Consider the following 72,089-nt stretch of genomic DNA (forward strand, 5'->3'; position numbering starts at 1 on the left):
TGACTTTGGGCCGTTTGATTTGGGATGCAAAGGTTCTAGAATCAGCTTCCTAAATCAGACAAGTTTGCTGAGTTCATAGTAAGTAAGGACACAGCTTCTTGTTTAACTGCTGTGCCCACCAATCAAGCACAACTTTCCTGCCAAGATGATCACCAGGGTGTGCTGCTGAAATGCATATTCCAGAGTACCTGCCAGTCAGTGCAGACACATCAACCTCTGATCAGTCTGCATGATAGTGCCTCTGCTCCTTCCCAGGCAAAGTGAACATCTTGCTAGGAAAGGGGTAAGCCATTCACACCGCCCCCAAAGGAAGCTTAAAAACTAGCTTCACAATTCACATTATTGACCATTGGACACATGATGGTAATTCCAATAAGGGATCCTCCTCATCCAGAGGGTCCAGGAAAAGATGCTCTGGGATAACAAAGTGTCAGTACTGCACTGTCCTGTGCTGTAACACAAGAAGGAAATTGAGTCCGGTTACGCTAGATCAAAAATTGGTAAAGATGTCTTCCACAGTATTCTCTCTCTAGACCCTTTGCCAAAGAGATCAATTTTACCAGGCCTTCCTTAGGAGTACTGCAGGTGAACTGGGAAAAATGACTGTCCTACTACTAAGGCCGAGCAAGAATTTTAAGCTATTTAATAGCTCTTGAATATCCACTGTGTTTTCAGTCACCAGGATAATTACTTCTTCACCTAAAGGAGTAGTGTTTTCTATGGCCCTGACCTCAGTAAGGGCCAGGGTCTGGCATCTGGAAAGCATAGCAGCCCTTGAAGTCTGGTGCCTGGGCCACACCCCCAACCAATGAATCAGAATCTCTGGTGGTGGCAAGGGTGAGGACTAGACACTGAAGTGCTTCTAAAAATTTCCCGGGTGACTCTACTGCGCAACCAGGGTTGTGAATCACTGTGGTAGATGAGCAGCACTGTGCTAAGACAGTGCTAAAAGTACGCGAGTAATCTATTCCTTGCCCTTAAGGAATTTGCCTTAGGGGAATAATACAGGTCAACAGGCAGTGGATATCTTTTGGAGAGCCTACCTACTCGGTTCCCCCTTCCCTGAAATTTCTCCACCTACAGGCTGCCACAAGAGTAGACTTAGGCAGCTCTTTGTACCAAAAATCCCTGCCCCCGCCAACCACACTGATTACATGGAGGACTGGATATACGGCGCAAGATGAGATGACCGAATCCCTGGAAGTTTGGAATTAAGATCTTAAAAGTTTAATTCAGTTATTTGGGTGTAGTAGTGCTGAAAGAAAGCTGAAATGATAAGGCAGGGAAATTTGGCAGAAAGAAAAGGGAAGAATGTGAAAGTCGATATTCCGGAGAAAGAGTCAGAGGGGTACTGTATATTCCTGAGAGCGGGAGAGAAAGAGACGCCTAGGCTTCTGGCAGGTTTCAGTTCATATCCTACAAGGCTAAGTTCTTGGACTCTGTAGGTTTACAACACATTCTCCTTATTTTGAGCTAGTTGACTGGATCTCTGCTCCTCACAATAAAAAATGCTCCTTTCTCCTCTTGATAGTCTGGGTCCTAGTTCAGTTCCCACCTGATTTGTGAATGTTCCACATCCTTACCTTGTTTCATGAAACTAGTAAGAGCAAAAAGAGTTCAGATAAGTGGGAACCCCAAGGGTGCTGGAGGGGTCTTGGAAGCGTCATGGATCAGGTGGGAACTGAACTGGAACCTGAGAGATGGAGAGGAGAAGGGAGCTCACTCCAGGCGAGGGAAAGAGCAAGCACAAAGTCACAAGGTATGCGGGAACGTACAAAAGGAGACTGGTGCCTGCATGGAAGGGTGGGAGACCCTGGAAAATTAATTTAGCTTGGTGGGAATGAACCAGATTAAAGGCCAGCAATACATACTAACTCAACGGTCTTCTGCTCCTCAGTTTCTCCCGCAGGTAAAAAGTCCTGCTGGAGATTTGTGTATTTTTAAATGAATACTTTCTAGACTCTTAAGTACATCCCATTCTGCCTCACTACCCTGGGAGAAAACACACTAAATAAGAACAAACAAACAAAAAGTAATAAAAGAAAAGCATTGATAGAAACAAACAGAAAAGTGCTTGCCAATTTCTGTCAAAAATAGTTTATTTTGTACACGTCAATGGAAGTGTATGGCCTATTTTATTCTCTGTATACTTTGGCAGAAGTTGGTTATTTTAAGAATATGTTTTGCTTCTGTTATCAAAATAAATCTTTTTTAAAAAAATATTTTTAACTTACTTGCATCTTTACATACATGGCTAGCATAATGATGATAGTCTATGACCATTATTGGTGACAGGAAATAGTGTATTTTAGTATTAATTATAATTAAAAAGCATTTGGGATAATATTAGTTAACTGCTGTGAATTCTGCAGTGGTATTTATCATCAACTGGAAGTAATGAGAGTAGGCTTCTAAGTATTAGGAAATCCTTTCGATTCAAGCACTTTCCCATCAGTGATGTACACCTGGAATCAAGGTGTGAAGCCATAGGCAAGGCTGGCAACCAGCCAATAAGCATCAGAGTACCTGCAACCCCCCTGAGCCGTGCCAACAGTCCTGAGAGTAACTCTCAACAGCTCACTTCCAGTCACCTTCTTGCTACAGCATCTAGATTCAGTTTATTCTATTTATACTAAACCTGGTCCTTAAGGTAGAGATGGCCCAAGCTAGGTGGGCCCTTGGAGGTTAGCCGACATTTTACGAATGAGGAAACTAAGATGAGTAATTGTTGAGATTAAAGGAAATGCTGAATTTGCTTTTTAAAAAAATAAGTTTTTCCTCCAGCTAATATCTCCATTGGCTAACTGAAATGACTTTACAAATTCTCACATTCTTTTCCCTTAGAATGCAGTCAGGAGCAGCCTGTGCAAAACCAGCCCGCTCCATACGTCAGGCAGTGTTTGTATATATTTCAGCGTATCCAAGCAAGGCCTTTTTAACTTTCCATCCTACGGATGGAGCTGTACTTTCCTGACTGGTGGCCAGGAAAAAACTTGGAGATTTGGCAGGAAGCTGTGGGAAGCCTGGTGCAACACCAGCCTGAGATCTGCAGCAGAGGCTCTCTACAAAAGCAGAGGAGCGAAACACCTCCCTTTGTTTAGCTCTACATATGAGTGCAAATGGATCCCCGAGATCGCAATCAGACCCTATTGTGTAAACTTGGGGTTTCCATGCCATACAGCATTTTTGGCACCAAGTGTTTTATTATTTTTCAGCTGGAAAACCAATTAGCATTCTTTTTATATCTGGGTGTTAATACTTGGGACTTAGAGCCATTTTTTGGCCATCAGCCCACATGGCTGTAGTCTCTTGGGCAATGCCTGACAAATTAAGATAAAACCGTTACTTCATGTTTTCCTACTAAGGGAAAACAAAAACTGTTTCCTGCTCTTATTAATTGGATGAAGTCAATTTCCACATTTAACAAATAAAAAGGTAGGCATAATCAGGGTGTCAACACACGGCTCTTATCTCTCCCCAAGCTGGTTCCTCTGCAGGAATGCGAGGGAGCAAGAACTGTCAGGTTCTGACTAAGTTTTCTTTCTCGTGGAAAAACTCTTCATGGTCAACAGAGGCCTCTATCCAGTGGACTGGCTTTGACCACCAAGAGGTCACCCTTTGGCCTCTGTGGCATTTTTGCTTCACAAGTTTGAGAGAAGTGACTTACCTGGAGGAAAGAACTGTTAGGAGATTCCAGCCCTGACAAGTGGATGAGTCATAACAGTCAAGAGGGCACTGCCCAGCAAGAAAGAAATAAACAGAGCCAAATATTTCCCTATCTTGAAAGCAGAGCAAAGTAAAGTTCACACTCTAGGAATGTAGTTTATGATTAGAGAAAGCCATATCTGGGCTGCTGTCTCAGAATATCTGAGTGTGTGGAGAAGAGGAGGAAAGGAGGTTAAAATTGCTGGGGGAGGTGCCCATCCTGTGAAGTATTCCCTTATGATAAACAAGCCTTGCCATGGTGACACAACTTAATGCCACAAGTCAGAGGAATGCGGCCCTCCGGCGAGCAGACCGCAACTTGGGAAAATCTCCAGGATGATGCAAAATATTTAGAAGGGAAGTGGTAAAACAAACAGAAAGGAAACACAGCAATTCAACTGCAGTTTAAAGACAAAAATATGTTGGACACAAAAAATAGTTTGGGTGTACAACAGCATTTTTGTGTTGTTGATGCTGAATGTACATCTCTTTGCTAGAAATGGCCTGAGGGGTCTACTGCTCCCCTTCAAGACTTTCTTTGTAAATAGTGGGTAGTGGCATTTTAAAAAAATCCATTTGAAAGACTTCTTTAAAGAATTTGTACAGAACATTTTCTTTGCAACAAAATCTATTCTGGACCTATATTATTTAACAAGAGGGCTGTGTTCTGAGTCATACAGAAATTTATTATTCAATTTTTTTCTCATTGCTGTTTGCTATCAAAAGCAGAAAGTGATCATTTGTAATAATCTAAGGGAGTGACTAGAAAATGCCCAATCTTGCACAGAAAAAGAAACATTAGAATTGAGACTCTAGGCACCAGAAGTCACCCATTGCCCTAGGCACAGGGTGACCCTACATCTCAATTTGCCGAGACAGTCTCTGTTTACTGCAATTGTTCAGGATGAATTACTAAAAGTGTCCCTTTCACTCACCAATGTGATTTGGATAATAAGTAATTTAGTGACCCTACTCCTGCATGGAGACCAAGAGTCTTCTGTCTATTCCCACATCCTCCAGGGACACCATCTGATGCTTTGCCAAGCTCAGAACCTCAAAACAGTATAAAAAAGGAAGAGGAAGGAGGAGTTGCTTCCATCTTGCAAAGAAGAATCCTCAAGAGTTTGGCTTCACCTAAAAGAAGGAGAGAAGGACCGTGAACACAATGAACTCTACTTGTGCTGGGGAGAGGAAAGAAACTGTCCATCCACAGAGACCCCCTAAGGCAGCCTGCAGGAGTACCTGGCTGCTTCCCACTAGGTTATGTACCAAAGGCTAAACAAGTGCTTCTTTGTCAAATCCTGAAAGGCAGACAGTCATTTCAAAAGCAGACATTCGTGCTGCCTATTTTTGTGCTTTGCAGCCTAGAATGTATTGCTTAGATGTTCCAAATGAGAAAGTGTTCAGCCATTTCATATTGCCACCAGCTACACTGCTAGGCTGCAGCTATTTGGATCAGAATGGAAATGCTTTGATCTCTTTTACGTCTAAGTTTAACTGTGGCCTGAGCCCAAAAGGTGGACTAATTTTGGCAACTTCCCCTGTACACTTTTATCTACAGATAAAAGGAACACTTGGAAGCATAAACAAAAGGTGTATTTCCATAGGCCCAACAGCCACCACATCAAACAGAAGAGACTAGAGAAACTTGTGCTGAATATTAGCTCTGATTTCATCAGCTCTACTCTCTCCCTCATTCACTGGCAGCCAGTAAGATCATTTCCTTCCATTGTAAACATATAAAGATAATATAACATTAAAGAACTTAGAAAGGAAAGAACATTTCCAGCACAGTGACTTTCATTTCCATATGAAATTTAAAAAATCAAAAACCATGTTTTTTAAGTTGTAAAGTTATACACTGGCCTTGGATCTGGGAGTCCAAGGTTCTTGTGTGTGCTCTGCCCATATCTACATGACAGAAGATGTTGGAGCAGTCATTCTCCTAACCTCCTTGGGTCTCAAGAGTCTGGGCTTTAATCAGGCATTTATAGCCTACTAAACTCAGTTAGAATGGAACACAGGCCCCCATGGGAAGCCAGTTTGGAACTCTAGAGAGGAATCATGGCTTGCCAATGACCTTTGCACTATGGGAATTCTTCAGTTGATGACCAAATGAGAGCAACTCAAGAGCCCAGTGGGGTTTAATGAGCCTATTTGATCTCACAGTCAGAGCTGCAGTCCATTCCAACATAGGCCAAGGGGCAGTGGAGTTCTAAAAGTGGAGAGGTGGCCTCTTACCGGGGATACATATCTGGGTACACGGAGGCAGTTTAGCTGACTGCAGATCAGATAGGCTCTGAACAAAGTGATTGAGCACATTATTGCCAAAGCAGTGCACTCTATAAGAACAAAAATCACCAAATTGGAAGGAGAGATTTCCGGCCTTTCCTTGTCAATATCTGAAGAGACAAGTGAGTTTCCTGAAGGGGTCTTGGGACACACAGGATATGATTAAGAGAATATGACACAGTTTAAACATACCAACTTGGCTGACTACCCTCTATAGTGATTTGACCAATGGAGATAAACCAACCAGACTAGTGCTGGGTAGAGCTGATGGAAGGTAATACAGCAGAATTTATGAATTAAAGGGTCCAAATATAAAGAACCGAAGTAATACTGGGAAACAATTTTGTGGTTCTTCAGATAGCATCATAGTATTCATTTGTTTGCAGAAAAATATTTGTTAATTTTTATTCCTTTGAATGAAATTACTTTTTTTGTTTTCTTACAGTGTTGCCTTAAAAGTTGGAGGAGTAGTATGACCCTATTTGGGTTTTCAGTGGTAAAGTTTCTCCAGGTTTCTGGATAAGGGGATATGACTCAAGCATGAAAAATATGAAATTTCCATTAAAGTTTCCTGGCCATCTCGGAAATCAAGATTCCACGTAAAGCTTGGGAGTTGCATTAGATCATATCTAAAACCCCTTCCAACAATGCAACTTTTGCATAACAAGGATCTCAACATTCTTAAAGAATTTCCTTTTATGTGCAGTTTAACACCCGCTAGCAAAGAGAAATTGGCAGCAAAGCCCAAGGTCAAGAGAAAATGTAAATACAGAGAGTCCCAAACCACATTAGTGACAGACATGTGATTCTCACACCCTCCTTGAAGCAGTTCTCTATCATGTGAGGAAGAGCATGAGCCCGATGCCTGGCCTTCCCTGACTACTCCTCTCTTTGCATTTAAAAAAAATTTTTTTGGTTAAACAAAAAAACATATGAATATGTTCTCACAGTAAAAGAGTCAAGCCACACAAAAACATACACAATAAAAAAAATAGACATAAAGTATTTATACATAATGAGTCATGTACATTTATTTATGATTCTATTATGTTATGGCAACTTCTTTTTACTTGAGTCTTAAAAATTTTTCTAATTTAATATATATAGATCTGGTTCTTTCTTTGTAATAGTGGAGTGTTCTGTGATTTATTTACTTTCTCCTTTGTTGATGGTGTTCTGTTTGTTTCTACTATACTATCATAGAAGTTAATATCTTTGTAAATGTGTCTTACTGACTATGAGTGAGTATTTCTGTGGGACAGGTTCCTAGAAGTAGATCGCAAGGTTAAAGATTAGGCTTACTTTAAATTTTGATAAACATTGTCTAATTTATATAAGTTTTGGTTGTATGTATTTCTTCTGTAAATGGTCCTTGGTATCCTTTGTCCACCTTCTATTTGGTTCTTTGTGTTCTGCATATTCCTATGTAAGCACTCTTTATATATTGTGAATCTTTTATACATGTTGTAAATATTTCCTCTAGTCTGTAGCTTATCATTTAACTTCATTTTCACTGTTGTTTCAGAGAAGATTTTTTTGTTTTTATAAAGTTGAAGTTATAAGTCCTTTCTTATATGATTAATGAGTTTTGTGTATTACTTACAAAAGCTTTCCCACTTCCCAGAATTATAAATTTGTTTTTACATTTTCTTCAAATACTTTCATAATTTGTTCTCACATTACTCTCTTTAATCTCTCTGAAATGTATTTTTGCTTATGATGTGAACTGTAAGTTTAATTTTTCCCCTCAAAGGATAGCCCATTGTCATAATACAATTCATTGAGAAGTCTTGAATGCTTTTACTGATTAGCGCTGTGACATCTTTACTACAAACTATATTCCTGTATATTCCTGGGTTTCCATTCTATTTTTTTCTATTAATGGGTTTGTCTATTCCTGTGCCAAAATACACTGTTTAAATTGCCTTATATTATTTTCTGATTATTAGTAGGTCAAATCTCATCATTCTCTTTTTTAAACATTTCACTTGCTAAGCATTGCTGTTCTTTCTCCCATCTGTATTTGAGAACTTTGCTAAGCATTGCTCTTCTGTCTTCCACACGTATTTGAGAACCAGCCTGTCAACATCTTTACAATTGTGAGCCTTCCCCTTGAGAAATATGGAATCATATTTTATTTACGTAGATTTGAAAATAGTCTTTTCATAAAAGTCTTGCACATTTCCTATTTATTCCTAAATATAACATGGGTTTTGTTGCTATTGTGAATGAGATCCCTCTTATCATTATGTTTTCTAATTGACTCCTGCTAATGTTAAGAAAGCTATTGATTTTTGTATATTGACTTTTATATCTGATCACCTTACTATACTTTTAAAGTATCTTTGTAAATTCTAACAGTTTTTCTTATCATCTTGTGATTTTATTAATAGAAAACCTCATATATTTCTCAAATTAGTTGTTGAGATTTTAGTAAAAATTCAAACTCAGGTTTTTTCAGATCAATCAACAATCATCCTTTGAGTGTTATAGACCAAAAGTCTGTGCCCCTCGCCCACCCCATTCATATATTGAAGCCCTAACCTGAAATATGATGGTCATTGGAGATGAGCCTTTGGACGTTAATTAGGGCTTAAATGAGATTATGAGGATGGTGCCCTCATAGTAGGATTAGTGATTTTATAAGAAGAGGAAGGGAGAGAAAGAGATCTCTCGCTCTTTCCCAGTGTATGTACCAAGGAAAGGCTGTGTGAAGACACAGCAAGATGGTGGCCATCTGAAAGCCAAGAAGAGAGCTCTCATCAGAACCCAGCCATGCTGGAACCCTAATCTCAGACTTCCAGGCTCCAGAACTGTGAGAAAATAAACTTCTACTGTTCAAGTGACTGTGTCTATAGCACTTTTTTATGGCAGCCTCAGCAGACTAAGAGAGAGCTGACATTATGCTAGGCATAGTGGGGATATTACTGGGACCCCGTATGAAAAACACATATCTCTTGTTTGTGAAACTTACAGGTTCAAAAGTTTGACATTATGGTTTGCTTGTCTGTCTTGGATTTTTTGGTTTAGGTCAAGTACTATATTCTCTTCCTGGTAGGTTTATCCTGCTCCTCCTATACACACATAAAAAGATTCTCAAATTTAACAGCTGTTTTCAATTTCTAATGCTTGTCAATAGGCCACTAGTGAAACTCACAATCAAAATATAAAAATTACAAAGGGAAGGCAACCCTAAAACTGAATAAATAAGGACAGGAGGAAATAATTTTCAGCTTCACTGCCATACAGCCCACTTCTCTTCTTAGCCAGGCTGGGTGTTCCACAGAACACCCTCCAGGCCAGGGTTTGCTTCCCTGACACATGGAAACACTGCAACAGACTTCCTTTGAGCAGCCCAGCCCTTCAGCTGCAAGGCCACATTTCCTGCAGGAAGGAATTCCTGAGGCTGGAATCTTTGCTAACTTCCCTTTCCAAGACTGATTTCTTCATATAGGGACATGCTTTCTCTGGTTCTATAGGTCCAAAAGGATATAGAAAAACTAAAATATACAACTTTTGGGTGATCTTGTCCCTCTATTTTCTTTCTTACAAGGGCTCATTTTTTTCAATTTAATTTGTATATAACCATTTAATTTGTCTATAAACCATGTTGGTTTATAGATAGAGATAGGAGAGGATTATGGACAATAAGATGTCAGGTTCTATCTTTATCTATCTGTTCATGATGGATTGGTTTGCTCCCTTAGCCATCCCTGACTGCTTGTGGCTTCCTAGAGCACTATTTTGAGAAGAAGTCAGAGACTGCCTCTGGCCATGATCAATGAGTAATGTCTGCCATAAGCATGGGAGGGAAAGCAGGATGTCTGCCAAACATTTCCCATCTTTGAATATAATTGCTTATTTGTTTCTGAGCTTAGTTATATAACCTTGGAAGTTTTATTCATTTGTAGCTATCATATATATAAAAGAAAAAAAAAATTTTTAACTTGGATCAACAAAGAGGCCTAAACAGTGAAGTGCTCCTGAATCTAGGAAGACTTAGTGCTAAACACTGAGTATACAAATTTATATCCTAGATAAAGCTTAAGCCAAAAAGGAACACACTATTACTTAGTAGTGATTTTCCACATTATTATTAACAATAGCAGTATGGTAGTATTACTAATAATCATAAGTCTCTCAAAATCCAACTTGACGTAATATTGGTGGCATATAAGATTATCAGTAAAGTATGAACCAGATATTTCCAGATCAAAATAGTACTTCATTTTCACAACACAAACATGCTGGGAGGCTAAAGCCTAAGGAAATAATGTTGTGAAAGTTGTTGATTTTTACCAAGGATGAATTTTATGTGATTGAATGAGTAGCACACCCAAAAGTTAGACGTTGCAACATATTTGAGGAACATTCAAGAAAACAGTGATGTACAGCTCTAAGCACTGGAGTTTCACAAGTCTTCCATTCAGGGTAGGATTATCTGGAAAGCCTGGAAGTGACCACAGTTTGTAAAAAAAAAAAAAAAAGTGTTCCGCTGTGGTTTGAAATCTTATCTTATAAGATCTCAAATCACTGTTTTTCCATATCCACATACTTGACATTTTTTACAGGCAGGAAATCACTTCTTCTAACCACCCACTACTGTGACTCAACTTGTCTATTATCTTAGGAATATTGGATAAGCAGAGAGAGAATTGGGAATTTACTTGGAAAATTAGCTAACATCATCCTACCAGTCCATTTTCACAAACCTTTATGACACAACATATGACACCCCCCACAGAAGTGCACACTGAAATTTGGCTTACAAAATAAACATTTATATTGATGCCAAATTTTTATTAATTTTCCAGTTTTTAAAAGTACGTCAATCAGCCATCCAAAAATGTGTTTCCATGAAATTTAGTGTTTCTTCCTTCTCATGATAATATCCCTATCATTGTTTCCCATTAAATATTTGACAACATGACCTTTGTAAACAAACGGATTTACCAAAAACATGAGTTTTTGGACTTTGTGAATTGCTTACCATCAGCCAACAACTCGTTGAGGTTCATACCTCTAAGGACCTAACCCATAGACCCTAAAAAGAAATTTCTGCTCAAATTAACAAATAGAGTCAAAAAATTGTAAGAATTAATTTTCCTCACAATCTAGTCAAACAACATGTACAAAAGGTTGAAAGTCTTGTCATCTCTCACTAGGATGGTTATATGCTTAGTCACACCTACTCTAATGTCCCTGAAGCATACCAATATTCAGGAATATAAAAAACGTGTTGACGTTCATATAACGATACAATATCATGAATGTATAATTTCCCTATTTGTTCATTGGAGACAACATCTTTGGAGTGATTAGAAGACCAATGTTTCTTTTATGTTGCATTTGATCACTAACACATTTACGAAAACCACATTATGGGACATAAAGACTTTAGACTTAAATTTCTTGATTCCATTTTACTACGATTTCCATTTTTTAAATTACCACTCCAAAATGGTCTGCTGCAAAAGGTAAAGTATGTGTAGGAAACCTACAACAGTTCTACATTTATACACAAGACCCTGAAAACTGGATGGAAATATATCTGAGCAGCTCTTCGTCGCTGCCGTGTGGCCTGCTGGTTAAGTTTATGGCGTTTCCCTCCAGGCCCTAGCCCCAATCCCACCTTAATACCTTTCTGGCTATGTGACCCAGAGCAACTTCTTAACCACCTCTGTTCTGAGTTTCTTCCTGTGTAAAATGAGGGTACTCGTAGTGCCTACTCAGAAGGTGGTGTAATAATTCGATGAATAAATAAATGTAAAGCACTTAAAATAGTTTCAAGCACATAACATGTCCTTCAAGAATTTGGAAAAAAAAAATATGTCAGAAGTTTCGGGGAATAAGCAGTTGGATTTAGGAGCGTGAATTAACAGTAAAGCAATGGAATCTATTTTCTAAAACTGGAAAAGATATAACCAGGGTGCAGTGTTGACAGTTCCCAGTCTTTTGATTCACCCGGCCCCCGTGTAGTAACGTCTTGCACGATGCCTCAGGCTCCGACACAGATTTCAATGCCTCTTCTTTTTTCACAGGATTGATCTCATGAGAGCTTGCTAAGGGGCATAGGCCGGATGACAAATGGACTGCTAACAAAGACTTTTTTTTTTGCTACTGTAATAGTTTCTCAAATAAGGTGTAAAATGTACGGGCTTTATAATTTTTTTTTATCAGATATAATGGTTTCTTTTACACACAATGTATTCTCTAGTTATCCTTAAGTAATGCATTGAGTCTAGCTTTCTGCTAGACTCTCATTCTGTAAAAATTTTGAAGAATTGGGATGATCATGTATGTCGTCTGTATTAAATGGTATCATTTATGAAACATTAGCGATTTTTATTCTGTTAACAATTGCACGAAGATTGAAGCTATGAGGCAAAATAATCCAGCCTAAAGGCCAAATATCAACATTATTTGATCCAAACATCGTCACAGCCTATAGTAAAAATTAGTATCATAGGATTTTAAAAACGAAAGAGACCTTAGAATCCACGCAATCTAATCTCCTAGATTTTACATTTGAGCAATCTGGAATTTCCAGTAGTGAGCATAAATTAACTAGGGGATTCATCTACGAAGTTACAGAATCCTAATAAGAAATCAGGCCCCTAAACTCTCGGTCCAATATTTTTTTCTTTTAATCTGTTCCATACCACCTTCTTGTTGCAAGGGTCAACATTTTCCCCTCTGAATTAATATTGCTCTGTGGTTAAATTGAGGGATATGTTTCATGCTATAGATGGCAGGTAAAAATATTAGGTCATCTTTGATTAAATGCTAAATATCTTTCTTGGCTCATTGTCTCTATGTATTTTTCAAATGATTTATTGCACGGAGATTCTCAGTTATGTGTCTCAGCCACAAGGCAAAGTGTAAAGTGACTCAGCTGCAAAATTAGGGACACCCTAAGTTACAATTTAAAGTTTTCCCCCATAATAAGTTAGTAGAATGGAAATGGGAGTGAGGATTCATTTTATTTTACTTTTGCCTCTGACCTTCTCCTTTTTCATCATTGCTTAAAACCACATTGTCATCTTCTTTCCTTGAAAGAGACCCAACAGATCATATCTTCACTGTAGGCACTTCTTGGAGTTGAGCATCTGAAAATACCAGGTTGAACTTCAGCCCTGTCAATTCCACCCTGAGCTTTAAATACCACAGCACTACAGGCAAATGGTATGCATTTATGAGGAAGAAAACGGTTCCTATATTTATCTTGCTAATGCGATTTTTATGGATGAGTAAAATGCACTCAGTGTCTCACAGTCATTCTGTCCAGGAAACTGCCTTGTGGGACAGGAATATTTGGTGCTCGACTGAGGATGGCTCCCTGCAGATGATCCAAATTGCATTGGCATTTTATTAAATCCTGCATATAGCATTATATTCTGCTTCAATGCAGCGATATATCAAAAGCCAGGCTGCTTTTCTTTAGGAAATTCTATTGATGCTGAAAAGCTTAAAAATGGCTCTCGCTGCTGACAGAGCGATACTAATGAGAAGAGTTTGAACACTGACAAGAGTTATAGTATGCCAAGTTATTTAAGGGATCGCATTGATATTTCCCTTTTGTTTTGAGATCCAGTAGTACTGGGGTTCAGTAGCACTTTGCCGTTTCATTACCTGGTGAACTGCCTTTCTTTCCTTCTCAAAAATTCCCTTCTTCCCTGCAGCCTTCTCAAACTCTTCCGGACAATTAGTAGTTCCTTTCTCTCTGAACCCAAAGCACATTAAACACCACTTCAATAGCATTTGTCACCCTGTGTCACTGTTATTTATTTCACATCTGTCCTCACTGGAGTGTAGTAACTGGGTCTTAGTCATCTTTATATCTGCAGTGCCCCCTACACAAGGAACCATCAAGATCTGCCTTAAAATGTTGGTCCAGCAGCTTTCTTGCGTTCCTTCAAATTAATTAAGGAAAAATTAATACAGGAGTCACAATAATGAGCACAATTAAATATTAAATAAAGGAAGAGTAACAACCCATTCTCCTACAACCAAAATATGTAAGCAACGTGAATAGATATGCACCCCGGATTAGGTCCATAATCCCTCATCTGAAGTTTTTGGGGATAGCTGTATTTCAAAATTCAGAATTTTTAATGAGTTTTAGAATATGACAGCCTGTAAATGGCACATTATTAAATATTCCCGCTATGGTCTGGGTCAGCATCCCAAAATAAAACACGCTAATATTTCTGTAGCCTAAGTATGAATATTCACTCCCAAGAAGAATAAATAAAGACACAAATTCTATTTTAGTCTATTTCCAAAATCTTTATTCCTATAAAAATGTAAATTAATCTGCATTCGTTTACCTTATTAGTGAATTGTATTAGTTGGAAGGATAAAAATGAGCAAAAGATCAAATTATTGAAAGCCTTGTGTATAATGATCTTATTAAGTGAAATATCAGAATAATAAGAGGGCTTTCTCACTGTAATCATTTAGAAAACTTCAATTAATTCATAACGCAAATATATTAATTAACAAATTGTGACCTGATTATCTTTGTGACCTAATATTGTGACCTGGTTATTGTTTCTCTTTTAATACTTGAGAGAATATTTATAGCAAATCTACATTTTAAAATGTAGGTTTTATTATTATTTAGGTGTAGTGAGGCCAATAGATCAGGAGACAATTGCCATTGAAAAGATAGTTTGTTATACTCGCAGTGCCCAAGAGGAGGGGGCATGCCACATCCTATAGGGCCACCAGGTCAGTCAGGCAGAGGCAGCAAGGGGAAAACATAGGCAAAAGCTGTTATCTGTGGTTTCTGTGGGAAGGAATAGGTGAGGCGGAGGAAGCAGGCTGGAGATTGGCTAGTTTGAACAATTTCAGCAGGCTCTGGGGCATAGGGGCGGTCCCTAGCTGTCTGGTACCTGCACCTGGAGTGATTAAGGCAGGGGAATAGTGGCCCAGAGTGTGAGAGCTTAATAAAAGAGGTAGTTGGGCTGTGGGCTTTGAATTGGTTGGTTTGCAATAACAAAGGCTCACTTACAGGTGAGTTGTTTGCTCTCTCCAGGAATCAGGTAGCCCTGGGAGGGACAGTTCCTCCAGCGTCAGCAAGGCCCTGAGATCTCAAAGCATCAAATACAGAAACTAGAAAATGTGGTTATTACAATCTACAAATGATGAAATTATACAACTTTAAACCAATAATGAAATTTAAGAATTATTTCTTTACTCTCTTTATTAGCTTTGTTTTATAATGGCCTTTTCTTATTTCATTGTAAGAACAAATATATTCAAATTGGTACTTTTTAAGCTTTTTTCATTTTTAGTTTAAAACTGAGTTATGTTCAGAGGGTACTGACATACCTTATGTTCAAGGGTCTGGCATATAGTGCGCCCTTGAGGAATGTTAATCCTCTTCCCTTGCCATACTTCCGTCCCTTTCCCTTCTTTCATTCATTTACTACATGTTCATTGAGAACCCATTGTGTACCATTCTAGACACCAGCGACGCACCTTTTAGTCTTCATGGAGGGGACTATTTAACAGCTGCTGCAGACATTCAATAAATAACCACACACACACACAATTAACTATTTGGCGTCCTTAGATGTCAGGAGAAGATATTGCAATAAGGCATTATGCCCTCATTAGTGTGAATTCAAGGGCACATTATAAATACTTTTCAATATCATTTAATATAGTTGAATTATTTATTTTTATTCAACGTTTGGATTTCTGAAGTTGGCAAGCAATCGAAATTTCTTTTTAAATTTTTATGTGACATATTATAAATATACCATATGAAGAAACTTATGAACAAGATATAAAGTAGATTTCTGAATTATGGGTTTTCATTATACCCTTAAGGCTGTTCCATTCTGTTGTATTTATTGGGTGCCTACTATATGCCCACAGAGTCTTTGCTGGAAAACTGCAGGTAATACAAAACAATGAAGTGTGAGTAGTTCAATGATTTTGGACTTTCCTGGGTAATTTCTTGTTTTTTAAGCTTTCATTCAATAAAACATTAATTGCTATTTTGAACAGATTCAACTATATCTGAATGTGATTATTTCAAAACTAGAACTATGAGCAAAGTAGTGCTATCCTTGGCTATTATGCATGCAAGGTTAACAATTAACAGACACCCTTCAGGCACAAAAGAGATGCAGCAGGGGCATCTTTTTGATTCTGTGGTCAGAAAGGTCGTAGCCGTCTTCAGCCTTGTGCTTGCTGGCGGAGGAAGGTTTCCTTTGTCCTCAACTTCAGCCTTCACTTTATCAGTGTGTGATAGCCCATGACCAAAGATAGGAAGCAAATAACAGCAGCTCCTCCTGTGCCTCCTGCCTCCCCGGTCCTCCCTCTGCCTTGCCTTCCTTCCTCTTTAGTTTAATGTTCTAGTACCCTGTTATCTCTATTCCAGAGTGGCGAAAATAATTATTTTTGTAAATATCACAAAATCCTAGGTCTAGGAGAGAGTTTAGAATGGTATCTAACTTATCCTTTTATTTACATATCTGTTAACAAAAATTATATACAGGTGCATGTAGTTCAAAACAAGAACTTAGGTGTAAGGTTTTTACAACAACAATAATAGTGTTAGTTCTAGATAAATTATCAATTCCTCACAAGTGCCTCCATAGACTTGTCAAACATGCTTTCCAAATAAAGACTTTCTATGAAACATTATCCCAGTTACATCAGGGACTGTTTTTTAACCAATCCACTTTCATTCATCTTTTGTAGATACTCTTTCTGTTTTCTTTTTTAATAATTCATTTTCTGAATACTCATAGCACTTCAGTTTTTGATATTGTGTGCAGCATTAAATGACTTGTTGCACACCATTGCAACACTAAAATTTAATAAAAACAAGGTTTTTTTGTAATATTAGTGCTTTCTCTGAGATATTTTGGCATGTAATATATCTTCCAAAAATGACAAAATTTCAAATAAAGATGTTCTCTCCCTGATTATATGAAGCTCCTGACTAGACTGAGATGCAAGGATAGACCTCAACTTTCTTAGTTTCATCTTCTAAGAACCTTTTCTTTCAGATTCTTACTAAAGGAGTCGAATGTCCTCATTCCTTTGTGTTATAGCCCAGAGGCTTTCTCAGGGCTCAGGACAACGAAGGCCCTATCAATTTTCAGTTCTGGCAACAATGTTGAACTCTAAATCAGGTTGAAATCTTTCTTCACTTAAGATTTCTTGAGATTAGAGAGCAAACGCTGTTCTAAAATTCAGATTAAATAATGCCTTTATCAGTGCCCGGCCCTTAGGATCAGTCAGGGTGGGATTTAAGCTTTCAGGGAATCCCTTTGTCCAACTAGCTGAACTGACTCCCATCTTTACATCAAAAGCAGTCTGTGGAGGCTCAATGTTTCTTAGACTGTGATCTCTCAGCAGCATCTCTTGCCTGGATTATTGCAGAGGCTCATTCTTTCTCTTCTATGTGGTCACCTTCTATCCATCCCCTACACAACGTGCCACCTTTCCACTGCTTACTACTGACTCAGGATTAAATCTAGACTATTTACTGCAGCTTCCGAGGCCCTATTTGACATGGTCCCTGCTTAACTCCCCAATGATATCTTTCCCTGCTTTACTCTCACATTCTGTGCTCCAGATACTCTGAGCTTCTTTCCATTTCCCCAACACTCCATGGTTTCCCTTACTTTTAAGCTTTTACACATGCTGTTACTTTGGACTGAAAAATCAGAGTCCTAATTTGTGTAACATAGAAATGATTCTATTTCCCCAACTGAGGCTATAAAAACATAAAGATCAAGCATTACGGTCTTCTCCATCCATTCATTATACAGCTTTTAGCCTATCAGCATTATTTCAAGTCTATTTGAGCATCGATCCTTGTATTAGGTAGAGGAGAGATGCCATAGAACTACAAGATAGTCATCTCTGTCTTCAGGAAGCTCAGCCATTTGAGAAAGAGTATAAAACCCCTGGGGGAAGGAGTAGAAAATCTATGAATACTTGTGTAAAACCTTTAAACTACTAGAAAATAAAAATAAGTGAAATCTAGAATATTATAATGTGCAAATATGAAGTGCAGGAGGAAAAAAATGAAAGTCAGCAGTATGGGTCAGGGGATTGACTTAAGCCAGATCATGAAGGCACAAAGGGACATGAATGAGCACCTGTGATGGGGAGATGGGAAGGAAGAATTTTAATACAGGAAATAAAAACATCAGAAAACTAAAAATTACAAAATGGATAATTTACACAGAAAGCCAGAGCTGTGTAAGATGGTTTTATATTTCAAACGTTATAATTCAATGTATATTAGAAAATTACAAGCAGGACATTAACTTCGTAATTGCACAAATATTACCAGACAGAGGCTACAAGAGGCAGTGAGCTTACTTAAATTAGAAATAAGCTAGTGAGTAGGTTTAAATGAAATCAAGTAAATAATAATGAAGGAGGACTATAGATAAGACAACAATCATGAAGGCCTTACTCCAATAAATGAAAATTGGGCCTCCCTGGACTAGAGCATTAGGCCTTGTCTAATGGACTATGGATGATAAAATGAGCAAGAAGGAGGGACTTAGAGGACGTATACATCTATGTTACTTGGTTTTGATTTCTTAGTTTCTGAGCAGAGAAATATAGAATGTATTTTTACGTGAAATAATTCTTGCAGCAGGTATATATATAATCAGTTAATGAGAGAGAAGCTGAGTAAAGGAGAGATCCATGAAGTTGCTGGAAGTGTGAAGCGAATGCTCCTGCAGATGAATAGAAAGAAGACAATTGGACATGATGAGTGAATCACACAACATGCACAAATTGGAGCGGTGGCCAAGGGTACAGCATTATGGTGCTTTTCCTCAGAGTAACCAGGAAGTTAGGAAGAAGAGACATTAAAGAGAAAGCTAACATTTCAATAAAATACAGATCTTCAATCAAGCGTATCCACAACACTCCGTCAAGTGCTGGAGAAGAGCACAAGATGAGACAGATGGGGATCAGGGAGACGTATGTTTAAAGGGGAAATAATCAAGGAAGAAGGAAAGAATTTTAGTGCAGTAAGGCATGGGAATAAAAGTGAGATTTCTCATTGGTTAGGGAAAAAAATGTGTGGAATCCTATGCGTTGGTGGAGAAATTATTGATCATAAATTGTTATTTTTTTAATAATCAGTGGGCACATTTTGATTGATTAATTGTGCAGCATGGGCAATAAAGTAGGTTCTTATAATTATACATAACACTTCAAAACACTAAAAAGAGAAATGTGTAAATGCTTTATACTAAAGATGACAATAACTTTTCCATTTGCACTCAGGTCAGCTTAAGTCAGTTGAACGCTGTCATTCTAGTCCTTTGATACTAGACTAATTAATATTAATATGGGGTGGAACAGAGACATGAGGCATGAAGCCTGGGAAAGCAAGCAGTCTCCAAGTAGAGACAGCCTTCACATTATGCAAACTGAGTTTTTATTTTTAATTTCTTTCTATCATAGCAAAATCTGTAATGCATTTTATTCCCTTCAATGAAATAATCATAAAATTCATAGGATTTTGAAATCTGTTACTAACATTTTAAAAATGTATCCCAAGCCCCAGCACACTTATAAATAGGTACTTTGAGACAGTTCAGAGAACACAACCATTTCAGATTTATTTAATTGGCTTTCAGACTTTCCCTTCTAAATAAGCCAGCATGCAATTAGTAAACGGCAAGTTTTCACAATAGTTTCACTGGCAACGTTAAGGCACCAGCTTAAAACTCATTACAACAAGAGCTACAGCTGTCCGCTTTTCTCGTTACTCATCATCATACCTACCATAGGGTTTTCTAAGCCACACTTCCTTTCGCATTTACTAACTTAATGAGCCCAAGAAAATGAAAAAGAAATGAAGTTTCGAAAATCCCATCTGATGGTTCTTCGAGATTCAGAGCTCTATTTCAGAGAGCCAGAAGTCTGAGTAACCCAACAAAAGAGCTGGCAGCAGAGGCTTGCCAGCTGTTACACATTTACCAGCCCAGCTACATTTTTCCGCGCTCTGGGCCGAACAGTTATAAAGGGCCACTCTTAACCTTATTTGGATTAAAATTTGTACCATTCACACAACAGGATTTCTTTTTAAATTTTGCATGTTAATTTTCTTTATTCAGTATTTATATTGAAACCAGACATCTCCGATGTTCTGTCATATTTTAGGGACCACTGTAACACTGGAAAAAGAAATAAAGTTTGACCTATTTGCTTGTCAGGATGATGAGATAAGATTTAATCTTTATCATGAAAAACCTATGAATCAGCAGTTATGGCACGTTTGCACTTTTCTATTTTTATGTCAAATTTGTTGCTTCTTAAACAAATGGTAAAATATTGCAAAAATGTGTTGGGGTCCCCGAGACCACTCCATGTTTGGAGATTCTCTAAAAGGATTCATAGGATTCAGCATATAGTTGTACTCATAGCTAAGACTTAGAACAGCCATGTAGTAAGGATAGGCAGCCGATCAGAAGGGAAAAGACAGAGGCAGAGTCTGGAAGAATCCATGTGCTTCCCTATGCTCACCCCCTCCCAGGAGAGATCACACAGACCACAGTCTTTCCTAATGAAGAGAGTACAGCAACACGCATGCGCTGTTTCTATCCGGGGGAAGCCCACTAGAGAGTCAGCATCCAAGATTTCTACTGGGGGCTGGTCACGTAGGCACCTTCTGCTTACCCTATGCCAAAATTCCAGCCCCCCAGAAGGAAGGCAGGTGTTCAGCACAAGCTACACTGTGTTGCATTCTGGGTGTGGTGAACCACCCTTATCAGTTCGGGAATGGAGGATAAACTCCTGAAATTCCAATGCTCAGACATCAGCCAATGGCAGGCGGACCTTGCAAGCAGGACTTTCTAAGGATAGAAATGTCAGATCTGCTACCTTAACCCTTTACTTTGCAAAAGGACATTTGCAATTATTCTAATTTACAAAAGAAAAAAAGTTTAAATTCAGAGAATAAAGAAAAATATTTCTAAATAGATTTTTTAAGCAGTTAACGCATTAGAGGAAAACTGGGTGATGTGCACTTCACCTTCAAATATAAAATAAAAGAGAAAATTCTACCACAAGGGAACATTCTTTTTTCTTATGCCAAAGCACTCTGAAAAAATTATCAGCTCTTGTAAGTAATTAAGTAAATTCAGCAGTATTTTCTAAATTTTCTTCTAGAATGCTATGGGTTGATGCCTTCCCCCGCTGCTGACTATGCGATTAGATCATTTATAAATGGGATGTCTCATTATTCTGGGCATCCATTAACTCAAATTTAAAAGCAGAAAATGAAAAATTCTAATTATTCTATTGTGTTTCATATTTAATTATCTTAAGCAATGCCAAAAATCAGCAAAACTCTGCTATGAGCATTGGCTTGACATTTTCTTATAGGTCACAAAATATTTAAACAGTTTTATCTGCTATCCCCAAAGCAATTTGGGTATTAAGCAAAAGTATTTAGGTGTAGTAATATATTTAAAATAATGACTTGAATATATACAGGTGGTCTTAAGGCCACAGCCAGTGTTAATAAAATAGACCAGGGAATTTTTTGTTGTTGTTCTATTTAAGGCCTTCTTAATGGAGAAGCAGCCACGATCTGAAATTTCAAGAGTGTCACATCAATGTACTAATACTTTTCAAAGCTCTTTTGAACAGGTGACTTTAGGAATTAATTTAATTGCACCCAGCATTTCTATTTTGGGAACTTGGAAACTAGATTTGTTATCCCAGGGGACAGCACATGGACCAAAGACACTTTCCTTCATGGCATAAAGACACATAGGCTTCCCCTTGATATGAGATGCCACTGTATGAAAGAGAAATAGATAAACCCTGAAAGATGAGGTATTTACCAAAGAGAGACTGTGTTAACCCTAAGTAGGATTATTCTAATCTAGAAGAGACTAAAGATAATGTCAATCGGCAAGTTTCAGTCCCCTGCCCACTTCCTCCACCCACCCAATTAGCCAGATGGACTGGGGCTTGAGGACAACATGACCTCAGTTACAGAAGATTAGAAATTACGATTCTTTTTGCATTTCAGAGTTTTATTGCATCCGTGGTTGACCCTATGGCACCATTATTGAATACATCAATCCATCAATCCATCCAGTTATGCGGCATTACCATGTGAGAGGTAACTTGGTTATAAATCTGCCCCTGCTCTGTGGAGACTGTGCTCATGTGACTTTTGACTTAGGGTCATTCTTCAAATTTCTAAATACGTTTGGTGTGTTTCTCCCAGTTGGTGGTCACAGCTTCTTGGGAGATCTGAACCCTCTGAGATCTTCTCTCAAGCCCATGATGGAGCCCATGACTGAATAGTCAGCCTGTCTAAGCACAACCTCCAAATTTGAGACGAGCCATCTAGCCAACTTTCTTAATGGGGTAGCACTCAGCATGTGCTTGTATGTTCACAGATCATTTCCTCAACGATCTGGTGCAGGGCCTAGCACATAGGAAAAGCTTAATAAATATTTATGGAAGGAAATTCTTGAAGAAATTATAAAATTTAACACATATGAATATATAGTTTCACATTACATGTGGCAATATATAATGTTCGCTTAAAAGCAGTCAGACTGATCTGGGTTCCATGACTTAACAACTTTATGGCTAGGATAATTTAAAATAATTATAATAGTGTAAAAACCTTCCTATAGCACTTACTAAGTGCCAAGCACTCTTCTTATTGCTTTGTATATATTAGCACATTAATCCTCACAACAAGCCTAAGAGTATGTGTTATCATTTTCTCCATTTAAAGTCAAGAATACCAAGGCACAGAGAAGTTAAACAAATTGTCCAATGTCACACAGCGAGTAAGTGGCAGAGCCAAGTTTAACACCAGACAGTCTAGCTCCAAAGACTGTGCTTATGACCTCTTTGTCTTACTGCTTCTCTAAGGATATGTTGTTTAATTTTTCTGAGCCTCTGTTTCTCTATTGTAGAAATAAGATGATAATGTTTACCCTCACATGGTTTTTGTAAAGAATAATCTGGTAACAGAAGCAAAATGCCTAAAAGTATTGGCACAAAAGAGGGATTCAATACATGAGATTTCCCTTCCTCCTTCTTTTTGGTGGCTCTCCACTCAACGACAGCTCAGAGTTCGTTTAGAAACACCAATTAACAACTCCCAGAGACTAATTTTCTATGGGCTAAAAAGCCCCGGGTCCTTTAAAAATTCCTCGTAAGAGGAGTCAAAAGAAAAGTTTCTTAAAGATTAACAGACATTTCAATTTCATGTATTCCATAAATGTGCTATAGGATAAGAATTTGAGACACTAGGTCCTCTACTCCTTGGCATCACCACCCTGTTTCACCAACATCACCACCCTGACCCTTCCCCAACCCGCCCCCAGCTCCCAAGAGACACTTTTCCAGTGACCGTGGCCCTATGACATGAACAGCACACATTGGCTTGAGGCATGACTAACACAGCTGCACGCAGAATCAGAAAGAAGTTCTTGGCTTTAACTCCAAAGAAGTTCTTGCAAGTCATAGCAGGGGTCATCATTGTGAAAGCCAAGGATTCTAATTCAGAAGATCTGGGTATTTTGAAACTCAAAAGAATAATCTCTAGAGGAGACTAAGTCTAACATAAATTTTATATCATTTAACAAGAAATAAGAACTGAAAAGGAAAAAGAACCAAAAAGAAAAAAATATGAAGAGCTACGTAACCCTACCCTTGCAAACAAGATAAAGGTGGCCTGGGATTGAAGGGCGTTCTTTGGAGAATAGAAGACAGCTTAGAAATCCTTGAGGTCCTGGGAAGGGGCCTAATACCCTGCACCTTTAGGGTGAGTACAACAGGTTGGGGATGGGGGACAATTTTGGGTAATCCAGGAAGACATGTTTGAGGCTATCTGAGGGGAGAGGCCAAGCCCAAGGAGAAAATGAATGCTTTAGAGATGCCATCTGCTCCAGTATGCGTGGCACCTGTCAGATAGAAACCACCAAGGGTGGGTCTAGGCAGTGAGGACCTAAGACAGAAAAGCATCCTCCCACCCACCTCACCCTGGCCCTCAGCAGCTCAGGTGAGCCTCTGACAGTTTTCTGAGCTCTCTAAAGGAAGCTAGAAGGGGCTAAGAGCAAACTATGGAGACCAGACGAGTCTGGGATACAGGGGGGAAAAATGTAGAGGGAAGTAGGGTAGAAATAGACCTACATGGCTCTGATGGTAGGGTCCATAGGACTGCAACATGCATCTGGTGAATGCAGTGGAAATAGAGCCACAAGCAGACTGGATGATTTCCATCTCAGCCCATGCTGGCACATGTCCGAGAATAGTGGAGGCCCAAATGCACTCTCCTGTAGAAGCCTAGATGTCGCGTGTGCACCTGGACCCCCAGAGCAAGACACTGAGCTCCTCTTTGACCAATCTAAAGATCTGAAATGAAAAAAGTCGCCACATGGATCTAATTTACTTGAAGATAACTGAGTTTTCTACCATCAGGTAGAAAGGAGACTTACACTAGAAATACATTCCATTTATGGAAGAATAAAGTTTTGTAGAAGCACAGTACGGCCTGTGAAAATATCACACCCACTAAGTGTGTCTTCTGGTTTGAAGGTGACGGAGACAGCGAATTGCATTATTTGTGAAAAGTAGCTGAAATTGGTTAGCAGACTTGATGACATCGAGAAAGAATCTCTTCTGTCTTCTATCTTCATTCCCTTATACTATTAGCTTATTAATTCTTAGCAATTGTAAACTGCTTCCCCAAAGATCATGGATAACTTCCTATCACACCCAATGACTATGGGCATCTGCTTCTCTCTGTGGCACTCAACCCTTCTGACCAGCTCCTGCCCCACCCTTCTTGTGTTTTCCATGATGTTCTGCTGACAGATTTTGTCCTTTTAACCATTCCCAACCTGGCGCCTCATCCTCCTCCCACTTGCTTAGCTGAGCTGAGGGCTTTAGTCCTCAAGGACTGTTGTTCTGCTGACAATCAGTGAGCTTAGAAGAGGACCCCAAACCCCATATGAAATTCCAGCTCCAGGCAACATCTTCATTACAGCCTTGTGAGCCACTGAGAGGAGGACCCAGCTAAGCCCTACCAGGATTCCTAACCCACGGAAACTGAGATACATCTTTACGTTGCTTTAAGCCACTAAGTTTGTGGTAATTTGTTATGCAGCAGTAAAAAATTAACACAGGGTCTTTATGCACTGTTCTTTTGTATAAACTGTATGCTTCGGTTCAGTCTGTAAAAGTGTTGTATTTATTGCTTGACCTTTAATGGGCAGTCTAGGTCATAGTAAATCACCTTCAGCTTCCTGGCAAATTGAGCTATTTTTTTCTTGATGCAATCTCTAAAATCACTTCCCAATCCCAAATATAAATTGACTTTAACTCCTGCCAAATTGTCTTCTCTTAAAAATTTAACTGTTAATCATATTATTTTGCCTAATGGGGAAAAAAGTGACACTCCAAAAGGCTTCCTTTGAAAGGATTCTTCCAGCCACGAGGATTTTGAATTAAATCTCAGAATTAGCTCCGCCCATCTCACCAAGAAGAAAAGCCATCTATGGCTTAGGCCAGATTGCAGTCATTCACTCTTCTCCAGCATTCTCATCTTTAAAATGCAAGTTATAGTGTTCAAACGCTCATGAGATTTTTCTCCTGGGGTCAATTTCTCATAACATCCAAAGTAAAGATTTTTAGGTCCTTTCTTTGTAGAAATGTAAGGTAAGAGATCATGCTTAGAATCATAGGGACAGAATCATAGACGACTCAAGAATAATCCTGTCTTATGGATCCCATCTCTGAAATACCTGTTTTGACATTACAGTTAACGGATTCACTGCTCCCTGTCAGTCAACCTCTTCCAGTTTTAGACAGCAATTATGGATAAGTTACTCAAAATTATTCCTTCAAAAGTTCTCAGTCATTCTAATTAAAAAGAATCCCATATTTAGTGATTATTCATAATGACGGCAAAAAATAAGGCATAGAAACTCATTTTTTTTAATCTATTTCCCCAGAAAAGAAAAGCATGAAATGTTCAGCTTTTTTGACCACTGCTCCCATCTCCATTTTCTCACTTGGCATGATTCTCAGACCTTGTGTTGGCCAGTCCCACATCCACAACAGAGAAAATCTAGAAATATAGTGGGTTAATAAGTAATCTAGTAACGTAGGAGGTTATTAGTAAAATAATGAGCTAAGTGCTTTCCTAAGAATCAGACCAATGAAAGATGCATCTATCTACAACGTTTCTAAATTCTGTGATAAAACATCTACACTGAATATAAACGTGGGCCACTGAAGGCTACTTTCCACAAACTAAGCCACCTAACTTTTTAAAGGACAGTCCAAAACAAGAGAGACAAGAGTATTTCTGCCACTTCCTCTTGACAATCACTCAAGCAAACAATACCTATTAAACATCTATTATGATCAAGGCCATATACTTGGCATCTTATGGAACATACGCACTTACAAACTACATGGGGAGACAAAGGGTGATTACAGAAAATGTTTTATGAAGACAAAACTGATTTATCAACCCAACGCGCAGGACAGCATTATGAAAGAGGTCACCGTGCGTGCAGTACATGATTATTTCATTCATTCCACCAGTGTTTACCAGGTGTCCACTGTGTCACACTAGGGGGTTTAAAGATAACCAAAGCAGTCCCTGTTCTCTAGCTCTCCAGATATCAGTGGTATGGCTCCTGTCATCAGCATTCACTGCTGCATGTTCCTTCGAGGTAACTCATTATCGTGTTAGCATGATTGCATAGTATTTTATATGGCATTCATGTGAGTATGTGTCACCTCTTATCTCTCACAATAAGGCTACCCCTATTTTTCCTTTTGGCAGTTTCATTTCTACTATTTGTGGGAACATAGGTACTTCTGATTGGCTGGTTTTATTATCATCAACTGAGCTACATATGCCACTATGCTTAAATCAAGAGCATAGCCACTGTTGATTGAGCACTAAGCACTTAACATTCATTACCTTTATTTCTTAGAACAACCCTGAAAGGTGAATAGTATGACTCCCATTTTGCAGATGCAGAAATAAAGCTTTTGAAAAATAAATGACTTACCCAAGTCTAAGAAGGAACACCAACTTTGGAACCAGACAATCTGAGTTATAACCTTGTGAGATATATAATCAGGAGCAAATGACTTACTTTCTCTGTCTCTCAATATCCTCTTACGTAAAAGGAAGATGAAAAGTACATATCTCACTGGGTTGTTGTCTGAACAAAATGAGATACTAGACATGAAATTATAAAGCACTATCTAAACGTAAGCATTACTGTTGTAACTCCTATATAACTAGCACATTAGATTTTTAAGCCTATACAATGTGCACCGTTTCAGATAACAAGACTAAAAATATCTCAATAGCAACATGTTATCCTAACGAAATTTTAACATATGCTTGAACTAATGTTTTAGCTCAATTCACTTCTATGGTTCAAAAAAATAAAAATGATGCACATTATCATAATATTCTGTTGGCTGCCAAATGAAAAGAACTGATGCCCCTGGAAACAAACAAACAAAAACAATTGACATCTAAATCTGGAATACTTCTTTGTACATCTTCTTGCTCTGCCTCAAAGATATAATGGAACTAGGATTGATCGAAAAAAGGATATTAAACTTCCGCAAACATACATCCAGCGCTTACTACACACCAAACACTGAGTTAGGCATTAACGAAACTGAAATAAATAGGGCAGAATCCCTGACCTCAACTAGTTCTTGGCTGAAAATAGGTTGCTTATCTGGAGGAATGAATACTCTGCTGATAAGTCTCAATACACAGTAAATAAAAGAAAACTGGCCTACGCCTTCTACTCCACAAGATAATTGTATTATTAGTCTACTTTATGTAATGAATCCAAACTTATGGAATCTATTTCTATGATTGGTTGTATTTTTTCTTTTAAAGGGAATGTGGAGGTTAAATTAGGCTGTGGGAGTTTTTTTTTTTCTTCTCCCCAAAGCCCGCCAGTACATAGTTGTACATACTAGTTGCAGGTCCTTCTGTTTGTGCTATGTGGGATGCCATCTCAGCATAGCTTGATGAGTGGTGCCATGTCCGCACACAGAATCTGAGCCTGTGAAACCCTGGGCCACCGAAGCGGAGAGCACAAACTTAACCGTTCGGCCACAGGGCTGGCCCCTGGCTGTACTTTTTGAAAAATAAACATCAGCATAGGAAGATTTTAGGCAATCCATAAATAGCAAATGAGAATTGAACTACCAACAGAAAGTAAAACATCTTAGCGTATGTCATTTAGCTTTTGAGATTGATGTCATGGAGTTTATTCAGGCCCTTCTACAAGCCCCAGTTCTAGTGTCAGCGACAGAACACTGTCTTGGCCAAACCAAAAGAAGAGTGTTGATTCTTTTGATTGTATATTATCTTTAATCATGAGAAATATTGGGAGGTTTAGGTAAGATACACCTCACCATTTCAAAATTAAAGAAAAGTAGAAAAAATCCCCAAACCTTTCTATATTTAATAGCTTTCCAAAAATGGTTTACAAAATAACAAGACAATAATTAAAGAAGTCAAGTGATCAGTGGTATAATTCCCTATCCCTACACCTGGAGGTACAGGTAGGTTGAGCAAGTGGGAGTAAAGGTTAACAGTGGTATACCCTACCCAACAAAAACATAGGTTTGTCAAGAAGAGAGTATTTGCACCATAAGTTTGGACTTTCAAGCTGCTATTTCTTTAGATGTGTTTTCTGGTCAGTGTTTGGACAGGGCTACTGCCTACGGTCAAGAGGCTGAGCATTGCACAACTCCAGGGAGCACCATTTACATAAATAGACTAGATGTAAACGTCATCCTCTGGAGCTTCATAACATAGTAGCCCTATTCTATGCATAAGGGAGTGGGGAAGGGATGAGGCAGGAAAGGATTACGGGGAAGGCCAGAAGGGTATATGAGGGGAGGAAGGCCAGTAGACACATGCAATCCAGCCCCACTGAACTACGGCAGGTGTTTACACACACCCCTAACAGAGATTTGCAGTAGTTGTAGACACCTGGCACAGCTTTCAAATGTAGACTCCCAAGTACCATCCTACCATTTTGTATCACTTTTCATGGCATTGTGTTAGCATCATTATAAAACCATGTACAATTAAAGGATTTGATCTTATTTTAATTTCTTAGATTCAAATGAATTTGAAAATACACGCCCCTGAAGTATGGAACATCTATATAACATATTCAGAATGTTCTCCAGATGCATACTGAAAATTTTGCCTTACATGACGTTCTGCTTCATTTTTGTCACATGTTTTAGAAAGGTTTTGACGTTTAAAAATCTGTCATGCTGGTGTCACAACACGTTTGTTATATTAGATCATATATGTGTATTTCTGAAAATCTCAAGAGTTAAATCAAGCACGTCTCACTTAAACCTGTCAAACACTGTCAGTTCCATCTTGAACAGGACGTATATTTGTTTAGTTTACTTGCAATACACACGTGTGCACACACATACACATATACACAACGTGAGTCATGAATTCTATAAAGTAATATGCTATTTTATGGCACAAATTCAAGTGAAGAACACTCAGCTAAGAACAGAAGTAAATAACATCACATATCTATCACACATTTCCATGGTTTTTCAATAACGGAAAAGCGCACTTTTGAAAATAAACACTATTCCCACAGGTAGTCAATATGAATGGCATCTAGTATATTCCCTCAGAGCATGTTTCATTGGTGAGTAAAAGGTTAGTACTTGAACTGTTAGCATTATAAATAGAGGAAAAACTGTTGACTGAAAAAATAATAAATATATTTAAATTAATAATGATAGCAAAAATTTAACTACAAATAATTGTAACAGCTACTGTTTTTAAAAACTTGCTACTACTGCTGTGTTTGACAGTTTATCATGCATCAGTGCTCATTTATATTTTGACATTGTAACAATGATGTCATTTAGCTCAAGATACTGTATCTGGGACTCAGACCCAGATTTATCTGAATCCAAAGCCCTCAGACCTGCACTGTACTGTCTATGGAAAGAAGTGAAAATATTTTACTTTAAAATATAGTGATTATAAGAAATACATAGGAATTTGTTCTGCTGTTTTGCTTTCCTGCACTTGCCTGGAAAATACTTTTTTCAATCCCAGTTCACCTGGATTTAGGAGCCCTTTCTAGCTCTTATTAATTTTAAATAGAATTTTTAGTGTGTGTGTGCATGTGTGTGCGTGTGTGTGTATGTGTGTGAGGAAGATTGGCCCTGAGCTGACATCCATGCCAATCTTCCTCTATTTTGTATGTGGGATGCCACCTCAGCATGGCTTGATGAGCAGTGTGTAGGTCCACGCCCGGATCCAAATCCACAAACCCAGGACTGCCTAAGCAGAGCTCATGAACTTAACCACTACGGCACAGGGCCAGCCCCATGCTAGGGAACATTTTAGACGAAACTTCACAAGATGACTAGTTTCATCGTAAATGCTTTTGGACAATGGAGCCATGCTGTTGTCAACCTCTAGGGAAGGAAGACACACCAAAATCATCTCTTAGCTGTTTCAGTTTTCCTGTTAACTTTATCACTTAGTTAATATTCCTTTCAAAGAAAGTTATTTAATTTATGGGAATCTTTTCATTCTACTTTAGGATCATAGGCCACTGGTAACAATAGCCAAAGTCAGAGACTATTGTTAATGTTCTTGTTATCTACAAGTTCACTCCCAAGATCCTTCTGTGGGGGTTCAGTTTTGTCATCTGTAAAATGGGAATAATGGTTTTTGCTTAATATATTACAAGTAATTTTTAAGGCAACTGAAAAAATATACTTATGTCAAGTTTTGGGTGAAGGAAAGATAAGCTGATGATATGTCTGTCATTGTATCAAACATTTATTCAACAAATATTTAAGAAACATCTTTTAGCTGTAAGACCCCTTGAAGGAAACAAGAATGAGACCAAAGGAGTGAGGAATATATAAAGGTGTAACAAAAGGTGATTCTGTGGCATAGCATTCCTAAGTGGAAGATGCTAAACTCATGAATTACTCCAAATAAAAGAATAAAAATGAATCAAACACAATCTCGAGCACATTACAATATCCAATTTTTAATTAAAAATTAAAAGTCTATTAATTACTTTTTTTTTGTAATTCATGTCATGATGTAATTTTATATTCACTTTGCAAAGCAGCAAAATCCAAAACCTCGGCAGGACAAACATTCTAACTATTTAAAAGAATCATCTTACTCAGTGTGTTCTAAATTCCTCTTGTTGCTGGGATATGAGAAGCCGAGGAAAGCGTGTTCCCAAAGCTATTTGTGACCACCCCTTCTTTCCTCTTCTCCCTAACAAGGTTAGTCAGCTTTCGTGCAGATCGCCCATAGGTTGAAAAAGGTCCTTATCACTGCCTGGTGATCACTGTTCCAGCTGGGGACAAGGAGGGTTCATCCAAAAGTACTGCTTCCTCTCTCCTATTGACAGGAAACCCTGCCTGTGACGAGCTGTACAAGGCCTGGCTCAGCGGCTGGCGGGACAGCAACTGGAGACTTAGGAAGAAAAACAACTTCTAAACGTGGTGTTCGTGCAAGAAAGTATCAGGTGATGGTGAAAGGGGAAGGCTAATTGGGGATTTTTAAAAATACTCATATCACCATAGTCTTCCCCAGGCTGTAAAGAGAATTGTGATAGTCACAAAAGAACTTATAAAAAGTACAAAATAATTTTCCATCTAAGACAATTTGGAACCTAGAAACTTAGCATGTAAAGAGATGGGGTGAGGCTCCATAATAGAACAATAAGTGAATTAAAATGGAGTAGCTCTTCTAAAGGACCTTCTAGAAATGGGTGTCAAAAGCTTGAATTCTTTTTTTTTTTTTATTGAGTTATTGATAGGTTACAATCTTGTGAAATTTCAGTTGTACATTAATGTTTGTCAGTCATGTTGTAGGTGCACCACTTCACCCTTTGTGCCCACCCCCCACCCCACCTTTCCCCTGGTATCCACTAAACTGTTCTTAGGCCATAATTTTAAATTCCTCATATGAGTGGAGTCATACACAGATTATCCTTCTCTCGCTGGCTTATTTCACTTAACATAATTCCCTCAAGGTCCATCCATGTTATTGCAAATGGGATGATTTTGTTCTGTTTTACAGCTGAGTAGTATTCCATTGTATATATGTACCACATCTTCTTTATCCATTCGTCTGTTGCTGGGCACTTAGGTTGCTTCCATGTCTTGGCTATTGTAAATAATGCTGCAATGAACATTGGGGTGCATAGGACTTTTGGGATTTCTGACTTCAAGCAAAAGCTTGAATTCTTATGTTCAGTTTTGGAAGAGTGTGTTGGGTCCTATTGTTCTTAAAAATGTGCACCAAATTGCCTTAAAAACGTTACCAGAGGAAGACTTAAAATGAAAAGCACCAGCAATTGAAGAACTGCTATCTTGTTTTCAGGTATCAATTTTCATCTACATTGTTTAAAAGAAATGCATTAATCATCAGACTTTTGTTTAGACCCTTGATTAGAGTCATCAGAGGCAGAAAATGAGCCACATCCTTGAAGCTGAAGAGAGAACATGGATGGGAATGCCTATTCAGAGGGTTGGGGATTTGGACCCAAAGTTCAAGGAAAGTTCGGGGCTACTGAAACAGGGAAAAAATGCCAAAGGAGAGAAAAGATAAAAAGGTTGAAAAGGAAGCCTCAAAAATGAAATGCCTATCTTTGGAGGATGAAGAGAGAAGAAAGCAAATAATTTTACTGAATATATATCTAGATAAAAAGAAAAACCAAAGAATATAATAAATCTAGAGGTAGAGAGGTGACCAGGACTTAGACAATACAGACAGGTAAAAAAGGAAAAAAACTTGGGGGCTGGCCCGGTGGCGCAGCAGTTAAGTGCACACATTCCACTTCAGCGGCCCGGGGTTCACCAGTTGGGATCCTGGGTGTGGACATGGCACTGCTTGGCAAGCCGTGCTGTGGTAGACATCCCACATATAAAGTAGAGGAAGATGGGCACGGATGTTAGCTCAGGGACATTCTTCCTCAACGAAAAGAGGAGGATTGGCAGCAGTTAGCTCAGGGCTAATCTTCCTCAAAAAAAACAAAAAGAAAAAGGAAAAGAACTTGGATCAAGTCATCAAAATTGACAAATTGGCAAAGTTTTGAGGCTTGAGAAAACAATTTCAGTAGACTGATGAGAGCAGAAACTGGAAGAACCAGACTACAAATGAGTAAGTGGTAAGGCCATGGAGAGAACACAAAGAGATAATTCTTTCAAAAAATTGATGGAGAAAAATGAAGAGAGAGAACATTTGAGAAGGAAGAAAGCTGAAGAGCAGCTTCTCACTCTTGAAAAAGGAAAGCTCAAGTGGTGGGAATCTGAACCAAGGTGAAGAAGGATGGGGATCCTTATCTTCAAAAAAAGAAGCTAGTTAAAAAGACTGAAATTCCAAAGAACTGAAAATTAAGGTTCGGGCTGCTGTTTAGCATGACATGTAAGCCACACCAGTCAGCAGTTAGGAATTCCCTGCCCTTCTCATTCAGGCAGTTTGCTGTTTGTTTGCTTTTCCTTTGGTGAGTCTGCACATCCTGTGGTAAACCGAAGTCATCCCTGCCCTCTCCTGCCCTCTCGTCCCTCCAGCACCCCACACCCTCAGCCCACTTCTCCCTTTTTTTCCCCAAGCTGAATTTCTCTTGGAAATTCTAAGCTAGCAAATCAAGATTATTAAAACAAGCTAGGGAAATATCTCTGGTAATCAAGGAGGGATTCATTCCCCTGGAAATGGCAGCCAAAGTTTTGAAAAGAGAGCGAAGGAAAAGGGAGGTTACAGAGGGAATGGAGATGAAACTTGACTGCTGAGAGCCTGCCTGGTGGTCCAGCTTCCTGGGTCAACAAATTGGCCCAAATTTGCAGAGCTGGCTGACTCTGTATAGAAAGCAGCAGAGGCAATTAGCTAAATCACTGGAGGAAAATATGCTTCCCAGCTTTAAGCCAAAGCTCCAAAGGATGTTAACAAGTCCCTTACTCAAAAATGGAACGCAAACATGGTGTGAGGTGCAGTATAATGAGGGTCGGAAATAATGCACTTCCTCAGAAATCACACACACGTGGGGATCTCCACGCCTACGTGCATTCTCTTCTCTCAGCTTGAAAACCTTTCCCTGCCATCCCTTCCTGCTGAAATCTTTCCCAACCTTAACATCCAAACGCTACCTCCTCCATCAAATTTTGCAAAATTCCTATACTGGAATCCTTTTCTCAGGTGATGAAACTTACTTCTATTTGGTCAGTGTGCGATGTCAGGAACTGTACCATGATGCTGGAGTTGTTCCTCCTCTGCCTTCTCCCTCTCTGCTCCAGTCATTCTCTGACCTATACCTTGCTTTTTACTTTTTAACTTTATAGCATTTTCCATTAACTGATATTATAGTTATCCATTTATCTGTTTATTCTATGTCTCTTCCTACCACAATATAAGATCTATGAACACTGGAACTTTATTTCATTCACAAATATATTGCCAGAATTTTGAATAGTGCCATCACATAGTAGGCACTAGGCATATATTTGTTGAATTAATCATTACACCAAACAATCAGTCTTTTCATTTAATCTTCACAGCAATTTGTGAAATAGAAATTGCTTTGCACATTTTTTCAGATAAAAAAATTAATATGAGGAAATCAAGGAAAAGAGAAAACTAATAAGTGCTATAAACAATCCAGGCCCTTCTGATGACAAAGCCTTATTCTCTCCATTTACATCACGTACAGCTCTAACCACACGCTGCCTTCCATGCTTACTTATGTCCTTACATGTCATACCCATAGGACTGTGAGCTCCCTAGGGGCAGGCTTAATTCTTCGTATTTCCTCCCATTCAATCCCTATGAGTTGCAGATAGTGATTGCTCACAAACGTTTATTGAGTTGAAATTGAACTTTCTCATCTCAGCTCTAGAGAGTAACTAGATTTGGGACTTATTTTTGCTTACAATCTTTGCTCACAGAAGGGGATGTAGTTTTCCACAGCTAAATCAAAATAGGTGATTTTTCTCTCAGCTAAATGACTGCTACACAGGACAAAGAGACAATAGTATATATAAAAAAAGTGAAGCTGCTGGCTGGAAAAGAACCTGAACAGAATAACAAGAGGACATTTAAGGAGTTGGTGACAGTAAGAGCCTCACCGTAGAGGCAGGAAGGCTCAGAGGATGCACTGAGATGTCAAAGAATAGACCCATCTGGCTGGGAACATTGATGGCCACTGGAGTGGCCATAGATGCTGGATGCTTCCATATTCACAGAGCAAATGAGTCTAAACTCTGGATTCTCAGTAAGGCAGTTTGTGAACTGGTTCTTCTGTGTATTAGATTTCTATTGCTGCTGTAACAAATTACCACAAACTTAGGGGCTTAAAACAACACAAATTCATTATCTTACAGCTCTGAAGGTCAGAAGTCCAATATAAGATTTTATAGAGGTTAAAATTAAGTTGCCAACAGGACTGTGTTCCTTCCATAGGTTCTAGGAGAGAATCTTTTTGTTATCTTTTCCAGCCTCTGGAAGTCAACTGCATTTTGTGGCTAGTGGCCCCGTTCCATCCTGAAGTCCCCTTCTGTCCTCAAGCAAGCAAGCACATCGTTCCAACCCCTGCTTTCGTCCACATTCCTTTCTCTGACTCTGACTCTCCCACCTCCCTCTTTCATTTATAAGGACCCTTGTGATTACAGCAAGCTCACCTGGGTAATCCAGGATACCCACCCCATCTCAAGATCTTTAACTCCCGTTTGCATTGATTTAAATCATATCTATAGTCAAATACTCTACCCCTAAGCTATAGCCTCATACCTGTTAGGATGTCTATTATCAAAAAGACAACAGATAGGGGCTGGCCCTGTGGCCGAGTGGTTAAGTTCGCGCGCTCCGCTGCAGGCGGCCCACTGTTTCGTTGGTTTGAATCCTGGGCGCGGACATGGCACTGCTCATCAAACCACGATGGGGCAGCGTCCCACATGCCACAACTGGAAGGACCCACAACGAAGAATATGCAACTATGTACCAGGGGGCTTTGGGGAGAAAAAGGAAAAAAATAAAATCTTTGAAAAAAAAAGACAACAGATAAATTCTGGTGAGGATGTGGAGAAAAGGGCACCCTTGTGCACTGTTGGGAATGTAAATTGGTACAGTCACTATGGGAAACAGTATGGAGATTCTTCAAGAAATTAAAAATAGGACTACCATACGATCCAGCAATCTCACTTCTGGATATATATCCAAAGGAAAGGAAATCATTATCTTGAAGAGCTATCCGTACTTGCACCTTTATTGCAGGATATCCACAATAGCCAAGAAATGGAAACAAACTAAGTGTTCATCAACAGATGAATGGATAAAGAAAATGTGGTATATATACACAATGGAATATGATTCAGCCTTAAAAAAGAAGGAAATCCTGCCACTTGCAACAACATGGAGGGCATTATGCTAAATGAAAGACAGAAAAAGACAAATACTGCATTGTATCATTCATATGTGCAATCTAAAAAAAAGTTGAACTCATAGAAACAGAGAGTAAAAAAGTGGTTGCCAGGGGTAAGGAGTGGGGGAAATAGGGAAAGGGTGGTAAAAGGGTATAAACTTCCAGTTGTAAGATGAACAAGGTCTGAGGATCTAATATATAACGGGGAGACTATAGGTGATAAGACTGTATTGTATAAGTGAAATTTGCTAAGAGAATAGAACTTAAATACCCCCTCCTCCAGAAAAAGGTAAACATATGAGGTAATGAATGTGTTAATTAACTAGATTGCAGGAATCTTTCCACAATGTGTATGTATATTATAATCATTATGTTGTACACTTTAAATATATTACAGTTTTATCAATTGTACCTCAGTAAAGCTGAAAAAAATAAAATGATCACATCTGCAAAGTCCATTTTACAGCGCAAGGTAATTTATTCAGTTTCTGGGGAATAAGATGTGGACGTCTTTGGGGGGGGCCATTATTCTACCTACTGCACCATATAACCCTTATTAGTTCCCATTTGGGCAATTATTCATCTTGAACAATACTGCACCCAGCTCTGTGGACTAGCCTCTGCTTATACCCTCTCCCCAAAAAGAAAGGAGGACCTGAAAAATGCTCTCCTGAAGGATAATGACACTGCGTTCTAGCAAGTAAAACTTAAAATAATAAGTATGATGCTGTATTCTCCCTTTGCCCAAATGCATCATTTCTAAGATATAGAATGAAAAAGGCCCTGAAAATTCTGGGACTCAAATAATTTGACAAAAGTTGTTTATGGGCTCCTAGTCTTTATATCAACAGCGCTGTTAAGAGAAGTTTGCAAATATAATTAAACATCCACGTCTCAGACAAACTACTTAGAAATAGGTCTGATGACTACTGTAAAGAAAATGCTATAGTCCACATCACAAAATTTCAGTTGCTTCCTTGATTATAAAATTTTCACTTTTATCCTTGGGAGAATTATTTGAACACTACAGAAAGTGAAAATGAATTATCTTAAATAAAACATAATTTTGTACTTGGAGAGCAACTGTTGCTTCAGATAATGATTTTAACTGATAAGGAATCTGGAAGTTTTCTGTCCTTGAATGGTGATTCTAATTTTCCCCCGTCTTTTCAAATTTCTCGGTAGAAAGCGGAAAATCTCTGATCCACGCCATCTGTTTGTCTCATCCAGTGCTGCATTCCAATCTCTGCAACAGAAGATTCATGACAACCTGCCAATAAAATTCCTGAGATTGTCAAAACACAGAATACTTGTGAAAAAGTTTAAGATAAGATTCTTTCATGTTTAAATTCCTCATACACACCCTTTCTCTCAGAGCACAGCTGGCTTCAGTACCAGATTTCAGGTAAAACTGGAAAATACCACACAGAGAGAGCTTTCAATGATTTATTCCATAAACAGGCAGTTTGCCGGGTTGGAATCCCTGACTCAGCTGTGGGATAGAAGTCTGGGCTCCCATTTGTATTCATTTAAATGGCAATTAGCTGGTGACAGGTCACATCCAACTCACTACATTCCATAAAGAATGGAGATTCAGGCCTGCCAGTGAATACTGTCCACGTTGAATTCATAGTGATCACCCTTTGTGTTGAACCCAAATAGGTCACAAAAAAAAATGCCTATAATCCTTTGAGTTCCACAACTGTCATGACAGTTGAGAAGCTGCTTTCTAAAACAAGAGACCTTATGAAGTAACATTTTCTGGGCAGTTCCTAAAGTACCAGAGGCTACTTTAAATATGGCACCTCAGTTAATCTTCTTAACTACTCTCTGAATATCATATTACTATCTGACCTACTTCTCAGATGGAGAAATTAAGGCAGAGGGGTTAAGTAATTTGCCCAGACTTACATGTCTAGTGAGCCTGGAGCCAGGATGTAAACTCAAATGGCTTGTCTAGAAAGTCCACATGCTCAACCATTGGACTTGGCAACATTTATACCAAGAAGCTGCTTCCTTTATGAAGGAGCCATTCTTGACACATTGGGTATAAGTGGACTTTCCAGGGAGTGGTGAGAATGGATTTGCACTGATCCATTCACCCATACTCAACGTCTCAAGGCGCAGCTTTGCAAGATGGCTAGCTGAATTTGGGTGGAGTTGTTGGTTCCAAGCCAGAGTAAATTTACTGGGTCGCTTGGCGAGAAACCTGAAACTTGGACTCATTAACATGATGCTTTAATGAAATAAGTTGGTAAGCCGTAAACACTGTTACAAACAATTTCTTTGATTGCCTGAAGCCATATTCTACAAAGGAAATGAACAGTTAATTAAAAACAGAAATGGTCTCTTCTTTATGGTATACAAGATGAAATCTCTTAGTTATAACGTTTTCCATTTTTTTTTCCCTGGAGACAAATTTCCAATGTTGCTAAATATACTGAGTTCCCAAAATTCACATTATATCCCCGTTAAGTGGCTCTAATTCCTTCAAATTCCCTATAAATAGTTCCATAATTTGTTGTGAGATCATCCCTAAAGATTAGGAAGAAGTTCTCCAAGTTGCCACAAATTTTGAGCTCTCTGAAATAATATGATTTTCTCCAGAAACCTCACAGACAGTTCTCTCAAATCAATGATTGCTTCTCCAAATAAAAGTACTTGATTAAAGATAATAATGTAGTGCTTCTTTAAAAAGTGCTGATGGCTTCTCATAGATAAGAAAAAAACCAAAAGGACCACTAGATTAGTGCTTTTTACGTAACTAACTGTTCTTTTTTCTTACTAAAGAATGGAGCGATGGCTCCCCGAAGTTAACTATTTCTTTCAAAAAACTTTTCCAGTCTATTTCAAGGTTTACCTCACATTTGGGAAGATGCAAATGAAAGAGTTTACATCAAAGAGCATGGAACTCATATCATCCTTTCTAACAATGTAATGATGCACCTATGAGAATAGACCACCCAGAAGGAAATGGCCGCCACCTGAGGCCTACGTGTTTCACATGCCCTGGATGCAGAAACTTTCTCTTGCTGTGACTCTATCTGGAGAACCTCTGCATTTAGCTTTGAGGAAGTAGATCATTCATTTACATGAAACAGAAACCAGATAAGTCAAAGGTTTGATTCCTGTGAAAGACACTGTTTTAGGAGCACGGGAAATAATAGAAAGAATATCGTTTGTCAGATGCAATAGAGATGTCATCTAAATGACATAGTGATATTTATAAGATTAGAGGTAGAAATGAGAAGAACTGAATCTATTTTTTTTGTTTCTATTTAGTTTCTATTTAGCCACTGAATCATACAACTTAAATGAAGTTTGTTCTGATCATAAAAGTAACGTTTAGGGGTTGGCCCCATGACCCAGTGGTTAAGTCTGTGCCCTCCACTTCGGTGGCCCAGAGTTCGGATCCTGTGCGAGGACATGGCACCCCTCATTAGGCCATGTTGAGGCTGTGTCCCACATGCCACAACTAGAAGGACCCATAACTAAAATATACAACTATGCAGTGGGGGTATTTGGGGAGAAAAAAGCAGGGGGAAAAAAAAGATTGGCAACAGTTGTTAGCTCAGGTGCCAATCTTAGGGAAAAAAAAAAGGTAACATTTGTTTAGTGTACAAAAATGGAAAATACAGAAGTTTATAAAGAAAATAATTAAAATCATGCATAACTACACCATCAAGAGAATTATAATCACTCATAATTATGCAAATAATATTCCCATGTATTTTCTTCCCTTTTCTTTTCTATATATTTTTCACATGAATATGATTTCAATGTATATTTACTTTGCAGCCTTTGCGGTGAGATTTTTTAATGTCATTAGTCTATCATGATATCGTTTTATTGGATGTACAGTAGTTTAGATGTATATACCAACATTTACTTCAGTAGTTCTAGGGCAACTGTGTTGTACAATTCCGTTCGAAATTTGCATAGTATTTTTGCATTTGCATTGTATTTTGAATTTGCATTTGCATTGTGTACCGCACATGAAGCACGATTATATGGTCAAACAATTGTGCAATGAGGCAACCCAACCATGACCTAACTCTATAATACAACTTCTAAGTTGCATCAAATTGTTTTCTATTATAATAATCCATAATAATCATTCTTGTACACATGCAATAGTTTAATCTTAAAAGTTCTTATTTTTTCCAGAATTTTTATCCAACACTCACAAACTTGCTAACAACAGTGCATTTATGCCATTCCTACTTACCACCTTTTTTGGTTGTTATTGTCTTTTTTAGTTCAGTCTTTTGCGAGTGATTTTTATTCGTTATTCAATCTCTTATCTTAAGATACCAATTTAATGATTTTGTTGCCTTCTCATTATATGTATTAGTCAAGATTTTTTATCAGCAATTAACAAAGGACCCAACTTACAATAACTTCAAGACCAGAAAGATTTATTTCACAACATAAGAATTCTTGAGATATGCAGATTTCAGTTGGCTCATTTCATAGTTCAATGATAACATCAAAGACCTAAGTCATTCTTTGCCATTTTCACGTTACCTTTTGTCCTCAAGTTTGTCTCCTTGTGGTTGCAAGATGGTTGCAGCAGCTCCCAGTATCACCTCTTCACACAACATCTAAAGGTCAGGAGAGACAATATTTACCTTGTGTGCTTTATGTATCCCAGCTGACATCCCATAACATCTCACCGGCCAGAATTCTATCACATGCCCATTCCAAAATCAGGCTCTTGAAAGGAAAATGGAATTGTCATGATTGGCTTAGCCAGAAGCCTGCAAACTTTTTCTAAAGAGCCCGAAAGCAAATATTTTAGGCTTTGTGGGCCATGTGATCTCTGTCACAACTACTCAACTCAGTCACTGTAGCAGGAAGGCATCCATAGATGATGCTAAATAACAGGGTGTGGTGTGTTCCAATAAACTTACAAAACAGGTGGCCAGCCTACAGGCAGTTGGTTACCATCCCCTAGCTTATATTAATCAAGATTCATAATCCTGAGGTAAGGACGGGGTCAGAAGCAATTGACAGCCTGACACGTGAGCAAAACTGGAACTCCAATGACAATAAAGAGGAAAGGTGGCAGAGTGGGGATAAGGGAGAAATCCATTATGGGTAGGCAAACAACAAAGACTGATATAATCATTAAAAAAAGAAAAATTCACTGCATCACATTCTTCTTCCAAAAGCCTGTATCATTTGCTACTCAATGAAGTACCAGACAGATGTTTTAAAATCCTGTGTGCACTTTGCTTGGATTGCAACCAAGCATCCATTTCTCCATTCCTTGTTATTTTTCTTGCTCTTCTATACATCCAGCCATTTAGCACTCACTAACAATCTTATTTCTATTATTATTGGCCTGAAACCTTCACTGTATTAACCATGTAAGATTTATGAGCTCACATTTGTTTGCTCTGTTTAGCCTAACAAACGTCTTTAGTTAATATTGTTCTATAGTTATTTTAATAATTATAAGGTCATAATTTTAAATGTCTGAAGGTATAGGAAATTGATTTATAGATGAAATTATTCAAGGCAAGACCATTTATACCTTGGCTATAATGAAGGCTGCTCCTTCCTATGCAAAGAATAACCAAGAACTTATTCTTTTCTTCCAACTTGTTCCTATGCTCCTATGGCAAGACCAGATGCTGTGAAATTAAATCCTTTCTTAGCCATAGATGGCTATCATTGCTTGGGAACTGACACTATCATGGTAAGACTAAAATCCAAACAGCAGTGGCTTGTTCACGCCACGGGCAGCCTCTGGATGGCAGGCATATTCAGTTTATTTAAGAGAAAAAAATAACCTCAAGCACTTTTGGGTTTTTTTTTTTTTTTTTTGAGGAAGATTAGCCCTGAGCTAACATCTACTGCCAATCCTCCTCTTTTTGCTGAGGTAGACTGGCTCTGAGCTAACAACCGTGCCCATCTTCCTCTACTTTATATGTGGGATGCCTGCCACAGCATGGCTTGACAATCGGGGCATAGGTCCGCACTCCAGATGCGAACCGGTAAATCCTGGGCCACTGAAGCGGAACGTGTGAATTTAACTGCGGTGCCCCCAGGCCAGTCCCTTTTGTTTTCTTTCAGTTGTGAAAAAATGCAAGTATACAATTCAGAGTTAGAAGCTTAATCATCTAAAAGGCAAATTTAGTATTATGAAGCAACTCCTTTGTATATCAGATTGCCAGTTCTCCTGGACATTAGTAGAATCTCACTAAGGAAGTTATTTTTTCGAAGCCATAAAGAAAAATTATGAAAACAATTCTTGATTGAGTAAAACTCTCCCATTGACCTCCAGAGGAGTTTCTCAATCACTTCCCCTGTCCTTTCTAATCAGTCCCTACGCCACACCAAGTGCAGAAAAGACTTGAACCTGGGTTTTTCCAACCCAAGTTTACTGTTGCTTTTTAGGATGTCATATGAATTGTGCGCCAGCCATCTAGACAATGCTAGAGGAACAACAGTGTACAGAAAAGTGCAAGGTATTTTCAACCTGCAAACGATCTCTTTTCCTGTAAACAGAGGTATGTGAAGTATCATACCTTTAACTCTGTTTCATAAGTTGCTTGTGAAATTGCTACCTCCTGCTTTTCTCCTACCCTGCAAAGCCTTTGCTGTCAGCATACTTTTATTAGTGAAATATAACCCATGAGGAGAAAATTCCCCCAGGAAACAATAGCAGATAAGATTTAAGATTGCTTGAATCTGAGGCCAGCCACAGAGAGCGCTCCACTACGAGAAAATGAAAGGCCAACAGCCATGTGCAAGGCCTTCGAGAGGCAGTTTCTGAAACCAGATGCTGCGAAGGACTCAACACAGGAGAAGCGATCAGCTATGAGAAACTCACAGAAGGAATACAAGTTGACATGGATTTTCAATCTTACTCAACTACATTAGTAGGAGACCCCATTCCCTTTCAAGTCCCCAGTTATTTTTTGGTATTAATCAAGGAGCAAACTAAAATAGCACCTGGGAGAAAGCTAAATTTACTAGAAATGAAAAGCTAGTATGTCATTGTTCCTTTCTCAAGGGAGCTGTTTTATTTCATGTATATAGTTTCTTTTCATCTATATTTCAAATACCAAAAATAGACTGATAAGTTTTCTAAAACTAAAGATGCAAACATGATTAACAAACATTTATTTATCCATTGTCACCCATATTCTTTTGATGGCGATTACTCTTGCAAAGAAAACAGAGACGCAGTAAAACATAATAACAAATTTTGAAGTAATTATAACAGTGTAAAGGCAAGAATTTAAAAATGCTTCCAGATGTTATTTCTCCTTCAGGATAGAGTCTCAGTGGGCTCCAGATGGCTGACATACAAGCTACATCTGCACCCACTGAAGGCAGGACTAATTTCAGAGTCAGACACCTTGAATACTTAGATTATTTACTGTTGTATAGGCTGTGTCATGCCTCTAAGACTCTTCTGAGAGGGATTCACCATGCACACACCCAGGTCAATAAAAACGAGCTCTGAAAATAAGCTAGAATTCAGTGTTTATCTAAGGACTCTAATGAGCCTCATGTTTGTCTTACGGTGCCTGACTAGATATTTTGGTAGAGCCCTGGATTCCGAAGGTAAAATGAACATGTTAAGCACCAGTAGTCCTGCTGGATTAGCAGAGACGTGTTATTCAACACCTCGGATCTGAATGGTCATACATACTAATGGTGGGAGCACGCAGACATGCATGCAAACTGGACCAGGAAAAGCAGCCTTTGGAGGAGGACGCACTTTGCAGGCAGGTGGAGGTGAATGGGTGAGTAAAGGGCAGTGCCTTAGAAAGAACTCACCCAAGTGCGAGCTTTGCATGATCACGTAAACTCTACATGATTTTGCCATAGATCACTTCTATTCAGACAATTACGTGAATATCAATTTGTTTGCAAGAATGAAATATTCAGACTAAAATTTCTTGACCAATAGAAAATTTATTTTCTCACATAAAAAGCAATCAGTAAGTAGAGAGTTCCAGAGTGAGCCAGTTCAGGGATTCAATGATGTTATAAGGACCCCTTCTCTGTATGCCCATTCTTCTCTCTTCAGGGTGTTGCTTACATTTCCCCTCATAGTTCCAAAATGGCTGCAGCAATTCCACAGACTTTTACTGTTTTTACCAATCTAGTAGATTTTATTAAATGAACATTTCTCCATTTGTGTCATGTTCTCAGGACAATTTCCAACGACTTTAAATAATTGTTTGTTTGCTTTTTAATTTTCACCAGTTAAATTGCTGTTTTCCTGGGGAAAGAGTCCACCAAGCTCCTTACTCTGATATTCTGGAAGTCCCACCTTTCAAAGTTTCTTGAGAGTAGGCTTCAAAATGGTACACCATCACTTCTTCTATATTCTGTTACCAAAGTTAAGTCACAAGATGGACCTAGTTCAAGAAGTGAGGAAATAGACTCTACCTCTAGATAGGGGAACCACAAAGCTACACTACAAAAGGTTTGGATACCAGGAAGTCTAGATAGCTGAGACCACAGTCAATTCACTACTGGCAGAAATGTCTTTCTGAGACTTCCCCAGTAGATTTCTCCTCTGGTCCACTGGATAGGATTGGATCACATGCCCATCTCTAGTTGCAAGAAAGACTGGGATAGCCAGAGTCTGACATTTTCAAGTCCAAAGTGACAAGCAGACTTGTCAGTGTTGAGGGGTGAGGAGAAAATGGCTGTTTGGTAGGCCACACACAGTGTCTGCCAAAATGTGCTATCTTTTACCTCAACAGGAGAAGGCAGTTCTCAGTATTTAGTTAAGAACAGAAGAACCACCCAGTGTCACATAAAATAAAAATAAGAATAAAATATTTATTCAAAAACTGGGAATAAATATTCTGAGCCTGTGATGTATGCTTTGGAAGGTTTGTCATAAGATGCTAAGTTTTAAGATGAGGAAACTTCCATAAAAATATATTAAACTATTGGAAACTAAGGGAAAAAGTAAGAGAAATATGGTCCATTTGAATATGATATTTTCAACAAATTACTATCCAGTTGGAATAACTTGCCTTGCTACATGATATCAAAAATGATTGACATCACTCCATCATTTGTAGGATTTTATTAAGCTCCTTCTACGTTCTAGACACTTTGCTAAGCGTATTCCGCATGAAATTTCACTTGCTCTTCATAGTAACCTTATGAAGTGAATTATTTTCTGCATTTTTAAAAAAGAAAAGAAATGGAACCTCATCTAAATTAATGAAGTAGTTTGAGTTAACCCAGCTAATAAATGACAAAATCCATATTCAATCCTACGTCTATCAGATTCCACAGTGTAAAATCCTCCCACCCTGTTATGCTTTCCTTACAAAACACAGTGGCTTCAGAAGGGAAAAGAAAAAGAAGGCAAGATTGGGAAAGTAGGAATTAAGACATCACTGAGATGATATCATTGCATAAGTTTTGCTCTGCCAGCTTTCATTAACTAAACGGTCTTCATAAGTCGTGATAACCATGTAAACAGTGATAATATTTGTGCCAAAAGCACTGTTCATAATAAATGCTTTTGTTCAATACATCAAGAACATCTTTTCACTGCATTCAATGCTAAAATTTTTTTTGTAACTGCTCAGTATTCTACTATATGGATATAATTTATTTTAAAGTGTATTCACAATTATAATTTGTAGAGAGACTATTCCATGTTCATGAAAATCTATTTCCTCTGCTGCCTAAGAATACAGCTGGAGTACATTTCCCAGCCTCTCATGCTAGTGAGTGGCCACAAACTGTGTCTGGCCAAGAAAACGTGAGTAGAAGTGATCTATGCCAATTGCAGGCTCAGTATAAAGCATCTTCCATGTGACCTCCATATTCTTCTTTCTAAGTAGGTCAGCCAGTGGTAGAGGATCTCCTTCAGAGGACTCTTAGGCCTAAGGAAATGGAGGAATCATAAGGTAGAAGGAGTTTGAGTCTCTGAATAACTACGGTCATGTACCACATAACAATATTTCGGTCAACAACAGACCATATATATGACGGTGGTCCCATTAGATTTGTACCATATAGCCTAGATGTGTAGGAAGCTGTACCATCTAAGCTGTTTGTGTAAGTACACTCTATGGTGTTCGCACAATGACAAAATTGCCTAACAACACATTTCTCAGAACATATCCCTGTCATTAAGCAGTGCATGACTGTATATGGATGTGCATTCAACAAAGACATGCATTTGGGAATTTGTGTGAACAAGAAATACACTTTTCTGTTTGTTGAGTCATGAAATTTTTGGATTTCTTTGTTTTGGCAGCTATTATTGTTACTTTAAATAATACATGAGCAATGCTTTGAAGAACCTCTTTGTAGCTAAGTCTTCGTGCAAACACCTAATTATTTACTGAGAATATATACTTAGAAGTAGAATTTCTGGGTCAAAGGTGTGAAAATACAAAATTCTGTAAGTTGCCTTTCAGAAAGCTTGTATATCACTTAAAACACCTACCAGCAAGTCAATGAGAATTTCCTAAATAATTCACTTGATTACAATTCAACGTTTTCTAACACATACAGATAACTTTTGTAAGGAATTTGCTAGGATCATGTATCAGCTCTTCTACTAATTATTTGTATGTCTTAAATTAAACCTATGTAACATACTCATCCTTCAACTTGTTTTAAGGATCAAACATCATGAATATTATACAGTTTAAAAGTTATGAGACAATACAAATACAAACTAGACATGAATCTAATTTCATATATGTGAAATTAACAGTTGCAATACCAAATTTTACTCTGCCTTTATAAAATATCATCCACTGAAAACTTGCTCCTATGATGTTTAATTAGATTTTCACTTTGCTGGATTATCACAGTAGCATTAGTTACTGAACAATACAGGTGTTTCCTCCTTGCAGTATTTATTGGCTCAAAATGAACACAGGTTTTGGTTCAAACAAGGGTGAAAGAGTGAAATTTAAATGGTTAGGTGTCATAATAGCACTAGAAGAGAAAAGGAAATCAATGTATCAGCTGTTTGTTTTATTTTCTGTTGAAAACTGCTGCATCTCTGCTCCTGGTTTGGCACTTGGAGGCTAGAAACTTTCCAACTGTGTGAACAGAACCTCTGTCTCCCCTTGGGAGCAGCAGCAAGCCATGGTAGACCACAAGAACCAATGAAAATACCTCATCCTATTTATACTGGATCGCATTTCACAATTTCTGACAGATGGAACCTTTGGAGAAGAATATTAATGACCATTGGGAGATGACACTAGTCATTTAGGGTAACACTCAATAAATAAGTAAGTGATACTCTACACAGAGACTCCCTAGATTTGTAAAATATATAGAAGCCAAAGGAAGCTTTTCCTGGGGCTTTGATCATTTTTTTTAGAGTAAAGCTTAATTCTGTGGAATTCCCAGATACAGTAAAATAGTCTAGCAGTACCATGCTGTAGTCTTTTAAAATATCTCTATTACTTTATTTTTTTCCTATAAATTCTAGAGTCATGTAACTTAGGTGTTATCTGGTTTAAAAATAAATGCTCTGTTTTCACCAATTGTAAACCAAATGAATTAGTGTCTTAATGAGGGATCATGAAAGATGCCTAATGTCAAAAGGTCACTGGTGACATCTTTAAGGGGGCCTCCAAAACCTCTCTCAGTGGGTAGCAGCCACGGTGCCAGCCAAAGGTCTAGAAGGCGCCCCTTGGGGAGAGGCACAATCATCCCTTCCTCGTCCTGGCTGGAAGGACCATTCGCCACATTTGTGGCCTAAGAAGAAGAGGAGTGATAAATGTCTGCAAAGAAAACCAACTTTCTGTTTTCTGAAGCCAGTAAGTTCTGTTTTGTCCTATTTTTTTCCTCCTCAAATCTCATGGCTATCAACCTAAAACACTGAAGGGTAAGACTAAGATTATTCTGACTAGAACAAAAAGAGACCATGCATAGCTATATATTTTATTCAAACCTCTTGCCTGTGACACTATTATGGCCAAACCCCTTTTAAAATTTAGTCACAATATTTCTCAATACAACTGATGACCAAAAGGATTCCCCTCTGGTTATTTTAGGAACTCCGTATTTTCTCTGATAAATTATCTAATATATCAAGTGTTGGGTTCTCCTATCAGAAACTAGTCACTGAGCAAACAGTCAAAATCTTCCTCCAACAGAGGTTTTTCTGGTATATGAGACTCTTGCAGTCATCTGTAAAGAAGAGTAGCAAGTATTCCCCAAAGAACTGCCCCCGGATTATCCCTGCATACGTCAGGGGGAAATCCCGGAAATACTGTGCCTACAACGGGATGAAATACGTCAAAAATGCTGAGGGTGCAGGGTGTATTGACTTTGCTGTTTGAGATACAGACACCACACACTACACAATGTTAAACAAACAATTCAGACCTTCATCAGGGAAAATGAGTTATTTTAAAGAATGTAAAGACAAAGTACTTGGTCCAGGAGGGAATTCCACTGAAGGAAATTATCTAAGAAAAATGTTGACAAGCTTAAATACAGATCCATACTTAAATATAATAATGAAAAGTCATATGGAACACTAAATTTTATCATTGTAGTACAATTTCCATAAAATTAGAACTCTCTAGATGATGCTGGTGACACTGCTACATTTATATCTGGTATTTTAAAAACAGAGGCATATTTCAAGAAATGCTTGATGAGCATCTAAATGTTGTTGGAGGAATTAAGATGCGAGTGAAGATCAAGAAAATGTATAATTTGGCAGGATAGCAACTAATTAGGAAATAGACAAAAAGCATAAATGCCATGAAAATGAGGAATCCCTTAAGGTGGCCCCTAGAGGGATATTAACAAGGAATGAAGATTGGAAAATATGGAAAGGAAAATTGAAGAATAAACACAAGGAAAGTTTCCTGAGAGTCAAACTTTTTCAGTCTCTAGGGAGTCGATGGAAAATCCATCAACTGGGTCATATTAAAGAGCACTGTTCAGAATACTAACCAAGCTTTGTATTCCCACTTCTCAACTTTGCACTCCAAGAAAATGTGTGCTGCCTCCAATAGCAGATTTCTTTAGATTTTGGTTTATTTTCTTTATAAACTCCTCCTTCATTAATAGTCAATGATAGCCAGGAAGAAATAATAAAGATGACAGGACGCCAAAGTGGAAATGAGAAGTGCTCAACTCTAACTCAATAACCAGTGAATATATTAATCCACTTAATTTTCTCAGAAAAGTATATTGATGATTAATAAATGATTTGTGAATAATTCCAAAAATACCACTGAAGCTACAATGTCTATGGCAGAAAGTCCAAATTCATATCTGTAACTGTCCCAATTCTCTAGAATGTATGGGTTAGATAGTTTCAAATTTTCATAATTAACGGTGGAAATCTGATCTCCAATTCAGATCACAGGGACTCTTCATTCTTCACAAATGAAGTGACAGTTCCTTCATGATTAAGCAAGTTCACCTTAAATGTGTTAAAGAGTTAAATGAAGTAAGCCAGATGTTCTATATTAAAATCATTAGATACCATCTTATTTCAATACAAATAATATGTCATGTTACAGTTTAATGTTAATCTTACTAATTACTAATGGTTTGATACCTAAATAGCTCTGCTTATCTATGGTGACAGTGGTCTCTGTCACAGATTTCACAATTCTTAAGCAACGTCCCAGAAGGCTGGGGCAAAGGTTTTCTTACCCTTGTTGAGACTATGTGTGGATATTATGGAGGATGGATGTCTCCAGTGAGTGCTATTTTCATTCAAATATATTCTCCCTTTTGCAGGCTGAATTAGTAGTCCAGATATTTTCCACTAATATTTGCAAGGTCTCTTGTCAATTTGGGGATTCCACCAATTAGACTTTTTATGGGATGTCTCCATGAGCAGCTACGTATCCAATGTGGTTCAGGTTTCACTTGTACACATTTCATCGGCATGACCAGTTGCTTTCATTGCTAATATCATCTGAGCAACGAGAAGAGAAAATGAGGCCAGAATAACCCTTCCACACTTTCTTCTCTCTCTTTTGTGAAGACCCCCTATTTTCCCACCCAAGATGATTATTCTGTATAAATTTTCTCAATTTTTTTTAATGAGTCATCTACTACATTTAAGCCACTGTGTAGCTTTTTATAAGCCACACCAAGCCTTTCCCTTTACTTTTCCCAGCAAGCTTGGAGTCCCCTCTCCACTGTTGATCTCAAGATGAGTTTTGCTCCTTGTAGGTGTGGTAATGAACTCCATTCCCACCTTCTCTGCTTTACTTAGTGGGAGGAAGCATAGAGACAACTACACACACGCGCGCGCACACGCACACACAGAGCACGGGTCCATAGACACAGAGAGACCCTGAGCTATTTGTCTTTCTGATTGTCCTATGGATGAGGGAGGAAGGGAAATGCAGAGGAAGGAACATGCTAAGTTCTAGGGCCCTAGTCAGCTTCTGCTCAGAGCAGAGAGCCTATGTTTCTGAGACTAGCCTTTACCCCTACTCCTTTCATCACACAGGATACCACAGTGACATCAGCAAGCAACTGTGTCTGTCTGCCAAGATGCTCTGGGAAGGGACTCTATTTGTTAGTAGAAAGAGGATGAGACTTGAAGCAAAATAAGTCTCACCTCACTGTGGAATCAGAATGCATAATGTGGAAGCACAGCATAGAATTTGCTTTCCAGAAGGTGTGTTAGATGCATTCCTCTACAAGAAAGAGTAAAACTGATTAACAGGGGTTTAAACAAACAGTAAACTATTTTTATTAGATAAGTTTAAAGGTAAACAGCTGGTGGCATGGGTTCAGTGGTTCCATGATGTGATGACTGTTGTTTGGTTCATTCACCCTTTCCCTCATGGTCACAAGATAATTGCCACAGCTGTGGGAACATGTCCTCATTCAAGCAGAAAGAACAGGGGAACAAGCATATAACCCAGCAGACGTCTGCTTATCTCTTATTAGCCACATGGCCACTTTCAGTTCTAAGGGAGGCTGGGAAAGCCAGTATTTCACTTTCTCAGTCTCTATAATTGGGGTTGGAAAGGAAGAAAAAGTTGATATTAAGTGTTGGGCAAGCCAACCAACAGCATCTGCCGCAGAAGGGATCAGAGGTTCAAACTTCTCCATTTATTTTTATTTTTCTTGGAAATACTCAGGAAGCACATAATGCCTGTTGAGTAACACCCAAATTCTAATATCACTATCCACCTATAAGTTAGGGAGTTCTTCCTTGCTTCATAGAATTTGGGCATGTTATGTATTTTTGGAGCCTGCAGTTTTATTTTTAGATGCCCTAGCCACCCCTCTTGGTATGATCCAGCTATTATAGAGGTTATATCCTCTATACTCAGGTTCTATACTCTATACTCAAACTCAAATGCTAAATTGCAGCCAGGGAAACTGAATGAAAAAAAAAAGTATGTTCCCTCTTAAATCATCATGTTCATGCTTTCATTATATTTTGTTCAACATACACAATATGCCTATCCTAGGCACATCCCAGGCTCAATGTTTTTTTTCCTTCCGCAGATGGTGCCTATAAGCCTGAATGTCCAGTCAAAAACTCTATTTGTCCTTGATTTTTCCTCTTGCCTCAGTTCTTCCTCTCATTCCGGCTCTACCCACCCAGTCTTTGATTTTTCTCACAGAACTCTTTGCTTTGCTAGTTATTCATCTCTCTCTTGAAGAAAGAGCTTCCTCCCTTGGATGCCGTGTAATCTTTCTCAAGACCACACAATGTGCCTTTTTGTGTGATGATAGTGGACAGATGTGATTTTCCAATGGGTTCTATTTTGCTTGCTTATTTATGTATTCTTCAGACTTTAGTCTTTAGTCTGGAACAAAATAAATCAGGACATTCATTTCTCCTAATTTATATTGAGGCAGGTTTTCATTAATTTGAAATGATTTGTTAATTATATAAAGTTCTTAAACCCCTTTATTGAAAATCATAGAATATACTAGGCAACATTGAAAAGCACACGTTTGCCTTTAAAAAAGGTTTTTTAAAAGCAAGGCTGCAGTACTATTTAACACTAGCTTATTTTTCACAGAACAGTTTTCATAATATTTATGCAAAATGAACACAAATGTTCCGCAACCCATGCATCAAAAAAAATTCCAATTATTTTTCTCTTCCTTGAAATGTCTATTTTATGTTAACAGAGAATATTAGATGCAGAAGAGAGCTTAGTGTTTACCTAGCATTATTTTATACACGAGGATATGGAAGCCACAGGAGCTGAATAACCCACCCATGGGTTTATGGTTTGTGAGTGGCAAAGCCAGGACTGTAAACCAGGTTCTTGATACCCAATTCTGGGCTCTTGCGCAATCACCTACATCTCAAGGGCTCACCCCTACGATAAGGAACTACAAATATCATCCCTGGGTCTGGTGAGTCACATGGTGGAAGGACCAGACAGCAGAAGTGGCTGCTTGGCAGGGCCGTAGCAGGAAGTGACTACTCAGTGGTGGGCAAAGAACGAAAAGAGACCAGGAATGTGGATGTGCTAAACTTGGGATGATGGGATACTGGCTCCTGTATTCTCCACATTCACTGAGCCAGACTGGGACAGGGGTGTCAGGGAAAAGGCAGCAGCCTTTTCCCAAGAAAGAAGGGATCACTTCCAAAGGCAGACCTCCGATGGAATTGGGAAATTAGATAAGTGTTGCCTGGGAGAGGTTAGTTGTAGTTAGTTAGTGAATGTAATTAGTTAATTATTATAATTAGTTAACTAATTAATTATATAATTATAACTAATTAATGTAATCAGTTAATGTAGTTCATGAGTAAAACATTAATTAGTTTAAAACATGTTGATCAATTGACTTTCAGGTAATTTTAACTAAAAAGTGGTGAGGTGGAGTGGAGGACAGGAAAACATTCTCACAGCAACTTCAGCTGACAAACATTTTCAGAGTACAGCTAACCGTCCGTTTAGAAGCATGCTTGCTCTGAAAGAAAATCCTTTTTCAACTTAGTCTGCTACTTAGCGTTTCTGCATTCCTATTCATTCATCCATTCAGTCATCAAATTTAGGAACTACCTACCATATGCCAAACAACTTAATCATTGTCAATGTTTACAATAAAGAGATGGCTTTTCTTTCATGTGATGAAGCCTTGGAAAACATGAAATCCTTCTGTTAAAGTGCTTTTAAATATTCAGTCTGCCAATTTTAAATAAGATATCATGTTTGTGTTCAGAGCAAACAAATCCAATATCTCATATTGGAAAAGAAATTCATCTTATCTTCTTAAACATTAAATCAACAAACCACTCCTAAAATAGTTGACCATGAAAGAATGGGATGCATTCAGCACATACCAGTTCAGACGGTATGCATTTATTTGAACTACGTATCATGTTATATAAAATCTACTCCCATTTAAGTACAGCACGTAAATAAATTGCAGAGTTAAAATAGTGGCGTTAACTAATACATTTTTTAAACTTCAGAGCAATTTCCTCACCATCTTGGATAAGCATATTTTATGTACATTAATTATGTGGAAGGATTTGGTTTTCTCCTCCAGCTCCCCAACCCCAATGCCACTCCTGGTCTTCAATAAAGCAAATTAAAGAGAATGAGATTTTGTTAGCATGATACACATACAAAAGAACACGTGAACCATATTAAATATGTGTCTCCGTGTGTAACAGTCACCCTCCTAGTAGCGTCACTGCCTGAATTACTCCGCTCTGCTCTCCTTCTAGGGTCCTGGCTCTGTCTTAGAGGAGTAGAATCATATTCAGCAGATCCTGCATATTCCTGGAAGGGGCTTTCTGACCACATGATCTTCAGGGTGACACATGGACAAGAAACAGATCTTCTTCTTGTAAATATTACTGCCTTGTAGCACAACTTGGAACTGTTATTTTATTTTGCTAATAAGTTTATATTCCGTCTTACCAAATGACGAGGCATTACAGTGGAGAAGAAAACCACGTCTTACCATATAGTTACATGTATAATTAGCTCACATGCAAATTAATTGAACAATTACGTTGTATATGCAACTACAAATGCATTTAGTACGTATTTTGGTTATTGTTTTCCTTTCTAGTGTGCCTTCAGTAAAGATTGTCAATATGCCTTAAGCCACAAGCCATGTGAGGTCAGAGAAAAGTATGTTTTACACAGTCCCAAATGCATTCTACTGCCCAATCTGTTACCCTTTCACTTCCCAAAACACTTCCCCAGCCTAATGCAAAAGGATTGCCTGACTCGTCATTCTCAGGGATTTGGGCAGAGAGCCACTAAGAAGACAATCATCCCAGGCAGCAAATATCCATTAAAAAAAAACTTCCTCCAAATCAGATGCTGCTGACAAACTCATAGAAAAGATATTGGCAAAGAAAAAAAATTCAAAAGACAATATATTTCACTTGGCGCCTAGCACATTATAAGTACTCATGGAAAGGAAATAATCTCTGTGTTTAAATGAGAGAAGACGAACCTGAACTGTCCACATTTAACGTGTGATATACGCAGACAAGGAAAGTCCCGTCACGAGGGAACACACACTGTTACCGAAATAGTTCTCCAAAGATGGAGGGATCCAGAGAGGTCTTGTGAAATTTTCCAATATAAAATCTCAAACCAAAATCAATTAAATCATTTAAAAATTTAAATACGAAATAGGGAGGAGGAAGAATTGAACAATCTAATAATAATATCCTATCACTGGGAAAGATTAGAATAACCGTCAAAAAATATTTTACTGCGTATTGGAAGCAAAGATGCTAGGCATTTCCTATATTTGTTCATTATCATCCCATTGCAAAGAAGTTAGCCATCTTTTAGCATATTTGCAAGATTAGTCTAATCAATGATTATTAACATATGTTTTAATGTTCAAAACCTAAGAACTGAGGCTACGCCAAAGAAATCAGGGTGTAGACAAAGAAATGCAAGGAATTCAGCCTCACCTTTTAAAATTTTCACGAGAAACTATTTCATGAAGAAAACATTTGTATTACTATAGCAAGTTTATTTTAACAGGAGTGTGTGGGTAGTAGACGAAGCCACGGAAGGTAGCTGAGCACAGGCTATGGAGAGAAACAACATAAATGCAAAAGGAGTTGTCTGCAAATCTGGCTGCTCCGTTTTCTATTAGATTTTCTTGGGCTCCCGTTGAGTGAGTGATTGAGTGTGGAACCAAAGAAAAGACAAGAGTTAACCAGCTTTTGAATCCTCTTCTTTCTCCACCTAGTCTCAAAATACAACCTTCCACCCCTCGCCCAAAAAAAAGATCTCTTTAGTTTAAAGTAGTCCCTTAGCAGCAGAGATAATGGTGTTGCCAATGTCTTTTTCTTAGATTGCTTATTTATTTGCACAGGTGTCAGCTAGTCTATTATTTCTCACATGACAACTTCGCTCCATGTTTATTTCTCTGGTTTTACACCAGTAGTGTGGTATTATCTCTCTAAATAAAGGAAATGTGCCAAAGTATAATTTTATAGTGATCTCTAACTTCCTTCTTTTCCCCCTAACATGTCAGGTGGCTCAGTTCTAAGTTTCCCCACAGTTGGTGGGAACTTTTCAAGGATTTGGGATAACAGCTGACATTTTGTGTGTTATACCTGGCACTATGCTAAGTGTTTTTTATGCATTATCTTACTTGGTCCCTAAAACAACTCTGTGAGATATGTGCTACCATTTTCTTCATTTTTAAGATGAGGAAACTGAAGCTCGGAGAGATTAATTCACTTGCCAAAGGTGAATCATAGAGCTGGGATACGAGCTCAAAGAGGCTAACTCTAAAACCCACACCCCTAGTCAGGTCAATATACCTGTGGTCTTTTCAGAAAATATCAAATCTATCCAAACTGCCTTCTGAAAAATGAAAAGAAAGAGAAATTAAGTGCAGAGGACAGATTCTCTCATCCTCTCACCCTCCTCCCACAACCCATGTGGAAAAGACCTGTACTTAGAATTTTATTTACAAATGACCAATGTGCCAGCATCCATGCACTTTTCTTCAATTCATTATAACACCTAAGAGAATCTTCCACTTTTTTAAAAAGAATTGTTATCAAACACTATATTCTTGTCAAAATATATTGTCTTTCTACTTCAAGTAATTACAAATTACCATGTTCAGAAAATAATTCACATGCTATCATTCATGGAGTTCAATATGGTATTTTTGAGGTACCCATTGGTAGGGAACCAGGTAGAGGTGTTTTTCTTATTTCTTTTTACAATTTTATTGAAGTATAATTGACACAATAAACTACACATTTTTAAAGTGTACAATCTGGAAAGCTTTGGCATATGTATACATCTATGACACTATTACCCAATCAAAATAATAAGTATGTCTATACCTCCAAAAGTTTCCCTGTGTCCTTTTGTTATTTCTTCCTCCTGCCCCATCCCTCCCCAGGCAACCACTCATCTGCTTCCTGCTAATACACATCGGTTTTCATTTCACTGAATTTTATATGAAAGAAATCATATAGTATGTCCTCTTTTTTTGTCTGGCTTCTTTCAGTCGGCATAATTATTTGAGATTCATCCATATTGTAGTATGCATCAATAGCTCATTTTTATTGATTGCATAGTATTCCATTGCCTAGATATACCACAGTTTGTTTATCCATCACTACTTGATGAACATTTGGGTTACTTCCAGTTTTGACTTTTACATGTAAAGCTACTATTAGCGTAAGTGTACAAGCTTTTGAACGGATACATGCTTTCATTTCCCTTGGGTATTCCTAAGAGTAGAAAGACTGCATCACATGATAAGTTTACTTAACTGTTTAAAAAACTGCCAAATTGTTTTCCAAAGTAGTTGCACCATTGTATATATCCACCTGCAGTGTATAAGAGTTGGGTAGAAGAATAGCCTTGTTTTTCTCAAATCAGGATCATCAAGATCCAGTGGATCTAAGTTCTAGAAAATATATTGGAACACAAGATGGAGGTCTCTAATTTCTTTCTTGGTGATGAATTCTACTAAAACTTACATGCTTATGAAACTTAAACTAGTATTCCATTTCAGACTTATTTTCAGAGCCCCATAATCAAGTATCTAATTTACAATCCATGCAGCCACCCACACTGAAAATCTCAGAATCGTTCTTGAGTCTGCATTCTGCATTGCACCCCACATATAAACGCCAAGTCCTGCTGTTTTTTTTTTTTTAAAGATTTTATTTTTTCCTTTTTCACCCCAAAGCCCCCTGGTACATAGTTGTATATTCTTCGTTGTGGGTCCTTCTAGTTGTGGCATGTGGGACGCTGCCTCAGCGTGGTTTGATGAGCAGTGCCATGTCCGTGCCCAGGATTCGAACCAGCGAAACACTGGGCCTCCTGCAGCAGAGTGCACGAACTTAACCACTCAGCCACGGGGCCAGCCCCAAGTCCTGCTGTTTTAACATCTTAAAGATATCACCAATCCACCCTACTTCTCCATCCTCAGCTTAACATCTCATAGACCCTTGTAAGAGTCTTTTTAATGGTTTCCCTGGCCCCAGAATGGGACTTCAAATCCATCCTCTATATATATATCTGGGGAACAATTTAAAATAAAAATATGTCCATGTTAGTCCACCTAACTCACAAGATAAGGACAGAGTAGTCAGCGCACATATGGCCCTCCGTCTTTCCAGCTTTATCATTCATCACTTCCTGCCTTCCCTCATTCCACCAAACTGCTTGTAAATCCCTCACATACCATGCTTTCTTGCCTCTATGCACTTATACATGCCGTCTCCTCTCTCTAGAATGGCCTCTTGCCTGCTATTCACCTAATTAACTCACCTCCATCATTATGTCCAACAGGAAGTCTTCCTCAAATCCCCAAGTCAGGTGAAGTTCTCTTCCTTGGTAGTTGCGTATTTCCACAGGCATACTTCTATGACTGCACCAGCAGGTTGTTTCTAATTATCTGTTTATGATTCCCCTCCTCCCTGTAGAATATGAGCTTTTTGGCACAGAGGTGTTTCTAATTCATTATTGCATCCGTGGTGAATAGAGCCATGCTTGGCGTGTAGCAGACAACAGTAAATCTAGATTGAATGAACAGAAATGTCAAAGTCTGAGAGATTTGGGAAAAGAGAACTTGCCGTACAGTTTTGGGGTAGTAGGATATATTGGATCGTAAATATAATTCCAGTAGAGCGGGTACCTGCGAATCTGCTATTAGATGCCTTTTGACATAGTACATGGGTGTTCTCAATTTAAAAGTCTGCCTAGATTACAAAGTTTGACAGCCTTCAGTGGATGGGTGGGTTTGTTAGTCGTTACCCCTTTGTGTACAGGATATAATTTCACTGACTAGATTTTACTTTCCAGAGAAGTAAGCACATTGTCACCATTAAGTCATCATATAGCAAGCTTCTGCTGAATTCTCCCACAATCTTCTTGGTAGCATCTGGTTCCTCAGGGAATAGGAAGTTGAGGACTGGATGATAGTTTCTTAAAGACTTTTGAATTTCATTAGAAAATTATGTGATGCATACATCAAGGGTTCTTGAAATGAACCTCTTACAATACTGCACGAAGGCAAAAAATACATTTTGAACAAATTATGTAGTTAGTTAAATGTTTTGGAGACGCTTGACCAAAACAGGGAAATGCCTCTTCAGAAGGGCTCTCATCTTCTGAGGATGCATCTGCATATGAAGCAGGGCAAGGATGTGTGACTCAGAAATTCCGCTCACTGGAAGTCAAAGCATATTTTTTCTATCTGGGCTTAAAGCCAATGTGGCCACAGCCTTAATGGACTGTGTAGCTGTGAGTGGTGTGACCTCAGGAGCATAATCATAAAGATAAATTTAAAATAGCACTCCAGGAGATAGCTGGCACTTTATTATAAAGTGAATAAATATGGATGGGGCATAAAACTGAAAGAATGGCATCACTACATACATGAAATTGCTACAAAAGAGTTTGAAATTTTCACTAACATTTATCTTCCTATGACACACACAGAGAAACCTAAATTATATGCCCCCTCAGTCTAGCTTGCTGGAAAAAGAGAACGTGTGATTTAGGTTAAATTCAATTCAATTAAAGAAATAGTTACCTTACTTATTAAGCATAAGGCAATTATCTAGGATAAAACAGTGAACAAGATAGATTTTGTCCCATGGGGTAAACTAGCATGTGAAGAATTAATTTAGAACAAGAATAGAATGAAAAGTGATATTAAATTAATATATTCCTTAGATTATATTTTACCTGATATTAATATTGCTATACTTTGTTAGCTATTGACTGATACATATTTCAATTCTCATACGTTTTATTTTTTGAAATCTTTTGTTTATTTCTTGGAACCTCCTATTCTTGTTTTATTGGTATGCCATCTCTTGAATGTCTCTAAGGATATTAATAACTTTTTTTAAGTTTTCTTGTTTCTCCATTAGTTTTATTTCCTAAATTTGATTTTTCTAAATTACTCGGTGATCCCTGGTGTGTTTGAGAATCCCTTTTTTGCTTCTCTGAAGTTGCAGGCATTTAGTATAGGACTTTGCAATTGGTCGTCATGGAGCAAAAGTGACCTATACAAAGTGCAGAGTGCCAGCAGTGTGTCTTCTGGGTTTAGGGGGTTCCTGCTACTCCTAGGACTTCTCTGTCTCCCTCTGTCTCTGTCTGTCTGTCCGTCTCTCTCTCTCATCAGGGCCAACACATAGGCTCACTATCCTTCATTACAGGGAAAAACATTGTTAAAAAAAAAATTCTTGGGCCAGCCCAGTGGTACAACAGTTAGGTTCACACGTTCTGCTTCAATGGCCCGGGGTTTGCCGGTTCAGATCCCGGGTGTGTACCAACGCACCACTTGTCAAGCCATGCTTTGGCAGGCATCCCACGTATAAAGTAGAGGAAGATGGGCATGGATATTAGCTTAGGGCCAGTCTTCCTCAGCAAAAAAAAAAAAAAAAAAAAAAAAAGAGGATTGGCTGCAGATGTTAGCTCAGGGCTAATCTTCCTCAAAGAAAAAAAAAATTCTCATATTTCAATGGAAACATGGGAAAGTAAAAGAGACAAACTGGCTCAGCTGTGCCAAAAACAGTTCTATAAATATGCACCTTAAAAATGCCCAGATTTAATCTGATCCTGATAGCATTCCTGACATAAATTTCACAAAATCCTTGCTTTCCAGAGTTAGTTATTCTGGGTATATATTACCTATACATACACACACACAAACACACACACATACACACAGTGTGCCATCTTGCTCTCTGTTGATTATCATTACGTGTGTGTGCATTTTTAAGACACGATGGTCCACAAGATTCTCAGTGTTGTAAAAGCATCACTGTATGTCTTCTAACAAATGTACTATTTATCATGCGCTCCCACATCTTCATGATATTTAAAAAATCCCAATTTTGTCAACTTCCATTTTCCTCAGTCCAATCCAGGGATTCCTTTTAACCACTCCCAATTTTTTTATTGATTCACATTTCAGGTATATGTGCTCCTGTTTTATCCTTAACCCATATTCCTTAGTCAAGAGGGTGGGTGGTCGTTAGACAACTGCCACGCTACAGTGGTGCTGGGAACATGGGGTCTTTCGCTCAGTCTCCCTTTTTCTCCATCCTATGCTGAGATTCTTTCTAACGATGTAACTTGACTCATGTGGAACTGCACAGCAGGTGGGAAGCATATTGTACACTCAGAGGGCAATTTCCAATGGGTGGGTCACAGAGCACTTTATCACTGCCAATCCTTCTTACCCATTGCTGGTATGGTCCCCTCACACCTCAGCTTACTGCAGTCCCAAGACCTCTTGGCCAGCTTGTCCCTTCTCTTAAATGTGGATACAGCATTTCACTGCCTCTAGTATGGTATGCTAAATCTATGAGGCTGCTGCCTTCCAAAATTTTGGATGAGCAATGTGACACGTGGCCATTAATTATCATATTCCTGCTTAAAGTCAACTATATCACGTGCTCCCCATGCCACACCTCCACACCCACCAGACTCCTAATGTGGGGAGTGGCAGGACACTCCCTACAATACTTCTAACTTACTTATTTTCTAAACTCACCACCTCTTGTGACGTTCCTTTATCTAGTACGAAGGGCAAAAAGACATCTATTCTCCCTGTCAGTGGACCTACACCAAATCTTTTGGGTCTTAAACTGAGATGTCTTTCGACTGTAAAAGCTTAAAATATAGCTTGGAATGTAGAATGTAGAAGTTCTTCGTTTTCACCTGTGGGATCTTCCTTCCCTGAGCACACAGGTGTACCCCTGCCTCATTGCCCAACAGAAGAAGGTGGCAGTTCGACAGGGAAAACAAGAAAGTTCACACTCGTCAGTATCTGAACTGTTCGTCCACCACAAATTAATACTTCCTAAGCCGTCTTGCCATACATTTCTTGTCTCTGCAGTGAGACTGAGTGGGGTCATCCCAAATGTACCTTTAGCCTGAGTCTGAAAGGGTTGGAATCATTTTTTATTTTTTCCAGATTTACTGAGAAATAATTGACTAACATAATTGTACATATTTAAAGTGTACAATGGGATGATTTGATATACATTATGAAATAATTACCAAGATCAAGATCACTAACACATCTGTCACCTCACGCTGTTAACGCTTTCTTTTTTTGTGATGAGATCTTTAGTCCAGTTCTTAGAGACACAGGCACAGTCTAAGACCTGCTAGTGACAATCGGCAGTGGCAAATTAAAACAGTCATGTCTGTCACACTCTGCTTTTCATTGTCTTAATGCTCCACTTTGTACTGCAAGACTACATTCCTCAGGGCGTGGCAGAGAGAGAGGAAGAGAGAGAGACCCAAACGGTCACACTCTAGTTCTCTACCATTCAGGACTAACAAACACAAAACCCAACAGGCACTGTTCAAATCTACTTACAGAGGAATAGGGAGATTAAACTCTCTCTAGTTAACAGCAAAATTCAGACTGCCTTGCTTAGACTGCCTGCTGGTGATCAGAGGAATAGTATATTCAGCATTATCCTAGCTTTGGATTGTTTTAAATTCCAATTTCTTCCAAAGCACGGTATGTGTTGTCCTAATTTTATTTAATACAATAATTATTTGGTAAGGATAGTATTTCTTTATGCTCCGATGGAATGTATTCGTCCTCTAGGCAAAGAACCAGTAATTGTAAAGAAGAAAGAATCAAAACCCTCTTTGTAAGAAAATCATTTACAACAAAGTACCGCTTGAAAATTTGAAAAGAAAGTCCATTTCCACTTCTAAAATTATGAAGCAGAAGGAAGATGAATACATTCCATAGTAAATGGAAAATGATTGAACTAATTCTGAAATATCACCTAACAATTTTTCACTGTGATGCTCATAATAAATTCTTTTTATAATGGGGAAATGACATCAGCTTTTCATGCTCTGTGCGTATTTAAAACAAGAATATGCATGAGCCAAAGCAGCATGCCTTGATGGATTCAGAATTAGGAGTTAGGATCCCAAGGCTTATTCTTCAATGGACTTTTTTAAACGTCACTTAAATGTACCACAATTTTTCTTTCATGAAATACATTTTTCAGATTCACATGTCAATCAGAGAACTTTGGAGTAATTCGCTAAAGCTACTAATCAAATGTTATAATCTGAAGACCAAGTAAGAACCTTAATTCAAAACAAAGGTACTTCCTTTTTGTTTAACCTGGAAATTTACCATCAATAATCTTCAGATAAAAATGTGAAAAATTGAAATTTTGTTATATTCAACTATATGAGAGGCATAAGAACTATCTGGGAGGAAAGGAGAGAAACTTCAACATTTTAGTATTGAACTGCCATCATCATAAATAGCATGTTGGAAGGATAGCAAATCACACTTGCCTTATCAGGATCTTTCTATATGCAGGGGGAAAAATACCAGCACACAGTCAACTTCTGGAAAAGACAGTTCTTACTTTGATGCATCATGGAAGATCGCCTCAGCCAAAATAAATATCAAACTGTCCAAAAAGCACCTGGATTATTAAAAATAAAATGAAGTCCCTGTACCATATTTGGAGCTAAATACCAGCTCAGTGCCTGGCCCACAAAAAGTACTCAGTAAATATTTTTTTTAGAAACAATGAAATAAAATGCTCACTGGTCAATGTACTGGTCAGACTGGTGCCTTGATGAATGATAGCTCAGGATTACAAAGATCAACACTATCTCATTTCATGAGAAAAATATGTAAAAAAATTACAAGGCGATGTATTAAGTGTAATAACAGAGTCGCAGCAAGTTTAATGGGAATATAACAAAGGGTGAGTGACTCTGCCTAGAGAGTTTGCAAAAGTAGCCACAGAAAAAGTAGTAATATCTGAGGTGGTTCTTGGAGCGTGAGTAGATGGAGATGAGTGGGAAAGGATCTCCCAGAAAGAAGGGCCAGCATATACAAAGACACGACATTTAAAAAATATATTTAAAGCACAGTGAGGAATTCAGTAGGGCAGGTTTAGAGGTGCATGTGTCAGAAAGTGGCATGAACTGTGGCTGGGAAGGCACATCCAAGCTATCTTGTGAAAACACTTTTAAGCCATTCTAAAGATTTTGAATATTTTCCTAGAGGTCTCAGGAAGCCATTGAAGTTATTTAAGCAGAAATAAGGTATAACTGAATGGGGGTTTTATAAAAGTTGCTCTGCTGGCAGGATTTAAGAAGGCTCAGTCAGGGAGGGAGGACCAAATTAGGAGGAAGCCTCTCAGGAAAGAAATCCTGAGACTCCACAGACAATTCAACTGCAACAAGTGACAAGTACCCACCACTCTGTCCCCAAGTGCTTGGCCCTCAATAAACACAGAACTCATTAAGTAAATGAACAGACGAACGCATGTCTATTAGAGTTAGCTTGAGATCAGTTTTAAACATGGTATATGCAATTTTAGTGAAATGGAGAAGAACTGAGATTGCAATAGGGCTGATTAGCAGATGCTCTGTGATATATTGCAACCTCTTTTCGGAGAGGTTTTCGATCACAGTGGCATCTGGGCTCACAGTGAAACTAAAAATCAAATCTAGAGTAGTAAATTATGCTGCAGATCGTACTATATTGCAGTATACTGTTTTTATAAAGTACTACTAAGGACACAGTGAGAGTTAAATAACTCAGTTCTATTTTCAGACTATCTCTTTCACAATTAACTAAAATATTCCCATTTCTTAGTAGTTTATTTCATATTTTGTAAAAATTATTTAGAGATAAATGTTATTTCCTCTGAAGAGTTCCAATAAGCTATGATTTTAAAAGGTTCCTCGAAGAGGTTGTTAGAAAGTGATTAGAAGTTTACAGCTCAAAGATAAATGGATTGCTAACCAACTCTGTGATGTCACCATATCTCTGAGGCCCTGCATCCTCAAAATGAGGGATGTAGCGAGCAGTGGGTCTCCCTGCCTACCCGTCTCTCCCTCTGCTCTTGATAACAACCATCCTAGTTTGCTTGTTCACATGTCCCATGAGGACCTCGTGTGCTGCAGCGAAAGCTGACTCCGTCACCGGATCTAGCGGTGAGGCAGGCAGTTTAGGCATAAAATGACCTGCATAAGCCTATTCATTGGCCACTGGTACTGGAAGGTATGTGACCTAATTTCTGTCTGTAAGTCTAGAGGAGGTATTTGCAGGGGCTCCGTAATAGAAGCTTTCTCTTCTGGGGAACAACTGGAGACATTGTTTCTTCCTTTGGATGGTGGCACCTAGAACAACAATAGCCAACTCCCTAGCAGATCCTCCAAGCAGTGGAGGATGAGGCTGACATCTTGAGAAAGGCAGAGCTGTGAGAATCACAGGGAACCAAACCAGGGCTATCCTAGAGTCTGACCTCTCTCAGGACATTTTGGTTACATGAGCCAATAAAATCCTCTAGGTAATTTAAGTCATTTTGAAATGGATTTTTCTGTAATTTACAACTGAAAGCATCCCCATGGGTGGAAGTGGTTAACAGAAAGTGACTAACAATGTCACAAAAGAGCAGCTAATACGGAGATTAAGAGAAGGGACCTTGATACCACACTGGCTGGGCCGACTCTCAGCTCTGCACCCCCCAGCTGTGTGACCTCATGGAGTCGTGTAGACTTACTGTGCCTCAGTTTCACCATCTGTAAAATGGGGATAATGTTGTTTATCTCTCAATGTTATGAGTTAGTAACAATAAATTAATTAAAACGAGTTAATATATGTAAAGTGCTTACAACAATGCCTAGCATGTTGTCAATGCCTCAAAAAGAGATAGGCTTTATAAAGGTTTTTCTAATCTTAAAGAATCCGTGGTTCAATTATTTATAATTACGTTATCTAAAGATGATGGTAAAGTATTTCCACTTGCAAATTTCAGTGCAAACTTCACAGCCAGATTAACTGTTAAGATCAAGCATGGCCTGCAGTAGATCCAGGACTGAACCTAGAACTTCTGAACCATTCAGTTGTTCGGCAAATAGTAAACCTCTCTATTATGAGAGATATTGGAGTATAGATACATTCATTTAACACCTGCAGTGGGCCAGATATTGTTCTAAGCTCTTGGGTTACAATAGTAAACAAAACAGACCCAGTCTCTACCCTCATGGTATTTGCATTGGAGTGACATTCTGAGCTCCATAACTAAGTCGTGTTCCCTGACCTTAAATTATTCACATCCTGGCAATACAGTTGGAGTCCTATACAGAAAAATTTTCTAAATTTCAGGACACTGTGATAAGTGTTATCATACAGTGAAATATATGGTATAGTGGGAGCAAGGAAACAAGGGATCATTAGAGAGAAAGATGTGCTTCCAGGATGAAACGGAATTTGTCAGGCATACTGGTATTAGGCAGAATAGAATTAAGGTTCTCAACGAGTAAAAGAGGGACTGCAACACATATAGAGGAAGAAGTGTGAACCTGTATGGTACACAGATTCAGAAAACACAAGGTGCCTCAGTGTGGCCCTGCCTTTGGGCAAAGTCAGAGGGACTGGCAGAGATCATACCCTGGAGGGCCGCATGAGCAATGGTAATCAGTTAGACCTGCCCTGATAAGAGCTAATGGAAGAGATTTGTCACATAAGTGCTGGTCCTACAAGGTAAGTGTGGAAATGTGAGAGCATTGGGTACCTCCCTGACACAGAAGAGTGGATAAAGAAATGGAAGAAATGTTAAAAAGAATGAAACGGGTCCCAAAACCACTTGCCCTTACTAATTTTCTAACTGATTCAGATCACTAGAAATACCTAATTCATTTTTTAGAGGGTTTTGAAAGATAATAAAGAAAAAAACACTGGACTGCATAATGCCAAAATCTGTTGATTCACTTTGATCCTGAAAGCATGGTGCCTTATTAAAGTCAGCTAACATATTTGTGTTAATTTTTAAGAAGAACAAACAATACTTAACGTGGCTCTAGCAAATAAAGCTTAGAGTCCTAGGAAATTAAGTTATCTTGATATCCAGACATTTTGGCTGGAGTTAAAATATCAAGTGTTGTTTATGCATAAAATCATGTCATCTCAGAGTTGGAAGATCTTAAAGGTCATCTGCTCCAACATCCAGACCAATACATGAGGCCATCCTCTCTAAGACATCCAAATTCTTTTAAAAAGCCTTTGTATTTATTCATCCAATGAACATTTGTAGAGTACCAACACCGTGCAAGGCACTGGACCAGGTATTGGAGATATAGGAGTTAACCAAACATGTACTCTCTTTCTTCATGAAACTAACTTTTCAAAGAAATCGATTGATTGACCGGCAATTAGCAGTTTAGACTGCTGTTTTTCTTCTCATCACCATTATCCCTCCCTCCCTTCAATGTCAAAAAAAAAACCACAAACCATTCTAACTGGCCAAATATGTCAAAATATGTCCTGGAATGATGTCCATTGGCCTTCTGGGAGTAGCATGAATTCTATTCTTAGCCTGGTCTACTCCTCAAGCACTCAACCACTCCCAAATATTCACCCCTTAACTCTCTCCAATTCTCTGCTTTATGACTTTAAAAAAACCTACTCTACCTACTGGAAACTAAAATAATGATTAAAGCCTCCCTAGTCAGAAATGTAAATCCCTAGTTGTTTTAGCTTTTTTGTTGTTAGTGTTGTCAAGTTGATTCTGATTCCTGTTGAAACCAAGGTCAGTCTTGCTATACCTCTCTCACTGCTCAGGCAGGGTCAGGTCCCGCAGCTGGGAGTTTCACAGGCTCTGTCCTGCATACTCCTAATTTATTTCCTTTCCCTACTGCTAGTGTTGTTGAGGGTCTAACATTTCTTAACACACCCCTGAGCTTTTCTGAAATCTTAGAATCAAGGACAATGACTTATGACTATCTTAGAGATTATTCATATTCTTGTAGTATTTCATTTTAGTTTTGACCTGCATTATTCTTACTTTCTCCTGTAACCAACATTCTAGTTTACTTTTGATAAGTATGGACATCCGTTTTATAAACACATCTAATCATTTATACAGAAAATAAACATCCAAAAAAACTATGTGTAAATAACAAATGCAACTTTGTGTAATCACAAATAGTTCTACAGTACTTTTTATTTTTTATTTCTTTTTTTAGCATTTATTTATTTTTTAAATAAACATTTTTTTAATTGCAGTAATGCTGGATTATAACATTATATAATTTTCAGGTGTACATTGTAATATATTTTGAATTCCGTGTAGATTACATCATTTCACCACCCAAAACTAATTACAATCCATCACCACACACTTGTGCCTAATCACCCCTTTCACCTCCTTCCTCCCCTCTTCCCCTCTGGCAACCACCAATCTAATCTCTGTTGCCATACGTTTGTTTGTCATTGTTTTTATCTTCTACTTATGAGTGAGATCATATGGTATTTGACTTTCTCCCTCTGACTTATTTCACTTAGCATAATTCCCTCAAGTTCCATCCATGTTGTCACAAATGGCCAGATTTCATCATTTCTTATGGCTGAGTAATATTCCATTGTGTATAAATATCACATCTTCTTTATCCATTCGTCCCTTGATGGGCACCTAGGTTGCTTCCAAGTCTTGGCTATTGTGGATAATGCTGCAATGAACATAGGGGTGCATGTATCTTTCTGCATTTGTGTTTCCAAGTTCTTTGGATAAATACCTAGCAGTGGAATAGCTGGATCATATGGTAGATCTATTCTTAATTTTCTGAGGATACTCCATACTGTTTTCCATAGTGGCTGCACCAGTTTGCACTCCCACCAGCAGTGTACGAGGGTTCCCTTCTCTCCACATCCTCTCCAACACTTGTTTCCTGTCTTGTTAATTATAGCCATTCCGACTGGAGTGAGGTGATATCTCATTGTAGTTTTGATTTGCATTTCCCTGACAGTTAATGATGTTAAACATCTTTTCAAGTGCCTGTTGGCCATCTGTATATCTTCTCTGGAAAAATCTCTGTTCAGATCTTTTGCCCATTTTTTAACTGGGTTGTCAGCTTTTTTGTTGTTGAGATGTATGTGTTCTGTGTATATTTCGGATATTAACCCCTTATCTAATATGTGGTTTGCAAATATCTTCTCCCAATTGTTAGGTCGTCTTTTTGTTTTGTTGATGGTTTCCTTTGCTGTGCAGAAGATTTTTAGTTTGCAGTCCCGTTTGTTTATTTTATCTTTTGTTTCCCTTGCCCAGTCAGACATGGTACTTGAAAATATGCTGCTAAGACCAATGTCAAAGAGCGTACTGCCTATGTTTTCTTCTAGAAGTTTCATAGTTTCAGGTCTTACGTTCAAGTCTTTAACCCATTTTAAGTTGATTTTTGTACAACGTTTAAGATAATGGTCTACTTTCATTCTTTTGTCTGTGGCTGTCTAGTTTTCCCAACACCATATAATTGAAGAGACTCTCCTTTCTCCATCGTATGCTCTTGGGTCCCTTGTCACAAATTAGCTGTCCATAGATGTGTAGGTTTATTTCTGGGCTCTTGATTCTGTTCCATTGACCTGTGTGTTGGTTTTTGTGCCAGTATCATGCTGTTTTGGTTACTATAGCTTTGTAGTATATTTTGAAATCAGGGAGTGCGATGCCTTCAGCTTTGTTCTTTTTCCTCAGGATTTCTTTGGCTATTCAGGGTCTTTTGTTGTACCATATAAATTTTAGGATTCTTTGTTCTATTTCTGTGAAAAATGTTGTTGGAACTTTGATAGCGATTGCATTGAAGCTATAGATTGTTTTAGGAAGTATGGACATTTTAACTACGTTAATTCTTCCAATCCAAGAGCATGGAATATCTTTCCATTTCTTTGTGTCTTCTTCAATTTCTTTCAACCATGTTTTATAGTTTTCAGTGTACAGATCTTTCACCTCTTTGGTTAAGTTTATTCCTAGGTATTTTATTCTTGTTGTTGCAACTGTAAATGGGATTGTATTCTTAGTTTCTCTTTCTGCTACTTCACTGTTAGTGTATAGAAACACAACTGATTTTTGTATATTGATTTTGTATCCTGTGACTTGACTGTATTCATTTATTATTTCTAAAAGTTTTCAGTGGATTCTTTAGCGTTTTCTATATATAAAATCATGTCGTCTGCAAATAGTGACAGTTTCACTTCTTCTTTTCCAATTTGGATCCCTTTTATTTCTTTTTCTTGCCTGATTGCTCCGGCTAGGACTTCCAATACTAAGTTAAGTAAGAGTGGTGAAAGTGGCATCCTTGTCTGGTTCCTGTTCTTTGCAATACTTTTTAGATGCTTGTGACTAGTTTTTTTTTTTAAAGATTTTTTTATTCTTTTCCTTTTTCTCCCCAAAGCCCCCTGGTACATAGTTGTATATTCTTCATTGTGGGTCCTTCTAGTTGTGGCATGTGGGACGCTGCCTCAGCGTGGTTTGATGAGCAGTGCCATGTCCGCGCCCAGGATTCGAACCAACGAAACACTGGGCCGCCTGCAGCGGAGAGCGTGAACTTAACCACTCGGCCACAGGGTCAGCCCCGCTTGTGACTAGTTTTTGTTTTGGATATATCTAAGTCTGCATTGTCCAATATTGAAGCCACTAGCCATACATGACTATACGAATTTTAATTAATTAAAATTAAATAAATTAAAGATTCAGTTCCTCAGTCTCAGAAGCTACATTGTAGGTGCTACAGTGGAGGGACATGTGGCTAGTAGCTAGAGTGTTGAGCAGCACATATGCATGTCTCCATCATTACAAACAGTTCTATTGGACACTGCTGATCTACACGGTGCTAATACTAGGTGAAGATATATCTAAAAGGGAGAATGATGCACTCAATAATAGAGAGAAGTCTTTTATGTTGTTAAATCCTGCCTTCCTTGTCTCATGAGTAAAAGGGAATAGGCAAGTGTTTCATTTTCTTGTTCTATCTTCTTCTTCATCACACAAACAATAATTATTCATCATGGACAAAGTTAAAATACAAAGAAGTAAAAAGAAAAAGAAGTAAATTAAGAATCGCCCTAAACTAGCTGATGCTACCTTAATGTAGAAATTCATTTCTAAATAGAGTAATGATTGATTCTTCTAATTTTTCTATTTAAAGTACTTTTCCCCTTGACTCTTCGACAGGTAATAAATGGATCTGCTGTGAGCCTCACAAAAATCAAATGCAGTTTTGCATATTAACATGCTCATTCATCAAGTAACCATAAAAATGTCCTGTGAATTAAAAAAAAAAGAAATTGAGATAGGGAAAACACAGGTGCTCCACCCAGGGGGAAAAAATGTAGCACTTTAATGTAGACTAACTGATTTCAGCTATTAGGAAACCTAGGGAATCCCATCCCTTTACAAAAATATTTTCAAATTCTCTTTGAAAAGCAGAGTGGGAAAATGTTGAGGAAATAAGGCCTTCCTGTTTCTGCCACATGTGGATAATTATCCAGCTGCATTTCCAAAATAAGAATGGCTGGAAAATTCTTTCGGAGAGCTTCTTGCAGCTGAATATCAAAGGAAATTTGCATGTTTCTGAAACTATTGTTCTTGGGGTTCATGACAGAATTATGAGGGCTCTCCTGTTTTTGTCTCTAAATACAAATAAATAAAGTTCAGTGATTTGAACTTATGGGATCTCCCAGCAGATTTTCCTTCTTTTATATGATGGCTATATAGTAAGCAAACAACATTTTGATGAGGACAATTTCACTTCATTTATTTGAGGCCAAAAGCCACTGTTAACTCTTTGTTCTACTTGTATGTCTAACTATAGTCAGATTTTTTTAATGTTTTATAAAATTTTATTAAATACGCTTCATCAATATTTTTTGGGTATTTTAGAACATTTTTCCTCTATTCACATCTAAGAAAAAGCGTGTCACAATAATAATGTCATGCTTTCCTTTGCTGAGAAAATGTATTTTACAGATGTTACTCGTTTGTTACAAATATAGATCTAAGGGAGCTTGAGGCGGTCAGTCCAGTCTATTCTGTTTCCAAAGACAGCTGATGAAGCCCGAGCTGGTGATTCTACCAAGACACATTTTATGGGAGCAAGAGAGGACACAGTATTTGAGAGATATAAAAAACAGAGCAAGAGGGACTGGCCCCACGGTCTAGTGGTTAAGTGCAGCGTGCTCCACTTCGACTGCCCAGGTTCTCAGGTTCAGATCCCGAGTGTGGACCGACACCACTTATGAAGCAATGCTGTGGTGGCAACGCACATGCAAAACAGAGGAAGAATGGCACAGAAGTTAGCTCAGTGGAAATCCTCCTCACCAAAAAAAAAGGGAAAAAAACAGAGCAAGAAAGCAGTTCTACGCTCC

At 38.3% G+C, this 72,089-nt stretch overlaps 1 long non-coding RNA gene across 2 annotated transcripts; it reads left to right on the plus strand.

Annotated features, from left to right (window-relative positions):
* The first annotated feature begins 23,543 nt into the window (after positions 1-23,543).
* On the plus strand, positions 23,544-40,995 carry LOC106829424 (uncharacterized). 2 transcript variants are annotated; one of them, XR_011504081.1, is made up of 3 exons: positions 23,544-23,803; positions 31,473-31,589; positions 37,665-40,995. It is a non-coding gene; the product is annotated as an uncharacterized lncRNA (long non-coding RNA). The 2 variants fall into 2 exon arrangements; XR_011504082.1 differs by lacking the exon at positions 23,544-23,803 and having other exon boundaries at positions 31,134-31,589; positions 37,665-37,884; positions 39,323-40,995.
* The last annotated feature ends 31,094 nt before the right edge of the window (positions 40,996-72,089 follow it).

The sequence above is a fragment of the Equus asinus genome, chromosome 1 (assembly GCF_041296235.1).
Source record: "Equus asinus isolate D_3611 breed Donkey chromosome 1, EquAss-T2T_v2, whole genome shotgun sequence".
Classification (NCBI taxonomy): Eukaryota; Metazoa; Chordata; class Mammalia; order Perissodactyla; family Equidae; genus Equus; species Equus asinus.